Source organism: Rhododendron vialii, chromosome 1a, assembly GCF_030253575.1.
Source record: "Rhododendron vialii isolate Sample 1 chromosome 1a, ASM3025357v1".
Lineage (NCBI taxonomy): Eukaryota > Viridiplantae > Streptophyta > Magnoliopsida > Ericales > Ericaceae > Rhododendron > Rhododendron vialii.
The window spans coordinates 3,610,934-3,682,333 of NC_080557.1; the positions used below are offsets into that span (position 1 = coordinate 3,610,934).

General features: G+C 38.3%; 2 protein-coding genes and 5 long non-coding RNA genes across 27 annotated transcripts; 5 read left to right on the forward strand and 2 right to left on the reverse strand.

The window, feature by feature from the left end:
- Window positions 1-7,997: 7,997 nt before the first annotated feature.
- On the forward strand, window positions 7,998-16,616 carry LOC131303811 (uncharacterized). 9 transcript variants are annotated; one of them, XR_009192218.1, is made up of 5 exons: window positions 7,998-9,400; window positions 9,571-9,715; window positions 11,698-11,794; window positions 13,352-13,423; window positions 14,362-14,718. XR_009192218.1 is itself a non-coding variant. In XM_058330848.1 (4 exons), exons 2-4 carry the CDS (start codon window positions 9,686-9,688, stop codon window positions 14,610-14,612), a joined length of 378 nt encoding a protein of 125 aa, XP_058186831.1. In that variant the 5' UTR covers window positions 7,998-9,400; window positions 9,571-9,685; the 3' UTR covers window positions 14,613-14,728. The 9 variants fall into 9 exon arrangements, 4 of the variants coding, with proteins under 4 accessions (XP_058186831.1, XP_058186840.1, XP_058186846.1 ...); XR_009192222.1 differs by lacking the exon at window positions 14,362-14,718 and adding an exon at window positions 13,512-13,554; XR_009192223.1 differs by lacking the exon at window positions 11,698-11,794.
- Window positions 13,547-14,228, forward strand: LOC131303842 (uncharacterized). Its single transcript, XR_009192226.1, has 2 exons — window positions 13,547-13,674; window positions 13,836-14,228. It is a non-coding gene; the product is annotated as an uncharacterized LOC131303842 (long non-coding RNA).
- A 1,173-nt stretch (window positions 16,617-17,789) lies between the features above and the next one.
- On the reverse strand, window positions 17,790-21,345 carry LOC131303846 (uncharacterized). Of its 2 annotated transcripts, XR_009192230.1 has the most exons (3): window positions 21,146-21,345; window positions 20,383-20,923; window positions 17,790-20,175 (listed from the first exon to the last, which is right to left on the reverse strand). It is a non-coding gene; the product is annotated as an uncharacterized LOC131303846 (long non-coding RNA). The 2 variants fall into 2 exon arrangements; XR_009192229.1 differs by having other exon boundaries at window positions 17,790-20,923.
- A 5,939-nt stretch (window positions 21,346-27,284) lies between these two features.
- On the forward strand, window positions 27,285-50,066 carry LOC131303853 (uncharacterized). 11 transcript variants are annotated; one of them, XM_058330921.1, is made up of 6 exons: window positions 27,285-27,889; window positions 29,863-30,033; window positions 33,577-33,667; window positions 34,002-34,075; window positions 34,149-34,251; window positions 49,766-50,066. In XM_058330921.1, the coding sequence occupies exons 2-6, from the start codon at window positions 30,022-30,024 to the stop codon at window positions 49,879-49,881; spliced, it is 396 nt and encodes a 131-aa protein (XP_058186904.1). In that variant the 5' UTR covers window positions 27,285-27,889; window positions 29,863-30,021; the 3' UTR covers window positions 49,882-50,066. The 11 variants fall into 11 exon arrangements, 2 of the variants coding, with proteins under 2 accessions (XP_058186904.1, XP_058186895.1); XM_058330912.1 differs by lacking the exon at window positions 29,863-30,033 and having other exon boundaries at window positions 27,288-27,889; XR_009192237.1 differs by lacking the exons at window positions 27,285-27,889; window positions 29,863-30,033; window positions 33,577-33,667; window positions 34,002-34,075; window positions 34,149-34,251 and adding exons at window positions 43,384-46,631; window positions 46,735-46,842; window positions 48,735-48,825.
- Window positions 34,367-49,735, reverse strand: LOC131303903 (uncharacterized). Its single transcript, XR_009192256.1, has 2 exons — window positions 49,583-49,735; window positions 34,367-34,471 (listed from the first exon to the last, which is right to left on the reverse strand). It is a non-coding gene; the product is annotated as an uncharacterized LOC131303903 (long non-coding RNA).
- A 2,059-nt stretch (window positions 50,067-52,125) lies between the features above and the next one.
- On the forward strand, window positions 52,126-57,165 carry LOC131303894 (uncharacterized). Of its 2 annotated transcripts, none has more exons than XR_009192249.1 (2): window positions 52,126-56,573; window positions 56,714-57,165. It is a non-coding gene; the product is annotated as an uncharacterized LOC131303894 (long non-coding RNA). The 2 variants fall into 2 exon arrangements; XR_009192252.1 differs by having other exon boundaries at window positions 56,721-57,165.
- Window positions 57,166-59,766: 2,601 nt separating this feature from the next.
- On the forward strand, window positions 59,767-60,971 carry LOC131303909 (uncharacterized). The gene is made up of 2 exons (XR_009192258.1): window positions 59,767-59,806; window positions 60,249-60,971. It is a non-coding gene; the product is annotated as an uncharacterized LOC131303909 (long non-coding RNA).
- The last annotated feature ends 10,429 nt before the right edge of the window (window positions 60,972-71,400 follow it).

A 71,400-nucleotide genomic window follows, 5' to 3' on the forward strand; every position in this document is an offset into this window, starting at 1 on the left:
ATGAATAAAAGAAAAGAGGAATTGGAGAGAAGACGTGCATCGACTGAATTTTGGAATTACTAGAACACAGGTAATGTTCTATTCGGGGGTGTTTCCACTAAACTAAATGGGCTAAAGCTCATGTTTTCACGGATTTCTAGGTAGGTCATTCTCGTCACATACATAAACTAAAATACCATTCAGCATGCAGCGGAAATAACTTTACTATTGTCATTAGCTTGACGCAAAAAAATATAGCAGAAATGCACTCTCAGTTGAGCAGGTATTATGGCAAATATTTGTACATCTGGTTGTCTTGTGCACAAGACACTTTGTTGGAAGACAAGCTTGATAGGAGAGCGGGGTATGTGGGTAATGGAGTTGGGGAACAAGTTAAGGAGTCATTGCAATAAGGGGGTCCAGGCCAGCAGACGGCAAGAAATGAGATGATTGACTGTAATTTGTTTGATTTGTGTATAAATTGAGTGCTTGTGAGATGAGTGAAGCATGGGCATTCATTGTATGAGAGAGAGAGAGAGAGAGAGAGAGAGAGAGAGAGAGAGAGAGACAGGTTGTGTGTGTGAGAGAGAGAGTGAGAGGTTCAAGAATATAATGCCATTAAATTGTAAGTCGGTGGATGGTATGAAATTGGCCACATCTTAGAAAGGTGAGTGAAATCAGCAGTGTTGGTGAGTTTGCTCCTCCAGATTTTCAACTAACACAGTGGTGCACAGCAAGGCAGTCGTAAGAACACAAATTTGGTTGCGCAGGATATCAGGATGAAATACAAATTGAATCCACCACTACATCTCAAACATTTGCAGGGTCATATAAATGTACTGCTCTGGTTTTTGAAACAGGTGATATCTGCATTGCCAAATATGAAAACCATTACTTTCGTTTCCGATAGGGAGAGAGAGCGCATTAAAGGAGCATTTGGTCAAGGTATTTGGGTTACTCTCAGTACCACCGTTTGAAAAGCTACAAAAAAAACTTAAAGGGGCGTTTCCATGGAGATGGGAGGGGTTCTCTACTTGTCAATTTTGTTGCTGCCGCCCATACAATCCAACTCTTCTTGTGCTTGTCGGGTGATTTTCTTCTCCGTTTTTTTGGAGTTTAGATTTATGCCCTGTGTCGACGGAATGATCTGTAAAGATGGGGAGATTGTGGAAGAAGTTGGTTCGGATCTATTTGCATCTTCATGATTGAGAATGAATTTGGTCATCACTAGGTTAGTACTCTTGCTATACTTTGAGGCTGTTATGTCTGCAATTTTTGTGCACTCAAACCCCTCTAAATTTGCTTCAGTCCAACAGGAGTCTTGGTTCTAAAAGATGGTGGCAAAGATGGTGATCCTTGAGTAAGTTTGGTCTGCTGGTTTTGAACTTGGAAGACGATGTCATAGCTGCCGTTTTGTTCTGAACTTGAGGATAGATGCTACTATTTTTTTACTGTATGAACTACATTAATTTTTAGTTTTTGAATTATTGGGTTGTAATTATTTTATCTCGCTATTTTGTGAACTAGTTAGTTTTTGAGTGGTAATGAAATTGCTAGAACTACTGTATGGCTGCTTTGTGCGCTAAATCTATGAACTACTTTATGTTATCTGTCAGTATCTCCACATTGTGAATCCAATCGCTCCTAGCCCATTGAAGAACCATAATCCCAGCTAGGGGTGGCAAATTGAACCCAGACCCATTAACAAGCTCAGACCCATCAACTAGAAAATAAACCCAACCCAACCCATTTATTAGTTGGGTAAGAATGGGTTCAAACCCAGCTAACCCATTATTAGTTGGGTCATAATTGGGCATTAATTGGGTCAACTTAAATGACCCAATGGGCAATGAAAGTAACCCACCAAATTCCATCTCTTAATTGGTCTCTTTTGCAATTAGAAAGTGGAAGAGTATGGCCCCCCTCTCTCCCCTCCCCCCTCCCCACCCCAGGAGCTCTCTCTCTACCACCCCCCGCGAATCTTCACTCTCTCTCCCCCCCAGGAGCTCTCTCTCTCTCTGTCTCTCCCCGCACCCCCCCCCCCACCCCACCCCACCCCAATCTTCACTATCTCTCTCTCTCTCTCTCTCTCTCTCTCCCCCCGCCCCCACCCCAATCTCCAAGAACATGGCCTTCTCCCTCTTTTATTCAATTGTTTTGTGCTAAATCACACGCGTCCAAAAATATTTTGAATGGTCCGAATTAAAAATCAATTGTGACCGGTAATAATTATTTTGACCAGTCAAAATTGAAAACACATCTCATCCATTAATTATGCGAATGGACCCGTGAAATTGTGCTTCGCCGTGAATAAATTTCTCTCATGGTAGTTCCGCAAAGGGTTTGGATTAAAAAATTGACTTATTTTTTTGTCCTTATTCAAATTTTTTTTTGCATTTTTTTTGTTTTGTGACTTATTAATTTGTTTTGATGAGAGGAATCGGAAAAGTAAAAAAATTTGATCGAAACTTATAATTTTCTGAATAAAGACAAAAAAAAAATCAGACAAAAAAAAAAATCAAACTTATAATTACTTATTCTCGTCTTTTTGAAAAAATTTATGAGTTTCGATCATAATTTTTTTTTTACTTTTCTAATTTTTCGATCATAATTTTTAGTATATATGTAATTGGGTTAATGGGCGGGTCGGGTTTGCTTTAAAATAAATGGGTCGGGTTGGGTATGGGTAATTAGACTCATAGTTAATGGGTCTAAATGGGTCAATGACCCATTAAAGACCCAACCCACTAACAACTTACCCAATTTGACCCAAACCCGCCCGTTTGCCACCCCTAATCCCAGCCAAGACCTCCACCAGGGTAGCTATTGCAAAGAACATAATTTCTACACTTGTTTAAGACATCTGCTTGCTTGCGACCTTAAAGTGTGTTGCAATAAGAATGCCCCAAGTATAGGGCTTGGTCGGTTGAAAGCATAATAATACCCGGAAGTCCGGGGTCGAATCCACAGGGAGCGCATCCATAACTCGGTTCGGAGATTAGCTTGCGTAGAGATTTTAGCGTTAGGACCGCCAACCAAACTTCGGCGTTGAGACGGCCAACTGAGAGATTTAGGTAAAGTGGCTACTTAACCTAACTACAGCTTTTTAACTGGAGATTAATCTAAAGGCTAGGCTTAGGGATAGTCAACACCCATAACACAAAGGTAAGCTTGATTCCTCTCTTTTTAGCAAGGATGTTAAGCAAGTCTAGGGTTCTTTTGAGACATTTAGACAAACACAAAGAGGGACATAGCTTCAAGTATCAAATGTGGCAAGTAGCCTAACCCTTGCCTACATTTGATCAAGAAGATTAACACCTCTAAGTTTTGATACATAAAATCAACCCTAACACATGCTTAAGCTAGAAAATGAAGTTTTACAAGAGAAGAGCAAGCAACACCCATGGTTACGGGATGCTAATCATCCCACAACCTAGCCTTACTACACTACTCACACATATCGAAAGAAGACATGAAATGAGCAAGGGTAAAGAGAAGGAGAAAACTAAACATTGATTAAATTCAAAAAAAATACAAGATCCTCGAAAAGGAGAAGATTCCCTACAACTTTAATGAAGGCGAAAAGCTTTGAAAGTAATTAGATTGTACCTAAAATCCTTGTTCAAGACATGAATGAGGAGAGAGGTTGGAGCTCCATTAATGGAGGTATGGAGGTAGAGAGAGAAAGTGCAAAAATGAAAGATAACCTATCTCAATCAAGTCTGGGGGTATTTATAGCCCCTTAAAAATGAGTTACAAAGGTCTTAAATGCCCCTAGAAAGCTACAAAAGCTACAAAAGTCGGGCACAAAAAGCAGATTTTTTCCAGGTTGTACCGATAACATGAAATCTCGGTACCGGTACAAGTCTTGTTTCTCAGCATTTTGGACCAAATCTGTCCGAGTTGTATAGGCACCATAGATCCGCAGTACCGGTACATTGCTGGCAGAAAACTTCCAAATTGTTTTCTTCTTTCCAACGACCCCTTTGAAGCCCCGAATAGCCTTCGACCCTTCTTTACATGCTCCTTGGGACTCGGTGGCGGGATGCCGCATGGTCTTGACTCTTTGGATGATCCCGGATTGGTTTCCTTGGCATACGAAATGCCTTATTTTTTACCCTTTAACCTGTAAGGGCCAAAAACACCAACTCCGCGCAATATCAACTAATTAAAGTAAATTATGCACAAAAGATGGACAAAATTGGTAATGATAAGCCCATTTATAAACACTATCGAGGGCTTATCACTGCTCCGATGATTTGGTTGCAAACTAAATAAGCCGCCAACCTCCCTCGAAGCCTCATCCACTAAAAAGTGAAAAAGAAGACTCTTGATACACACGATGATTCCTGCTACACCATAACACCCGGAGGACACAAATGGAGTATAGATCAGTAAGTTGAAGACCAAACAGTCCAATTCATTTTTTTTGAACTCAGGCCAATGGACTTCAACTTATAATCTTCCATGCAGCTTAACTAAACAACGAAAAACAATTTCTGTCGATCAAAGACAAAAAAACAAAAGAATGAAAAGAATCCGCATCTGCACTACAATAACAGAAACATGACATCCTATACTTTACCCAACTTGGATCTCAAACAAGTGATTTAGTGTCTCACTATCTTCCTCCCCGTCTAAAATGATATCGTAAACATTCGAATGAAACTGAAATTAGTATGCAATAAGAGAAGTAGTACTACTCATCTGTACATAATCCATTCTCAATAAACAGAAAAAAGAGGGAACACCAAACACAGGCCATTGAACTTATTGTGATTTGGACGTGGCTAAATTGAACAAAACAACATCAAACACTATTTCTCCCTATGAAAAAAAATCACAAAAGGATGAAAAGAATCAAGCTCTACATTAATTTTTTTTAAAAAAACATGACCACCGCTATTTCTATTTCACACATTTTGACCTCAAACATGTGCTCTGGTGTCTGAATTTCCTCTTCTCCATCTAAAACAATATCTTCAAGACTCAATGACACTCCACATGAGAAACTGAGACTCAGCTTCAATTTCGGCACAACCACCACCTCTGCTTTATTGTTCAAAATCTGCAAAACCCTCCTTATAGAGATGGCCTTGCAAAGCAATCCAGGTTCACATATCAAACTCAGAAGCAAAAGCTTCTCCATTTCCCCCCACCTCGAACTCCCCCTTTAGCCTCTCATCCGCCACCTCAACCACCTTCACTTCGGAGTACAACCCCCAAAACCGAATCAACAATTCACCATCTTTTGGCTAAAATTTTCTCCATCAATCAGCCTCTTTTCACATACCACTTCGAGAATCACAACTCCATAGCTGAAAACATCAGTTTTCTCCGAGTGCTTTCCCGTATTGAAGGTACTTTGGAGCCAAATACCCTATATCCGGTTGTTAGAGTGGAAACAAGGATCTTAGAGCTTTGATCCCTGATTTGTGCAGCAGGACATTCTGGTAAACACAACTTATCAGAAACCCTCCAAGTACACACTTCCATGTGAATAAACCATGTTCCTTTCTCTTCTTGGAAAACATGCTTTATGGGCAACGAATCAGGAAGGTGATAGAAGAACAATTTTTGCTTCACCTGCTAGAGACAATAGATGATGAAGTGCACAATTGATACATACACCACTGGCATTATTAGTAGTCAAGAAAGGAGACAAAACGATCTCACAATATATCATTAATCCATCTGCCCTGATCTCTCCAACTTTAGGGAAGCAATTCGCTTGAGCTCTCTCGACTTCTCCTACAAAGCAAGGATCGAAAAAATTAATTAGAGCAAGCAGCACAGCCTAAGCCGTCAACTATTAAAGCTTTTACGAGCACTTCACAACATAATTAACTGCTTCGCTTACTCCGATGATAATGTGGAATAATACCCCAAGCGTAGGGTTTAACACGTCGATTGAAGCATAATAAACCGGAAATCCAGGATCGTACCCAAGGGAAAAATTATATGGCTTTACTGGATTTGTAGATGCAAGTAAGGGCTTTCGGCTTTTAGATAGCCAACTTTGTTTTACTTTAAACGGTGGAAATAAAAGGCTAAATTAAAAACGAATTAACTAGAGAAAAGATAGGCTAGGTCTAGGAATTATTAACACCCAAGACCCGAGCTAAATCACACTTTTCACCCAACTACACAATTTAAGATACTTGGTTATAGTTCTCAAATTGGAAGATAAAATGATTTGAGAACCAAGCTAGCTCTAGAATTCATTTGGCAAATACCTCGAGCGACAGAGCTCTAAGCATCATGTGTGGTGGGTAGGCGAAGCTCCCACCTACACATGATCAAAGAGGTTAACACCTCGGAGATTTGACAAACAAACCCGAACCCCACATCAATTTTCAAATCAAAGTTTAAAGCTTTATTGGATGCAAAATGCAATTTTCGCCCGAGCCATGAGGTGCTAATCACCTCATGACCTAACCCTTAAAACTACTCACCCATATCTAGAGAGATAAGAGCAAGTGAAAATCTACTTAACATAATGAAATCACAAGACTTGAAATAAACTAGAAATTAAGATAGATCGGGAGAAAATAAACAACTTTAATTAAAGCAACAATATCAAAAACTAACAACTAAAGGCAGAAATTAAAGTATTTAAAACTGAAAATGAAGAACACTCAAGAACAATTTGAATCTAGATCTAGATCTAAAATTAGGTAAGCAAATCTAATTCTACTTGTTTTACAAAATTATGACATAAGCTTTTATACTTCTAAGATCCGCGCCTGGAATATTCCCATAGATGCTCTGAAAATTCGCCCTTAAGTCCCTCGGCATCGATGGCAACGGCCTTAGAGTGTTCTACTATGGGGCTTGGCATCGATGTAACATATGGCATCCCATCGATGCCGAGATGGTTAAGGGACTGGACCACTAAGGGGCTCGGCATCGATGGACCTTATCCCTTGACATCGATGCCGAGCTCAATAGCTCGATGTTTGGCCGTCATCTTCTGCCTTGGCTACCTGCCTCTTGCTCGGGCAATTCTGCTTCTGCTCGGGCAAATCTCCACAGCATCTTCTTTTCATTTTCTAAACTTAAGTAAAGATTGCATTTTAAACCTTTCTTTTACCTTTTCTTTACTTTAATTTATTTAATGAAAATAAGGAAATACCCCCCATTTGGAAACAATGGCATTACCAGAATTTTGAGATTTCAATCCAATCAAAATGTTGACCCCCAGCTTTTAGTGTAAAACAGAAAACAGCACACTTTTCTATCGAATAAATGGCTCAAAACATTACCTTAATCTTTGAATAAAATCTTGCAATTTTGAAGTTGCTCTTAGAAAAATTCAAGGATCAATTACCGCCACTTTTTATCTCGAAAATCGATATTTTTTCGAAAAGTGATTTTTCCATACTTAGACAGATTTTCAGGAGCCGACAGAGTCTTCATTGGTTCCTCGGGTACTTGGACGCACTCGGGCCATGGATGATGTCAAAATATGTCTTATTCACACGATTTACCTGAAAGCACTAACAACATACCTTATAAGTAAACGCAATTAAGAAGCAACTAATTAAGCGATGAAATTAACTAAAACTAGATACTAGCGCATCCTGCATTGCATTAATGGGTGCTTATCATTAACTGAAAACTAATTGAGAGCCATGTAGAAGATTATGAAGGTACTGAGAAGTCAGCCTCCTCCGAGTGAAGATCAGAGAATCGAACAAGATACACAATAACAAAAGATGATGTTTGTGGAAACAACTGAAAAACAGAAATAAAACATGAGACACACACAGGGTTTCATGAAACTTAAGACACAAGTTAATAAATCAAGGATCCACCTTAACGAAAAAAAGCAGCTCTAAAGGTTTATTCAGCAATGTTCTAAATTTTTTGAGCGGAGGTTCATTAATTGCCAAAGTTTCAGAAGTGGTACATTCTTGCCGTCAGAATATACAAACTTGCACGGGTTGCTTTGAATTTGAAAGCTGATGGAGTTTGGGGTGGAGGTCATGTCGGGAAAAGCAAGAATCATGTATCAAGAAATGAGTATGCGTTTTGGAGATTCTCTTGTGGTTCCGTGATGGTCCTCTAAAGAAGTATGTGCATTTAAAAGCTCCCAGTGTGTACTGAGATTAAAGGTGTGCAAATAGAATCACTCAAAAAGAATATCTGGATATGTACGCAAGCTAATGAGAGAATGAAGCTAATAAGCAAAGAGAAGGGATGTTCCTAAGGGTGGTTGAACTTCTCTTTAACTCGATGATCTTGGTCATCCGTTCATTAGATCGTCAAAGCCAATGATTCCAGTTACTTCAAAAACACCAACAACCCTTTGTATACGTAGGCGTATATATTTTTGTTTGTATGTATGTAGGTAGGTAGGTAGGTATGTATGGTTATGAGTTTGTTTGTGCATGGAATTCGGTATATAATCTGTTTTTGATTCGCATTTTCTAATCTTTTCCTGTTCTGCTGCTACTGTTGCTAAATACAGGAACCATGAGCACTGAATAACCAAGTATAATGATACTTTTCTCTAAATACAGGAACCATGGGCACTGAATAACCTAGTATAATGATATTTTTCTCAAGTTCATATGTTGAGAAGATGTGACCATTTCTTGGCAGGGCAACTGATGTTGCAGCCATGGTGGGAAAACCCTTCTCTTCTACCGTTCCGTCAATTTATCCGCACACTTCATCAGATCCTGTTATACTGAGGCAATGATTGAAATGGTGTGCATTTAGAAGCTCTGCCAAACAGCTTTGGAAAACGTTTTGAAAGAAACAACCAAATATGACCTAGAGCCTTGTTCAATTGAAGATTAAGATTTTGGGCCGGTTCTGATTTTTATCGATTAGTGATTTATGGCCTGATTTATGGCCAAAGCACACGGTACATAGTTACCTTAAAAGCCCTTGCATTTACTCCAATTGAAGAATTGGGTGGTTCAGAAACTGAACTCAGAGAATGAGACTAATATGAAGAGAGAAGGGATGTTTCTTGGGGTGGTTGCCCTAGAATGGTCTCACACACCATTATGAGTTGAGATGATTGCCTGTTGAATCGTCTGACAAAAATGTTTTGGAACAAATGTATCAGTCCTTGAGCGATCCATCATGCACTTCTGTCTCATCCAAATAGCAATTGTACAGCTGCAGCTAAGGCACATGCTGTCGAGAAAAATTTCTTAATTTGGGGTTAGCTTTAGTTCTCCCTTTCTCTTTTATTTTCGTTAGAAATGAATGCCTATTGCCTAACTCAGTTTGGTTTGCAGGCATCTGTTCATTCTGGCAATGACAACTATAAACGTTCTTCCCCAACAGGGTGGACTGGTAATGGAACCCAAGATGCCTCTAGAGGTGTTGCGGTCTAAACTCAAGGATGAAAGAGGGAGCTTGTGAAAGTTCTCCTATGCCTTTTGATTCAGATATGCAGTAGGTACTCTATAGTTGCCCAAATTATGTATATTATGTGCATGTTTTCTTATGATTCATGTTTTCCTACCCCTTTTTTGCTTCTCATCCCCCTCAATAAGTAATATCTTAACTTCTTAACTAATATATGGATGGTTATGTATTACTCACAAAAAAATGCGTTCTTGTTTTCAGAATTCAGCATAGAGAAGACAAAAGGAAAAGCAAGCAAAGTGTATATGTGATTTTAATGAAGTCAGGAGATGTGAGGTAAAGGTGAAATAAGAAGGAATGGAAAAAGAAACTCAAAATGAGAAGTCTAAGGAGTTCCCGAAAGGAGGTAAAAATTTGTGACACAACAGATAGCTAACGTACCTTGGACTTAGGAGAAGTAACATATATTGTTCTTCAAAACTAATATTGGATTCCTTTATTATTGGATATGCCTAAGTTTTAAATAAATGTGATTATTATTTTTTATTTTGTAAGAACTAGATAAAAGTAGACTACAAGAACAAAATATTTCTCCTAGTAAACTAGAAACATCCTGGAAAGGTACTCACCAGTAAAAAATTTTACAAGTTGTATAGGTGGCATATAGATGGCAAAATGCAACTGTGTTGCACATAGATGGCATATCAACTTCATTCAAGAATAAGGGGAATCATATCGAATTCTCCCTTATAATGTTTCTATGTGTTAAGCTTTTTGCTGGTTTTTTGAATCTTTAGAGACCATTTTTAAGTGGGAAGACCATCAACTTCTTTACATGCTTATTGACGTTCTTTGCTTAATGTAGAGTCATGTTTGAAATTTGCTGCAGGGGCAAAAACCACCTATTGTCTATACAGGTACTCTCTCATGTTTTTTTTAATTTGCTTACGCATATGACTATAAGCGCGGGTATATTTCTTTGTGATAGAGTGTCCGAATCGTCTACGGACTCAAAGGCATCTTGCGTAGAGTGCGCGGTTAACACTAGTATTGTTTAATAGAAGAAATTAAGACAAAGAAGAAGGCTAACCCTTTTGAGTGTCCTCGAAACCTGTAGTTGTAATACTTTGGTGGCGTTCAACAATTTTGTTTGGTTTTAGTGGATTGTCCTCGGAAATCAAAAGTTACTCGTGACAGAAGACAATCTACTATATCTGTGACAGTAAATTCCTTTAAATTTCAAACCTCTACTAATCTTAGAATTCAAACGATGTTGATTTCATTTTATTAGGAAATTGCTCTTTACAAGAAAAATACAATCTACTTAGGTTCACGAATCCAATCGATTTTGACTAGCAATTTTAGGAGGTTGCTCTTTCTTTACTAAGAACACCAATTGACTTCAAGTGGATTTCATAGAAATCTACTATTCAAAGAGAATATATTATGCTTTTAACAAGCGGGTTCCTTTAAGTTTCACATAGAAATCTAGCTATTAATCAAAGAGCATATATAATGTTTTTAACAAGTCGTATAATCAATGTAGTACCACTTTTTCTTCTCCTGCTACTTGGGGAAAAAATTTCAATAATAAAATGGGCTTGTGACTCGGATTTTGCAAAAGGGAAAAGGTTCGATCCTCAATTGGACTCGCATACCTATCTACCCTTCCGTCCTATAATTTGGTCAATCTTTTTTTTTTTGGATTAGATTTCTAAAATTCCATGGTGGATCAACATGGCCATCTTTTCATCTGCAGCTGAGGTTCCCTTGTTACTTGTCCAATTTGACTAGTCAAAATTAATCCTATACCAAATCTCTCTCTCTCTCTCTCTCTCTCTCTCTCTCTCTCTCTCTCTCTCTCACAAAATCTTTTCTTCAACAACGTTTCAAGATCGACGATACTCAAATGAATGATTGGTAAATGGCCGTAGATGGAGAATACTCAACCATGTTTATCAATACGCAACTTGCTTGCATGTATCAGACATTCGGACCTGCATGTATTTATTCCAACTTGCAAATGCTATCTTTTAGATATAGTATGATATTGGCTTAAGAACTAATCTGTGCAAGGACTCCGAAAGAATTCTGAAAAGAAATTCTGGTTTTGGCTAGAACAACAAAAAGCGTGTCTAGATCGCTCGGCTTGTTAAGGCTTTTAAGACACTTAAAGTAAGCACCCAATGCTTTTTCTACTAGATTTCGAGAATTTCGATATTGGTTATTCTTCCAACTTTGCAATGCTAGTGATAGGTTCTGCATGATAGAATCAAACTGTTGTAAGCAGAATGTGTATTGATATTGGCTGTATCCTGTCAACGCCCTGAGCTGATTATCAACATCAATAGCTAGAGCATATGAACAGTTGATTGCGATCCCTGCAAGGCCTTTCACATCAGCTCGGCTACTCAAAGGATTGGAATCCAAACAGTTCTTACAATCGACGGGATATGCTGTTTCGCGACAAACGTGACCAATCAAGGTGACATCCCCATTCACAAACTTTGGGTTATGAATAGTCTTTAGGGCAACAAGAAAGATGACATAAAGAAAGATCATATTTGAACAATCTTTACGTGATACTGCCATCTTGTTTCAAGCAATTCAAAAGCACAAAACCTGCATCAATTCAACCTCTAAATGACATTAAGACATACTAGAATTCAAAGTATCACAAAAAGGTGTTGCATTGTGTCAAGTGAAACAAAGAAGAATTAAGACAAAGAAGAGAGCTAACCCCTTGAAGCGCCTTGTAACCCTGTGGTATTCAGGTGTATAATGCTTGCAGGTTTATCTGATTTCAATGGGAAGTCAGAAGTTATTTATAGAGAAAGATAATACCATATGTGCGCCATTAATTATTATTATTTTTTTAAGTTATTGCTGTACAACACTTTAGGAATCCAAACAATGTTGATTTCAATTCATTCGGGCAATATTTTTGGGATTTCAAGGTTCCAATCTATTTTGACATGTATTAATTAGGATATTGCTCTTTCTTTATTGAGATACCAATTTTACAGGTTTCAGGTGGATTTCTAAGGATTTCATAGATGTCAACTAGTTAAAGATAGTAGCAAAGTTTTACCAAAAAAATGAAGATAGTGTCAGAGATAATCCCTCGTAGTTTTTTTTTTTTAACCAACGGGGTCCTTTGAGTTTCTCTTTTAGGTTTCTCTCCAATTTCTTAATGGTAGAAAGCCTTCTCAGATTTTACAAATTTCATTGTGTTCACACGTTCAATGTTAAAGGGTTCCCCTAATAAATTTGAAATTATGAACACACCAATATATTTTTTGTGGGATGAACATACGAACATTGATATGTTAAGTTATAATGAAACAACGCAATTCATTTGTCTGTTTTTTATATTTTCTTTAGGCTGGATGAAGTAGATTCTATTCTCATCTGCAAATTTTAGTTTTGCACTGTATGTAGTATTTTTTTTTTTTTTATCAGCATTGGATTTTATAACTAATTAGCACGAAAACTTTAAAACATCATAGTTGTGTCACTATGTAAATTTTTGTGTCAAATCCTGACTGACAGTGGTAAACGACCCAAAGCAATTTCCCCGAAGCCAAGTTCCTGGCTCCTTACCTGGATGAATTTTTGTTTCTTGCTTTCATGGGAATTGCTACAATATACACACCCCTTGTTGGTGTATACTTGCAGTATGCACCTCTTTGAATTGTTTTAAATTTCATAACATTAGTATGCAACAATGCATGTGATATGCGTAAAGTTTTTCCTTTTTGCACCCCCTGTTTATCAACCAAGACCTCAGGACTGATTATCGGGTAAGATGTTAGTCTATAGTTATGATCTTACTGCAGCTACTGACCGGTAGCCTTATCATCCCCTAAGTCAGATAGTCACAATCATGGTGTAAAATCATAATATAGGTGATGCCGGTCTATTCTTGAGCTAATTTTTCTATGAATTCATCGTAAATTCAGTTGCTAATTATGTGTCAGATTATCTTTTTTAAGTTAAGTTCAGGAGAACTAATTTCTTATTTCCCTCTGTTTCATGACAGGAATTATCTTGTCCTGCAACCTCTGAATCAAATGAGGCTGGGCATTGGCAATTAGCTCTTGGAACTCTATGGGTTAGTTTCTAAACAAATGATTTTTTTTGGCAGAATCCATAAATTTGACTATAGTAGCCCACTTACAATCCAAAATGTCTCTTCATAGACCACCACTCCCTTGTCTCCTCCTCAACGACGTCTCATAAATGTCTTCCTCCACGACGGTGGTGCCCTAGTGCTAATGGGCTCCAATGGCTCAGGAAAAACCACTTCCTTGTGCATGTTAGCTGGATTTCTCAAGCCTTAGGCTGGAGAAATCGCTGGAAACTGTCACGAGATAACCCAAAAGCTTCAACTCAACCGGCTCTCGCTAAAAGATGCGATCAAGGACGAATTCACAATCCTTGACAACTTTCAGTGGTTTGAAGTGCTTGAAGGAAAACAAGGGGGCCTTTTCCTGCTTTAGAGCTAATGGGGCTCAGAAGATTAGCTAAAGAGAAAGCAAGAATGCTCTCTAGGTGTCAAAGAAAGAAGGCGCAGCTTGCGAGGTTGCTTCCAAGAGAGACCAATTTAGTTGCTTGATGAACCTTCCGTGGCATTTGATTGGGAGGGGATGAAGTTGCTAAAGCTTAGTTGCAGAGAGCTTCTAAAGTGGTGTCACTCCCGTCTTAGGAGCACGCGCTTGCACTCCCAACTAAGGAGCTTGACTGGAGCCCGCTCCCATTGAGTTGGAAGCACGCTCCTTACAAATGGGAGCTTCTATACAATCCTTGTATAGAAAAGGCAAGGACTTATCACTTGGCTTTATTAATTGGTCTTTGATGAACTCATGTATCTAGCCCAAGTCATGATATCTAGAAAATAAAACTAGTATATTGCAACACTTGCCAATTTATTACGCTTACTATGGACTTGGCATAAAATTTTACTCTTGTACTATTAGTGTATGGTCTATGCTCACGCTTTCGCTTCTGCTCCCACTTCATGCAAATAAGTGCTAGAGTATATTGTTGCAGAGCACCGGAAGGATTGGATCATCATTCTGGTGACACATTTGCCTGTGGAGATTCAAGATGCTTGTGACACATTTACCTCTGAGGTTCCCCACGAGGATGATTTTGGTAGATATGCTCGATTGAGTTGGTTAGAGAAATTGAATGGTAATTCCATTGATTTAATGACTAACATGATTTTGGCTCTTTTGTGTAAATTTATGCGACATTTGGGAAGTGTGACCGGTTACATGTTTCGCCCAGATCAATCTTAGCCATGCTCAAGGTTTAAGGAAACTCTTACCTTTTTTTAAGAGGTAGTTGTAAGGCCAGCATTTTACATATTTTTGTTGTTTGAAAGATAAATATATTATCTTGAGCGAATCTTGGACTGTAAATTAAATTCTCATTTATTGGATTGCATAGCAAATAGAAGACTTGTTTATATCTTGAATGTGCCCAGAGACATACAGGATCATAGTGTGAGGCCAATGTACCTCAATAGTCAAGAGCTAGCAGGTGATATAAACTCCTTTGGGGTCAGTCAAATGAATGATTGGCAAATGGCCTTAGATGGAGAATACTCAAACCATGTTTCCGAATACGCATTTTGCTTACAACATGCATCAGACTTGCATGTATTTATTCCAACTTGCAAATGCTATCTTTGAGATATAGTATGATATTGGCTTAAGAACTAATCCTTGAAAGGATTCCAATAGAATTCTCACAAGAAATTCTGGTTTTGGCTAGTCCAACCAAAAACGGGTCCAGATATCTCGGCTTGTTAAGGCTTTTAAGACACTTAGAGTAAGCACCCAATGCTTTTTCTAGTAGATTTTGTGAATCTCGATAGTGGTTATTCTTCCAACTTTGCAATGCTAGTGATAGGTTCTGCACAATAGAGTCGAACTGTTGTAAGCAGAACATGTATTTAGATTGGCCGTATGTCGTATAAGTCCTGAGCAGATTATCAACATCAGTAGCTGGAGCATATGAACAGTTGATTGCGATCCTGGCAAGGCCTTTCACATCAGCTTGGCTACTCAAAGGATTGGAATCCAAACAGTTGTGGCAATCGATGGGGAATGGTGTGTTGCGACAAACGCGATCAATCAAGGTGGAATCCCCATTCACTAACTTTGGGTTATGTATAATGTTGAGGGCAACAAGAACGATGACATGAAAGATCACATTCGTACAATCTTTACGTGACACCGCCATCTTGTTTCAAGCTATTCAAAAGCGCAAAACCTACATGCATCAATTCAATTCAGACATACTAGAATTCAAAGTATCACAGAAAGAAATAAGAATTAAGACAAAGAAGAGGGCTAACCCCTTGAAGCGCCCTAATGGTATTCAGGAGTATTGCTTCCAGGTTTATCTAGGGAAGTCACAAGTTATTTTTATAAGAAAAGATAATTCCATACTTGTGCCATTAAATTTTTTAATTATTTAATTTGCTGTACAACACTTAAGGAATCCAAACAATCTTGATTTCAATTAATTCGGGCAATATTTTTGGGATTTCAAGAATCCACTTGATTTTGACCTGTATTAATTAGGATATTGCTCTTTCTCTTTATTGAGATACCAATTTTACGAATTGAGGGTTTGAGGTGGATTTCTAAGGATTTCATAGATGACAACTAATTAAAGATAATATCAATGTTTTACCAAAAATATGAAGATACTGTCGTTTTTTCTTTTTGTACCAATGGGGTCCTTTGAGTTTCTCTTTTAGGTTTCTCTCTAATTTCTCAAGGGTAGAAAGTCTTCTCGGATTTTACAAATTTCGTTGCGTTAACATGTCCAATGTTAAAGGGTTCCCCCTATATTTTTTGTGGGATGAACATACGAACATTGATATGTTAAGTTAAAATGATACTCCATATTATGAACATACAGCTATCGGTTTGTTATGTACTTAGGTACACATAAGACATAACTAACTCGCTATTGCTTTGCTTTGCTGCAGGAAGATTAAAAATCAATCGTTGTGCCGTCGGTTTAGAATTCAACTAGTTTTGGGGTGTTGCAAAAAGGAATAATAGTTCTAATTTCAAAGGTTTACAGTTCTGAAGGAAAACAAAGGGGCCTCTTCCTGCTTTAGAGCTAATGGGGCTTGGAAGATTAGCGAAAGAGAAAGCAAGAATGCTCTAAGACATTTTATTGGGACGGGATGAAGTTGCTGGAGTATTTTGTTGCAGAGCACCGGAAAGCATCGGATCATCATTGTGGCGAGGCGTTTGCCTGTGGAGATTGAAGGTGCCATGCATTTGAAGCACGGGATCATCATTGTGACGAGGCGTTTGCCTGTGGAGATTGAAGGTGCCGTGTATTTGAAGCACGGGGCCCTTTTGGATAAATTTACGAGACATTTGAGAAGTGTGACTTGTTTTTCGTTTTTGCCCAGACGAAGAATCTAAGCCATGTTCAAGGTTTTACGAAAACTCTAGGTTTTGTTAAGAGGTTATACAGGCTAACATCTTACGAATTTTTGTTGTTTGAAGGAGTTAACTATATTTTCTTGATGAAATCTTGGACTGTAATTTATATTCTCACTTGTTCGCGTAGGAAATTAGAAGACCTGTTTATATATCCTAAAAATGTGTCCTGAGACATTGAGGATCAGAGAGTGAGGCCAAGGTAACCTCAGTGGTCAAGAGCTGGTTTAATGGCATTCTGGGGTTTTTGGCAAGCCCATTTTTGCCTTGGCATTCTCCTTATTGCATTGTGGGTGTTTGGCAGCTCAATTCTAAAACCTATTTTGCCGAAATAGATTTGCTGATTTTTTGATAAAGGAAAAAAGAATGGAGAATGGGGTCCGGAGGAGCTTTTCCCATTTTGGGTTGAATGACCAAAATACCCCAAAGTGTTCTTACATATTTACTAGTTCTGTCGTCTCATTTGTTTCCTTATTCTCTTCTCACCTCTCGATACCAAATACAGAGAGAGAGAATATTTATTCTAAACTATCAAATAAAAAATTCAGTAGCTCCTCGGTTCTTGGAGATTCAGAGGGGCCACTGTTTTAGTGGTATTCTGAGAGCAGACACTTTGTGCATATATTGCCAAAGATTAGGTCTGTCTCCAATCATCCCCATCCATACCCCCAATGATTAGGGACTAAATGGGTTATGTTATGTTGTTATTGTTTTTATCAAATAAAAAATTCAGATAAAAAAAGTAGAATGTGGTAACTGAAAAATTCAAATAAAAAAAGTAGAACATCTCCATTTGTTGTGCAGTATGAAAAGGTCTTCCTTACGCATCAATCCGAAAATAAAAAATAAAAAGTAAAGAAAAGTGTTTTATAACAATAATAAAGGCAAAAGGCAATCTTTTAAAAATCCAATGTGAGGGACATGTCTTTTATGTTCCAAACTAGGTGCATGCCGACGTGCAAAGCACATCATTCATGCCCGTTGTATAGATGCGTTTTGGATTTTCTTTCAATTATGGTTCTTGTTGATCATAGCAAAGGTTATATGGATAAGTTTGATCAAGTGTATCATCAGAAGTTCCTAGTTGTAGAAGTTATGGTCTAGATAAGCTTTTGCCTTGAACAAAAGGTGTGAAGTTATTCAGCTAATTGCATGACTTCGACTACAGGGTTTTTTTTATACAATTGCCAAAGGATTAATATCCCAATCCTGCGCCAGAATGGAAGCACCACTAACAGCAGAGTAAACAGCAAGGGTTGTAGTACACAAGACCCATTCCAGAGCCTATTAAAGAGGCAGTTTCTCAAGATAGAGACCCTGAAGCACCCGTAGCACGGGAAGCATCCGAGCAAGCAGCTCCGGGTTCTTTCATTGGAGATTTTGGTAAAGCCACAAAGGTGAAGGCAGAGCCGATTGACCACTTTGAAGTAGTAACCTCCCTCCCAGGTCGAATGCTAGTACCAGCAATTCAAGATCGCGATGCAGAGCTTCTAGATGCATATCTCTATGTTATTTCCATTGAGTCTATTTCTGTTTCTGGTTTTTATGCTTCTCGATCTCAATCTATATGTTCCGCTACTGGATATGCCTGGAATTGGATCTGGAATGTAGCATGTATTGATTTTAAAGAAAAGAATCAAAATTTGGGGTAAATTATCAAACAATAATATGATAGAAGAATAATTGATTGCTGTTAGCTAAATTAGGAGTACTTAAGTAGTAGCTTAGACCAAAAGCACAGAATGAAGTAAAATAGTACAAAAGGCCAACACACTTGAACATATATTAATATAGTTCTACCAAAACAGTACAGTTTTGCTAGATACATCTGCGTAAGTTTTCATTTGTAATTCTAAATTTTAGTCTTTGTAGTACATTGTTCACTGTGCTACCTCCTTGTTTCTTACTAAATGTACATGTATCCTATGTCCTTGCAAGACTCGAAATGTCGTGATTTTACTCCAAACAGTGACCATCTTTTTCTGAAAACTATGCAAAAAAAATGAACCAAAGACTCTGATTCACATGTAGGGGTTGAGGCTCAGATCTACTTGAATCAGGCCAAGGACTCTGACTCTCAAGGCTGCAAAAACTATTGTGGGGTAACTATGGTCTTAAAGTTCCAAAGCATGCAAATAGCAAATTCACATTAAAATGCAACATTCTATTTATGCTTTACCATGCACAGATAGGTATGGATATAACTTCTATGCTAGGTCTTTGTAGTTTTACTTCAACTGGAGCCATTGAAGCAACAGAACAACAACGAATTCCAATTAAATTTTAATTTAGGGTCACTCAATTTCAATATGGTGTGCAGTTGTTTTTCCAGTTAGACCACATACAGCTGTAATTCTAGGAAAAACCATACAATTACAGATCATCGTTCGACAATTTTACCATCCTTTTAGAAGAACATCACTAATAAACTGCGTAATCTTCCCCATAAAACCGATCATTGCTATAAGCAATTTAAGTTCATTTACTAAACTGAACTTATAGTGCTATTCACATGTGCACGGTTGATGACACTACATGTACCTGGAAGGTAGGAAATAGTATTCATTCAGTGTATTCAAGCACTATAATCTCCGTGAATGCATAGATTTCTCATTCTAGAATGGAGTTTCAATTCCACAGTTCAATCTTCCAATTAATTCTATTGATCACCACACAATGAACACATCTTTCAAAGAAAAAGAAAGAAATAGACAAGACAGAGATTAGCCCGACTAATGAGTAAAACTTTTTTTAAAAAAAGGCCCATTGGAAGTTGTTATATCAATGTGTCCCTAGAAAATGAGCCATTATTGGCTTCACACTTCCTTGAGAAACTGGTACATCAACAGAGATACAATCCAAAATTGACAATGCATTACAAAAAATCCATCTTTGCAAGGAAAATTTCGTCACCAATCACATTATAAGAATTTAAATTCAACCAAAAGATATATACCAAGTAAAATTTCGTAAAACCAGTCAAAAGCAAGCCTCTCCTACTCCAAATTCCCAGAAGGAATTAGGGAATACACGCTTACGATCAGCCACACCAAAAAACGGATGGATCTAATAACGACAACTCATGAGTTCCTAATCAGCCTTGCAAAAGGAATGATACCGGTGAGAATGTATTGAACTAATAAGGGATAATCAACACCATCAACAATTCCTACCAAGTAACCCAACAAAATGCGATTATGTACAAATACGGCTAATAACTTTTTAATCTGCCTAGTGATTCATACTAACCAGGATTCCAAAAAACACTTAATAAAGACCATGTCTAATATCCAAAGCTTGAAAAAGTGAACATAAAACATATCCAAAATCTTTCCAATAAACTTCGGAGCTCCACTTAAGCTTCAGCTTTCAAAATCATCGCAATAAACTACAAAAATCCAACAATCTGAAAGTAAAGTCAAAGTACTAAAAGAATGGAACAAAATGCATGAAAAATAGGAACTTAAAAGAACAAGAAGAAAGTATAAAATTAACTAATGATTAGGTGCAAATCTCCATTTCAATTCTTTATCCAATCGTAACAAGGCAAGCTTTCCTGTTTCCTTAACTACGTAAATATCAGTAGAAATCTTACAGATTCAGACATAGGCTTCCACTTCTCTCCACCTGCTTTGCCAACCTGGAATTCACAGATGTCACTAATTTGGTAATAGGGAAAACTAAACTTCCATTCGGTTGGTAAGAAATTAAAGCAAAATAGTTCTGATTTCTACATATCTAATGTTAGTTTTTTAGCAGCTGGATTGAAGTAAACTCACTCTTCATTTACACAAAAAACAAATTATCAGTCAAAATACCAATTCAAGAATTGAGCTCTATTCCCCATATTAGAGTAAATATAAGTCCAGCAAATTTAATCACATCACTACATATTGGAAGCTGAAATCTGGGTGTTATGGCACTCGAAAAATAGAATGGCAGTTCCATGAAAACTATTTGTACATCAGAGAGTATTCGTAACAAATTTTGAAAAAAGGTGAGGATATACATGCGGAGCAGATTCGATCTAATTTTACTATATTCTTGTTTCTATGAATTGCATGCACAATATACCTGAAATTCTGGTTGATTGGGTGCAGATCTTGGAAGTGGTGGTAAGTTGGAGCTTCAAAAATCTGTAAGGAGTAAGGAATGGAAACCCTAAAATTCCTAATATGTGATCAAGTGCTTTGAAATAAAACAACAGGAAACGATTACATAAGGTTTGATTTCGGAATAGATATGAATTTTTCTAAAGATTGAAGTAGCAATTCCCAGTTCCCACAAAACCCACTCCAAAAAATTCCTACAAAACCCAAAAATCAGCCAATCGAAACCCACAACGATTAAAAACTTACCCAGCGATGGCGATTTTAGACGACATCTTTGTCGGAGCCGCAGGACCTGGGCTTGCCTTCTCCAGAGTCAATGAAGACGACGGCGATGCAGTAGTTTGAAGGTGGAGGAACGCCGAAAACTCTCTCTCTCTCTCTCTCTCTCTCTCTCTCTCTCTCTCTCTCTCTCTCTCTCTCTCTCTAACAAACCCTCGCTCTCTCTCTCTCTTTTCTTGCATCATATCCTCCTCCTCTTTAAGCTCCACCCAAACACAAATATTCACCCCCTATTGCCACGTTACCCAGCAAGCCCCAACAACAAAACACGTAACCCACTTACTCCAAAAATTGAATTTACAATTTCACCCAACAAGCCAAAACTACAAAGGGCAAAATCGTCCACCGAGAAAGTGGCGAGCAAAAGACGTTATTCTTTAAGAGGACGAGGAAATAGTTTAATAGCAGTAGAATAATGTGAGGGACATGCTCTTTAAGTATTTTCTTCTTTATGGTGATATTTACTAGCCGTTCCACTTTTTTTTAAGCCTTCTTTTTCAAAAAGAATGTAATTTCAAGTTCAAATATAATGAAAATGAAAAATAATTTTTATATATTTTTTGCATCGTTTAAAATATCTCAGTAAGATCTATCAAACAAAATTCATATTGATAGGAAAATTATTTACGTAAACACAAGATTTTTGAGCTTCAAATTACCTTCTTTTTTTAAAAGTTCTTTTTTAAAGAAACCAGAATGGAGTTCCTTTCCACCAGTTCCACCGTACTCCAACCTAAGTCACATAATCTTTTGGTAGGACATTCTCTCGTTCTCAATCTTCACTATGCGCTTTCGTTTTTTATCCTCGCTTTCATAAATGTTACTACTAATAGTTTGAGATGATTTCAGATATCGCTCTTACGCTTGTGCACTCGCTGCATTATCGTCCACCGAAAATCTACCATTTTCATCTTGCAAATGAAATCTATTAAAGAGATCTCGCAAGAGCATTATATGACTATAGGCCTTGTTTGATAACCTAAATTCAGCACTTAAAACTGAATCAATTAAGTAATAAGTGATTCAGGAGGTTTGATAACGACATTATACATTGTTTAACAAATTAAGTGCTACTTAAAATGTAAGCTAAAAAGTTGAAAAAAAATAAGTAGCTTTGAGCTACTTAATTCTGACTGAATTCTTATATACTTGCATTTAATCACCATACCACCACCACCACTACCACCACTTCGCCACCATCACCATCACCACCACTCCATCACCATCACTCCACCACCACCACTACCACATCGTCGCCGTCGTCACCACCACAATGCCACCAATGCACAACTTCACTCCACCGACACCACTCACTATCACCATTACACCATCACTCCACCGCCACCACCGCCACTCACTGCCACCGTTACATCACCATCACTCCACCACCACCACCATTATCGCTAGCACTCCAACACCACAACCACCACCGCTGTTACGGCCTAGAATTTTTATTTATTTAATTAACGACGTAGCCATTTATTATATGTGTGTTATGGTTGGGTCCCAAATAATTATTTTGCGAGCGCTATGGGTATTGTTGTCATGATTGTAATCTTTGTAGTATGTAATTAATTTTGGATAAATACTGGTACTGGAAGGTAATTTTCTATAAATTGGTATTAGTTGGATGGCCGTGTATATAAGAAAACATATTTCTGCCTTTTTATATACGTAAATTCTAATTAACTAATCAACTAAAATTTAGGGTGCCACGTTGTTAGTGGGAAGTTTATAAGAGGGTTTACTTAGACCGATATTCATAAGTTTGATTAGGGTTACTTTTAAGAGAACGTTGAGAAGGAAAGAGCAGCGCAGTCAAAGGTTTCGAGGTCGCCCTTGTACTCGTCTTCAATCGTGGTAAGTTTCGAATTAATCTTATTGCTTCACTACTCAGAGTTCGGTTCAGTAGCAAGATAATTGGATGAAAATTATTCTATGTTGATTTGGTGGGTGCCGGCTAGAGAGAGACGGTGCGAGTGTGCACGGTTTGTGACGGTAGAAGTTATGAATGGAGATCAAGATGAGTTGTGTGTTGTACGCACGTGGTTTGGGTGCATGAAGTTGGGATTTGTAGGTGGTGGTTACCGATGGTTTGGAATTGAAAATAAGGTTTAACAATTTGGTGGCTAATTATAGTAATTTAGGATTTGGGTGGGGATTAAGAATTTAATAGATCTGATATTCTTAGTTTGTCGAGTCAGTACTAAGCTTTGATTAGTTTGTCATTTCGTATTGTTCTATTGTTCAGGTTAGCTTCCTTTTTGGTGTTCGATTGCATTTGCTTTGGACCCAGGTGAGTGGTTAAGCATGTTACGTATTTGCGAACTTTCTCGTATCCCTTAAATTATTGTTTTAGAAAATTAATGATTGAAATTGGGAACATGTATTTATTTTATTTGGTTCTTGAAATTGGCATGTGGATTGGTGAAACCATTTGTTGTTCAAATAATCTTTTGGTGAGAACTTTGTGGATATCGATGGGAACATATTTTTGAAGTTCAGGGAAATTAATCCTCTGTGTGCGGGTGACTCTGGCCATTAGGGAAGAGACCGGATTAGGCCGGTGACCCTAATGCTCAACGGTTGTTATTGACCGGATCGTTCTTCGGGAAAAGTTCCACGGGCTGCCTACTCGTGGTGACTCTATGATTCGATATTGGATCCAATTATGAGACATTTATTCATTGGCACTTGGTACTATTGATTTTGGTTGTGGTTCCCCATTATTGTTGGAGGTTGTATGGTGATCACCGTTAAGACTTATCAGATGAATCGTTAATTGGATTAATGGATTATTTTGTTGTTCACCGCATATGCCAAATTTATGTTGATATGGTAAATTATTTTGATCCCTGTTTTGGAACTGTATTTAATATACATGCTTTGCTACTCACTGAGCTCGTCAGCTGACGGATTTATTCCAACTTCTTTTTCAGGCAAGTTGGGCAGTTAGGAGGACTCTGGCGGCATCTCGGAGACTTCTTTAAGTTTGACCTCCTTAGGGTGTCTCTTCATATTTTTATTTTATTAATCGCTTCCGCATTTGAAACATTTTGTCAGACATCTAGATTCTTTTATTACTGTTGGATCACTGGATTTTATTTGGTTCATGGGATGTTTGTACCCCATTCTTTTTGTGGAATTTATTGGCTTGGGATGTTCTGAATAAACAAAAATGGTTGACTGTTTGGTGGATCTTTGCTTGGGAGTTTTTATAAAATTTCTTTTTAGGCTACATGTTCTACGAGCTTTGATCTTGTGGTTCATGGCCGGTCACTTCTCATTTTGGGGTGTGACAACCGCCGCCGCCACTCCATCACCACCACCACGACAATCACCATTCCACTATTATTATAAGTACATTGTGACCATTAGTAAATTAAAAGAGAATTGGAACAACAATTAATTTATCTTTTTTTAATTCAGTACTTAATATATTTACCAAACAGCTTTTCAGCTTAAAAAATTCAGCATTCAGCTTTCAGTACTTAATTTTTCAGCATTCAGTTTCAGTTTTCAGTTTTATCAAACAGGCCCTATGACTCCAACATGTGAAAAAAATGGTTAAAAAATGAATAAACTACTTCCTCCATTCTTACATGGTAGTCGAGTACGGGAGCACGTGCAATTTTTTGGACAGAAAAATGAAATACTTTCGCGTGTTATCTTTTGCTAAATTTTTTGACACCACATATTAAATATGTAAATTACCCTAAATTAAAAAAGGGAGGCTTAATTATTCATCTAGAAGCCTAACAGATTTATGATTTCGTCCTCCCATTCCTAGCTATTTATGATTACGTTATCCTACTAGTTTTTATACCATTTTTGCCCTTTTATTGTTGTTTTATCTATTATATATATTTTATATATAGAGATGTGTATTTGGGGACGAAATCATAAAGTCTTTCATCCTTGTGAGAATCCCGATTCCTTCGGCAAGCAGCTTTCCAAAATCATCGCGTCCTCATCCCGAAATTCTCATTGTTGATATCAATCAACCATATCCATCCTAAACGGAAACAATCCATTCGATTTTGGAGCTCAAAATTTGCAGAAAACCCTAGTCTGTATAAACCCAAACTAGTCGGAGAACCCAATCCCGTCCGTCGTCCATTTTTTCGAATACCGGCGGCGCCCAACGGCGAATGCATTCCCCCGTCCTTTCCGGATTGGGCTTTTACCGGAAAACTTCACAACGCCAAAAATCAATCAAGTCGTACGTGGTTGAAGAAACCGGTAGAGAAGAAGGTGACGAAACCGACATGGCAAGATTTCGTAAGTCTGTCCCTTAAACCCCATTTTGTTCTTCAGTTGTTTTGTTAGGATTTGCCAGTTGGAGTTAAGTTACGCTTATAAAACTGATTTGTTTATGCCCATTGTGCTAAATTTGTTGTTGTGTGTCACAATAAGACATGAATCAGTGGGGTAATTGGCTGGGTTCAGTGAGATTGAACCCGATATTCATCAATTCATGATTTCGTGTCCCTAATTAAGATTGAAGCCGATATTCATAATTTCATGATTTTGTCATGAAGTAGATATGTGATGTTTACCTAAAAATATCGATTCCTGTAATAGATATGTCATGAAGTAGATATGATATGCGATGTTTTCTTTCTAAGCTGGATTCAAAGCTAGATTAGGAACAGTAATTTAATGTTATAATTGTCATGGTAATGTTACCATATAACGTCATGGTAATTTAACCATTTATCCATGTTAAGGTTTGAGTATGACAAGTTTTCTTTTTAATGGTAATTTAGCCATGATCCGTGAAACAATATACATGAAAGAAATAACTTTTTTGCTGTCTGGTTGGCCAACTTGAACAATGAAGAAAACATTCATTGATGTGGTCAACTTATCATGATATCTTCTTGAAAAAATCGATTCCGAATGCTATATTGTTTATGTCATGTTTTTTTAACTCGGTTCGAATGTAGATTAGGAACGGTAATGTAACGTTGTAATCATCATGGTACGTAATGTAACCGTGTAACATCATGGTAATTTAACCACTTAACCATGTAACGGTTTGATTATGTCATGTTATTTCAGGTTTTAATGGTAATTTAGCCATGTTTCGTGAAACAAGAACAATGAGAAATATGACTTTTGGTAGTCCGGTTTGCCAACTTGATTAATTAAGAATGTACAGCAAATATGTGGTAAACTTATCATTTAAATTCACCAATGACATTTTGGATGCTATATATACCTTGTTGCATGAAATAAATTGGACAACCAGATTTCATTGTCAACACATGCTAGCAGGTGGTAAAATTTCTTTTATGTATTGGCCAAGACCAGTCTACTTAAAATTAGCCAATAATAATTAATTTTTAATATTTCATAAAATATGGTCACTTTGTCATGCACACTTTTAACATGGTCACTGCATCATGTCTGGTTGGGCAACTTAATCAATTATGCATAAATATTGTCAAAACCATTTTGTTGCAAAATAATCTACGTTGCATGACATAAGTTTGTCCACAACCAGTTTTGAGTGTAGAAATTCAATGTTTCATATATTATCCAATCTTGTGTGGTCATGAAACCTTCATGAACATTTACGAAATTTACCACGCTTTTTCTGACCATGAGCGTACCTTGTTGTGGAAAATAGGATGAAGAAGGATGAGGATGAGGATGAAGAAGCACGAGTATGAAGCAGGACGAGATCGTGGGACTTAAATACTGGGGAAAACCGTCGATATCATCCGGAAAAAATAGAACTAAACAATCAGTGGGATTTGTGGAAAGTTTGTACTCATCCCTTCTTTCCCCCTATTGTATCTTATTTTTGAACCAAGATTGAGCCATAAATAAAGGAATTGGAACTCTCTCTCTCTCTCACATATATATGTTTAATATCTATATCTATATATAAAATAGAATAAAGGGTAATAAAGGTAATTTACCTATTACAATGATGAAAACATAAGCATGAAAAAAAGGAAGGATGAATTCTTACGTAACATCTGATCAAAAAAAAAAATTCCTTACGTAGCATGAAAAAAGAGGATGAATATTTAAATATTTCATTAAAGAAACTAGCAAGAAAGTTTCATTTAGGAGCGGAAGAAATATAAAAAAAAACTTGGCAAATAAAGGCCGGAATCAAGAACAAGGGTTCATCAGAACCCAGAATGGAAGAGGCTTAAAACTGAGACCGAGAGAGAGAGAGAGAGAGAGAGAGATGAGGAAGTTTCTGAGGGTGGTTGCCCCTCTCTCTCTCCCCACCAAATACACACACAAGCCAATGATTTCATCTCTACTACAATCAACAACCCTTTGGGTGCGTGTGTCTGTGTGTGTCTGATTTATCTGCTCTGCAGTTATATCTGATCACTCGAAAGGGAAACAAGAAAGATATCCATCCTACGACCCCGTTCTTCGTAAACTACTGTTTTGACATTAAGGCTCCGTTTGTTTCGGTGTAAAATGTTTTCTTGTATGTAGAGGAGTAACTGAGTTGGGTTTTGAATGATCTCGAAGTCTCTAACCCTTCTGGGTTTTGCCTGTTTAGGCTTCGTTCTCACCCTCCATGATCACTAGCAACTATTCTCATCAACAACACAACCCATCTCAAGAAAGGCTGTGATGATTATTTTTCTGGGTTCTCATCAGGAGTTGGGTCCGACCCGTTTCGTGGCGGGGCAACCCGGAGGGCCACGGAGACAGATTTCTCTCTCCGTTCAGGTAACTGTGGTTGCAGCCACGGCGGAGTCACTTTTTCCGCCTGATTATTCGTTGATCTGAGCCTTGGTTTTCCTTCCCCCCCCTCCTTTTTTTTTCATTCGTTAATTCTAATCGGTGCTTACAGGAATCGAACCAAACCCTGTCCATGTGCATGTGAGTATAAGGGAGGCACAACTGCACTCCACTGCACTTGCGTTTTATTTTCCCCTTACATTTGTACATTGCAATGGTATATACAAGCAATGTATATATACATATAAAAACGCAAGGGTTGGCTCGTGATTAAATTTGAAAATGGAGGGGTTTCATGAGAAAAGAAAGGAAAGAGTTATGGTTTCTTATGAAATCACCCATTTGGATTGAGCATTTTGGTGAGAAGTGGAGAGAAAAGTATAAAGAAAGGAATTTTTTTAACTGGCCCTCCCCTTTTCTCGCCCAATCTCACAAAAAAATGGTGAGATTTGGTGAGAAAGGGCTCCCCTTTCTTATCTCATCCTTGCTCACCATCCAAACCATCCGAAGGGACCGTGTTTTGCTCCCTCCCTCCTAAGTGCTACAAACTCCATCGGGGCCAGTTCATTCAGGGCACTTCAATTGGGCTTTTGGCCTCCGATAGTGGATGGTGGGATAGGTCAACAAGGATTAATTGAGTTGCATGTAAGCTGACCCAACACCTAAGAAATCAAAAAGGTAATATACATACAAATATGTGTGTGTATACATGTGTGTGTGTGTGTAAGCTGATGGTGAATATGTTGGAGGAGACTAGGTTAACAGGCTAATCTTATGTTCTGGTTTGCTTTAGGGTTCCATTAGGGTAGAGCTAGTGTGGGTTGGAAAATATACGTTCTTATTGTTCTTAGATAGGAAGTTAATGGTTCTCCTATGGGATGTTTTTGGTTTTTCCATCTTGATTATTTGCTATATACAAAACTCGGAAAATGATTTGTAGTGGTAAACGTAGCCTTAGAGTAGGGGTTGGAGATGCTTTTATGTTCCTCTAAAAAAGTTCAAGGTCATATCGTGTAAGCATTTAAGCATTGGATTGCACTATACATTCAAGGAATTTTATACCGTTGTTTGGTGTAAATTTTTTTATGGTCCTGATTGAAAGAAATTCTATTGATGGCAGATCCCACCAAAGAGGGATATGAAACATCAGTGGGTTTGTATGGTATTAGTTACTGATCCCTCACTCTTGGTTCTTTCGGGACTGTATGTTCTATTAGTCTTGTCAAACTAGCAGGCTCCAAAATTAGGAAAAAGGATGTGCATTTTGAAGCAACTACTGTGTTCTGAAATCAAAGGCATGTGCAAATAGAATCACTCTAAAGAAATCAAGGATATGAACTTGAGAGAATGATGCTAAGAAGCAGAGAGAAGGGATGTTTCTAAATGTGGTTGCCCCTCTTTGTAGAGAACATGATCTCGATCTCTTAATCTCATTAGAGCCTATGATTTCAGTTCTATAAAGAGAATCAACAACCCTTTGTATATGCATGCGTGTGTGTATTTGTACCCTTCGGGGGTGTTTGGGAGCCCATTGTTTTTTAAATTCAGGACTGTCGATTGTAGATTATAGGCTTTCGGATTATAACTAGAATTCATGAAAATGGTAAGAGGATAGTGCAGATTACATTCTGTAAAAGGGTTTTGTAAATGTAATCAGAATCCGATAAGCTCCTCCAGAGTTGAATTTTGAATTTTGCATTCTCCTGTTCATTTCTGAAACTGCATTTTGGTATATACATTATGGGTTTGGCTCCAAAACACACAAAGCCAAAAATACAGTACTCAAAATGGAAAAATGAATTAGCCAAACAGGCCGAAATGTGGAGATTAGTTTCCTTGTTCTTTCTCTCTTTCTTTTCCAGTTTTCCTTTTCTTCTTCTTTGGATGCTGTTGTTGATATATACAGGAACAATGAGCTCTGTGGTACCAATTATTAGAGGCTGTGATGATATTTTTCTCAGGTTCACATGTTGAAAAGATAGGTCCCATTTCATGGCAGGGCGACTGATGTTGCAGCCATGGTGGGAAAGCCCTTCTCTTCTATTGTTGAAGGACTGATCTGAGCCTCACCTTTTCTATCAATTATCCCCACATTTCATCGGAGCTGGTGATACAAGGCGATGATCAAAACGGTATGCATTTAGAAGTACCCCAAACAGCTCTGGAAAACTTTTTTGAAGCAAAAGCCGAAGATATTCTTGTGGTTCAGATACTGAACTCAGAGAATGAGGCTAATAAGCAGATAGACGGGATTCTTCTAAGGGTGGTTGCCCCTTTCTGAAAAAAGATGATCTTGATCCTTGGTCAGATCATCAAAGCCTATGAGTTCAGTTCCATCTACAAATCAACAGCCCTTTGTGTACGTTTGTGTGTATGTACAAATCTGTGTGTGTGAGTTTGCAAGTAGTATTTGGTTTTTTCCAAACAAAACCTTTAGTCAAACAAAGGTCCGGCTATGATAAGAACAGATACTTATCAGTTCTCACTCAGTATGAGTGTAAACACTAGAATGTGTTTGCCAGCACTAAATTACTAATCGACCAGAATAAGAGCCACACCAAAATCTTGATCTTAGTAATGCAAAGCCCTGTATGGTCTGGCAACGCAGGAATGGATAGCATGCAGGTGAGAGTTGAACCATGACCAAAGGCTTCCTTGAGTGCCCTTGGTTCTTAGGTGACTCTCCCTGTGTCAACTCCTGGGGCTTGCAAGGGTTCTTTCCCATATGATGTTGTTGCTGTTGCTGTTGCTGTTGCTGTTACTGGTCCTAATGATAATAGATGGATAGATAGATAGAGAGGGAGAGAGATAGGGAGAACAAGTTACTGAATACTACATGGATTTGAACTCAAAGAATGAGGCTCTAGTGGAGAGAAGGGATGTTTCTAAGGGTGGTTGCCCCTTCGGTAATTTGATGAGCCTATGATTTCAGTCAATTAACAGCCCTGTGTATATTTGCAGCATACATATGGAAATAGTTTTCAACCAGCAATTGGCTTTCCCCGGTTATTACCTCACTAGCTGCATCATTGCCCCAAGCGCAAAGATATTTGCCATGTACATATGTGTTTGTGGTGATATAAAGATATATACTTCCTCCATCCCAATAATCCTTTTTTCCACATTTCCCTTCATGGACATATATGGGGAGAGCGAAAGAACCTGTATTGCTGAATAATTTCCCCTTGTTTAGAGGGGCTGTGATGATATTTTTCTAGCGGACAGGGGTTGAGAAGATGGAACCTCGTTCATGGAGGGGCAACTGATGTTGCAGCCATGGTGGGAAAATCCTTATTTCTCCCATCCAGATACAAATCTGAGCCTCACATTTTCCTTCAATCTATCTCCACATTTCATTGGAGCCGATGATTTTCAGGCAATGATAGAAATTAGTGTATTTAGAAACGCCCCGTGCAACTGTGGAAAACTCTCCTTGCAAGTAACAATTGAACAAAACGTCAGAAAATGAACTCAGAGAATGAGGCTAGTACGCAGAAGGAAGTGATATTTCTAAGGGTGGTTGCCCCTCTCTGTGATTGGATGGTCTTGATCATCTATTAATCAGATTATCAACGCCTATGTTTCAGTCAGTCAACATTCCTTTGCGTACATGTATGGTTATATGTTTGCGGTGTTTTGTGTTATTATGATATATACTCCCTCTGATCCTGATTGTTTACAAATTAGAGACTCAACAACAATTACAGTACGCATGTAATCCCCACTTGATGGGAATATGGGTGGGGAGGATTGGAGATAGACCTAACATTTAGCTATATATGCACAAAGTGATTGCTCATAGAAAGTTCTACCACTAAAATAGCAGCTGCTGCAGCTCCCTCGTATCTCAAAAAAATTTAGGAACTCAAAGGGACGTTATGCTCTAGAAACATGTCCCCAAGTCAAAGCTTGAAGTCATCAGAGAAGATATGCCTAGAGACCCAATTCAATTTCTTTACTCATTACCTTGCTTCCTTCATTCAAAGTCCTTCTTTAATGCATAATAAATGAGATGAGGCTAATAAACAAGATATTGGGTTGTTGCCCTTCTGTCTAAATGATCGGTCTCAAACCCTTCGTCAGATCATCAAAGCCTATGATTTCAGTTCCTTTAACAAAATCAACACCCTGTCTATGTATGTGTCTGTTAATCTCTGTGTGTGTGTGTGTGTGTGTGTGTGTGTGTTGGTGGCGGTCAGGATGATCATGATGCATAGACATGGACAGACAAGCACGATCGCCTGATTTCCGTCCTATAAAAGAGGCTGTGATGATAAATTTCTTGAGTAAAGATGTTGAGAAAGACGGACCAATTCTTGGCAGGGCAAAACTCAGGGCCTGTGGGAGAGAGACTGGTTTGTCCTCTCTCAACAGGGGCAACCATTGTTTGCACTTTGCAGCCATGATGGGACACCCTCTTCTATTCTCCTATCAAAATACAGATCTGAGCCTCACATTTCTGTCCTCACTTATGTCAGTTCTGTTTGCATGTACATGTGTATGTTTTTGTGGTGGTGATCGTGGAAGGGGAGGCGTTTTGAACAGTTTGGATTTGTATCTTTGAGGCTGTATTGGGAGCAGGGATTTGTGTTGGGAAAAGGAAATGCATAGTTTGAAGGATCTAACTGTTCACATACAGCCTTAAGGCCTGTTTGATTGGTTGGTTTAGCATGGTCTTAGGTGCATTTTGAACGTTTAATTGCTACCTATCACGGACACGGACACGGACACGGATACGGATACGGACACCGACACAGGGACACGGGAATTCTAAAAAAATGGGGACACAGACACGGCGGGGGACACACCACGTGTATATTTTATTTAAATAAATAAATAATTTTAGTTTGACACCCATAAATTTTTAAAAAATTACAATTTGGCCCCAATTTTTTTTAAAAATTATAGTTTGGCCCCTGCCGTTTCCCCATCAATGTTCCCCCGTGTCCCTAGCCGTCTCCCCGTAAAAAAAATTAAATTAAATTATGGGACACGCCACGTGGCGTGTCCCATACATGTCCCCACGTGTCCCCGCTGTGTCCTTATGTCCGACACTGCGATACTTCGACCTCTAGAGGTGTCGGTGCTTCATAGATTGCTACAGTTGGTAAGAGGATCGATTAATTGGTAATATCTACAAGTTAAGATGTAAGCCAGTAACAAATACCCACTGAAACACCCTTGGGCGAGAGAAAGAAAGAAATAAACAAAGAGAAGCAGGATGATGATAGCTTTCTTTGCTTGACTCAGGCACTAAGAATCCACCCCTTTTCTCAGTGGGGCGATCTAAGGTGTCTTTGGGAGAGGGATCTGTTTAATTGTTCTTTCACGGGCAAATTTTGCTGCAGACATGGTGTTGATCATATCTCACCTGATCTTTAACAGATATGAACCTCAACCTTTCTCATAATAATATGCATGTGTATGTAGTTGATATATGGTAGAAAATTTTGATTAGATCTTATTTGTGGAATTGTTTTGAGAAAGTGTTCTATTATGCTGAAGTAAGTTTGGTTTGGAAGGTGTAGATCATGACTCCATGGGATTGGTTTGGTTTTTCCAACTTTTTTGCTACGCAGAAGGAAGAAATTGAGTCGTTGGTCATTATTGTTCCCGAACAGCTCTGCTCTTTTCTTCTTCATTTTTCGAAACTGAGTTGCTTTGTCTTGTGATAGATAAGGAGCCCAAGTGTGATGACAAGTGACAACAAGGTGGACCCCAATGTGTGGAGCAATTCGAGGGCAAAAAGGATGACAAATAAACAAGGTAACTCTGAAAGGCTCAATTATGGTCCCCATTTGTGCTATTTTTTGTCTTGCGGCCACATTTTGACATATCCTTCTGAATTCATCTCCAAATTCGATTTGGGTTTACGAAAATGAAAATTTCGGGAAAGACCCCTCCTCTCTCGTTATGGGCTCCCAATATTTGATGTTGTGAAGAGAATATGGAATGAAAAGTTGGCATTTTATCCTTAAATTGACAAAGGCCAGATCATGATGTCAGGGCACTGCAACACGTTAAAATCAAAATGTGACAGCATCTTTTGCCTCCAATTGCTTTAAATGTTCTTACCATTTGATGGCTTTTCCTATTTTAGTGAAGGACCAAAGCCATGGCCAGTGGTTGTTTCAAAGTTTTTCTTCTTCTTTCTGCTGGTCTTTGTTTTCATTGGTATGTGAACTTCCAATAAATGGATCTTGCTTGCTTGGATGAGTTCCATTTGATTACAGTCGCTTGTTTTGAGGGATTTGGTGAAGGGAACTCCTCACTTGTTTGGATAGTGGGAAATGGGGAGAAATTATACGCACGTGGAAGTCCCATTTTCTCATCGAAAGTGGTGAGATTTGGTGAGAAACTCTAATTCATTGTCTTTTCTTTTCATTTCCCACCTGCATTTCAAGCATACGGTTAATTCTTTATTGGATAAGAGTAGTGCAGTCAAGCTGCCGAAATTTGTTAGTATATGTGAATTCTATTGATGATCATGTGGAAGTGCCTCTTCAACTTTCCATGCCATTACCTAACTTGCTTCTCATTTTGAATTCTCCGTCTGTCTTTACAGAAGCGCTTGTCAGTTCTCCTGTGTTGTAAAAATCACATCTCCTTCGTATATTTGTTCGCACATATCTCAGCACTTACTTTGTGAATATGGTCCCTTGAGAAAAATTTCTGAACTCTAGCTCTTGGTTGTTTTATGTGTGACGGTGGAATCCAGCAGCTTAGCCTCCAGTGGACTATTGGTGGCTCTTGCTGAAGAAAACGAGCGTTTGCTCACTTGGGCTTGTCTGTTCAAATCACAGTTGCAGATTTTTCTTGAACTGAGAGATGATGCTGGTTAGAGAACTAGTTCCATTGGTTTTGCCATTCCTTAAAGAGATGCAACCTCGTATCATCTCTCTCTCTCTCTCTCTCTCTCTCTCTCTCTCTCAGCATCGCAGAAGAATTCTGTATCAACCTGATTTGCTAGCTAATTAATGTGCAATTAACATGCATTTTCTCTTTTTGTCAAGAGTTTAGGCTTTAACTTCTTTTTTTAGTGCAACAGAAATGAAATAAAAAAAATTACAGTCCTAACAAATGCTACTCTCGCCATATGAGTCATCAGGTGCGAGCATGTCTAGGACGCTTGCTTCTTCAAGTTCTGCCAAACCTATCCAGGGTGCTACTCGCTTTCTCATCGCCACTAGTGACTTAGGGCTGCAAATAAGTTTTTTTTTAATAGCAAAGAAAATTTATTAATCTTTGGAAACTGATTTTAAAAATTAAAATGATCTAAAGTACGAGGCATCAAGCAAAGCAAAAAGAACTGATGTAGGACAAAAATGGAGAGTTTTTGTATTTTATTTTCTTTGTTTTAGAATAAGATTTTGGTTAGGAATATTTCCGTTTAGGTTAGAATTACTAACTTTCCGTATTTGGTTTAATTTTGATTTTTGCCTTTATTAGATTTCTTGCTCTACAAGAATTAAGATTTTATTTTAATTAATTAGGAAATATGTTTTATTTAATGCCGCTTGTTTTGGCATGATTTATTATTTCTTTTACAGTAGGATTTCTAGGGTTAGGGTCTTATAAAAAGGGCTGTAACCTATTCAATTATTAAAACTTTTAAGCTTTTATCAATGATATTCAGAAATTTTCTCTTTCTTTCTTGTGCGCAAGAATTGCTCGTTGCGACGAGTTGTTTATCTCGTTTGGACTAGTACGCTAACTAGTCTCTCGTGAATTCCGCCGCGTCAAGTGGTATCAAAGCAAGGCTTTGCCTGGTTCGATGGCACCAAACAAAGTTGAAGACACACCCATTGACGTTCGTCGTGGTGAAGTATTTAACAGGACTCGCACCAAGGGATTTGCCCATGGTCAATCTGTTAAACGCAAAGTTGATAGGAACCGCGTTGAGGGATTTGCCCGCAACCAACCTATTAATCAAAACGTCTCCAGAAGATATTCTTATTATCAACTTGATAGTGAGGATGAATTTTAAGACGAGTTATTTGAGGATTATTATGGATATCAGTCGAATAAGCGACACTCAAGGTTTGAAGGGTTTTATCACATAGATGACGACTTTTCAACTTTTCAGGTACAACCAATAATTCCTAGTTTTAATGGGTATTGCCATCCTGAGAATTTAATTTATTGGTTTCGTAAAGTTGATAAGTTTCTTGAGTATATGGAAATTCCGGAAGAAAAGGAAGTTAGATACGTGACTTGTAAATTACAAGGCTATGCTTCTAGATGGTGGAAGCAATTGCAATATAATCGGGAGCGCCAGTATAAACAACCAATCAAGACATGGCTCAGGATGAGACGATTGATGAGTGATAGATTTCTTCAATCGCATCATGGTCAGATGTTATATGAAGAGTATCGAAGAAATCTTGAGTCCAAGCGATTGTCCCGAGATAATCTTGGGTTGTCTTATTCTTTTTCAAGTAATAAAAATTATACCGTTGCGGCTACTGAAAACTCGAGGGACACATCACAGAGACTGTTGGGTTCAGGTCACTCAAAGCGTCAACAAACCGATAAAAATCTTTCAATCTCAGATTCCTCACGTTCCAGCTATTATGATGGATATGAAATCGCAGAAGAGAAATGAGATCGAGTTGAACTAGAGGAGGTGATATTTGTTGAGCCTAACATCGAAGAAACAGTGGAGGTCGATGTTGAATGCAATCATTATGGGTACAATAAAACTGATGATAAAGAGAAAGTTGACCTTTATATTAGCAAAAAAGAGGAATGCAAGATTGAAGTTCATGATCAAGATGAAATTGGCATCAATACTTGCGTGCAAGAGAATATTGAAATTATTTCAGATGAGGCTGCGGAGGACCAAAATAATATTGCATTGGAGGCTTGTGCGTTTGGGCTTGATGAATCACCCGCAATAGAGTTGACTACAACACTACAAGAAAATATGGCTGTTGCTGAAATCCGATTTTCTAACAAAGGAGTGCCAACCAACTCTATAATAAATCAAAGTCTAGAGAATCAGCAACTTCAGCATAAGGTTCTAGTTGATTTTCTTGGAGTGCAGCAATTTGATTGGGTTCTCAACATTCATCTAGTGAATTTTGTCAACAAGTTAAAGTATGCTGAGAAACAATCTTTGCAAATACACTTTTTCTTGAAGTTTTATTTCAAGTTAAGGAAGGAGTTGAAGTATTCTAAGTATCTGTTTCTTTGGCATGGAAGATGGCAGATTCCTAACGAGAACTCGAGGTCGAGTTCTTTTGAAGAAAAGGAGACTGATGTAGGACAAAAATGGAGAGTTTTTGTATTTTATTTTCTTTGTTTTAGAATAAGATTTTGGTTAGGAATATTTCCGTTTAGGTTAGAATTACTAACTTTCCGTATTCGGTTTAATTTTGATTTTTGCCTTTATTAGATTTCTTGCTCTACAAGAATTAAGATTTTATTTTAATTAATTAGGAAATATGTTTTATTTAATGCCGCTTGTTTTGGCATGATTTATTATTTCTTTTACAGTAGGATTTCTAGGGTTAGGGTCTTATAAAAAGGGCTGTAACCTATTCAATTATTAAAACTTTTAAGCTTTTATCAATGATATTCAGAGATTTTCTCTTTCTTTCTTGTGCGCAAGAATTGCTCGTTGCGACGAGTTATTTATCTCGTTTGGACTAGTACGCTAACTAGTCTTTCGTGAATTCCGCCGCGTCAAGCTCTGACAATCACATGCCGCTAGGAACCATAATGGAAAAATAATCATCCTTGGATGGCAAGAAGTCAACCGGGGCCTAAAAACCCAAAGAAGAGAAACTTTTTTAAGACTACCTAAGACCCAACCACCTGCTCTTGAGATGACTAAGGATCAATCATGTATTTACTTAAATCTTCCTCATCAATACCCAAATAATGTTTGCCCAAGATTTTCTCAATAGATCGAGCAGCCTTTTCATCATCAAGGTGTAACTTGTTGGTGTCTCCGAAAAAAGCGGATAAAGTTGCAGCAGCAATCGCAGATCTAAACACAACACATTTTTTTCTTCTTTCTTCCCACTTTCTTCTTAGTTTAGGAATGCCCAACATTTTCTCGGTCAACTTATGCTTCCAAATTCCTTTCCCCATTTCTTTAGTCTTTTCAGCTGGGTCGAGATCCACAACTAAGTCGACTTATGCTTCCAAATTCTTTTCCCCATTTCTTTAGTCTTCTCAGCTGGGTTTGAGGTCCACAACTAACTGGATACCATCAATAGATTTAACCTAGGCCGGGTTAAGTTCAACCATTTCCATATCTGCTTGATTTAAAAAACCCACTTCTGAGAGGTTCCAAAATCCTTTGTCAAACACCCCAACATTCGAAAACCGGATCATGAATCAATAATGGGGTTATTATTTCAGCTGCAATTTCGCCATCTTCCAAGACCAAATTGCAAATAAATTGAATCGAGACGAGTTTTAGAATGTTTATATTTGTTTGTTAAATTCTAGCAAGCTCGAGCTTGAGCCCAATGAAATTTTATGAGTTGTGCTCGAGTTGAACTTGTCTAAGCTTGAGTCGGGCTCAAGCTTATTCACGAGCCTTAACGCGGCGGAATACACGAGAGACTAGTTAGCGTACTAGTCCAAACGAGATAAACAACTCGTCGCAACGAGCAAATCTTGCGCATAAGAAAAAAAGAGAAAATCTCTGCAATATTATTAATCAAAAGCTTAAAAGTTTAAAAGTTGAATAATTGAATAGGTTACAGCTCTTTTTATAAGACCCTAACTCTAGAAATCCTACTGTAAAAGAAATAATAAATCATGTCAAAACAAGCGGCATTAAATAAAACATATTTCTTAATTAATTAAAATAAAATCTTAATTCTTGTAGACCAAGAATCCTAATAAAGGCAAAAATCAAAATCAAACCGAATACGGAAAGTTAATAATTCTAACATAAACGAAAATATTCCTAGTCAAATTCTTATTCTAAAACAATAAAAATAAAATACAAAAACTCTCCATTTTTGTCCTACATCAGTCTCCTTTTCTTCAAAAGAACTCGCCCTCGAGTTCTCATTAGAAACTTGCCATCTGCCTTTCCAAATAAATAAATATTTGGAATACTTCAACTTCTCGCTCGTCTTCCAATAAAAGTACACTTGCCAAGATAGTTTTTCTGCACACTTCAATTGATTGACAATTTTCACAATACGAGAATTGAGTGAAAACTCAAACTGCTCCAACCCAAGAAAATCAATAAATTGAACGTCATGCAGAAATTCCAATTTCTCTTTATGTTGATCCATCGCAGAATTAATTGGTACATCATGTATGAATGATGTAGCATTAAGAGATCTTGTACCAAATTCACCATTGGGACCACTCATACTTCCGTGTGGCTCACAAGGCTCAATATTAGGGAAGACATCATCATGTCGAGAAATTATAGGTCCTGATTTATGACTTTCCTCTTTCTTTGGTTCTCGTACTTGATACAATGTTGCGATATTTTCATCCTTGCTTGCAATTACCTCATTGGTTGCACCTCCATCTAAATCCAATCGATGTTCGAGCATAGGGGCACTCAAACATTCCTCTTTGCCACCAACTTCTTCATCGCCAGCTTCTTCTTCGTCACCAAGTTCAATCCGATCTCCCTCCTCTTTTGCAACTTCTTCAACATCTTTGACAATAATGGTTGTATTCTGTTGCTTTGGCCCATATTTTTCCTTCAGTAATTCCTCATAGTTCCAGGGCAAAAATCTCTCCACCAAAAGTCTTTTAATTCTCGACCATGCATGAATTCGACACTTGCCTAATCGATCTCTTGACGATTGTAATTTTAACCACCATTGTAGCGCCGGGCCCGTAAGCTTCAATAATAAAAACCTCCACCTTTGTTCAAAAGGAGTTTTCGTATACTCAAAAAAATCATCAATGTCCAATATCCAATCCAAACGATCTTCAAAAAATTCAAGACCACTAAAATTTGGCAACTCATTGTAATACCTGAAATTTGCTTGTCGCTTTATCGACTGATAATCATCATGGCCCTCGAATAACTCGCCTTCAAATTCATTCCTACTATCGTAGTGATAATAAGAATATCCTCCGGAGACGTTTTGGTGAATAGGTTGGTTGCGGGCAAATCCCTCAACGCGGTTCCTATTCTGGTTAGGAGGTTGGCGATGGGCAAATCCCAATGCGCGATCCTTCTCAACCCTTTCTGGCCTTTGGCGAATTTGTAGAGTCAACCCATGCAGTAAATCACGGATCTCTGCGAACTGAGTGCGAGTATCTTGACGGATTTCGGCTAACTGAGTGCTTCGATCCTGCAATTGTGTTCGGGTATCCTCCATCATCTTCCTTAGGTCAGTAAGCCCACGACCAACGTCAATGGGTGTGTCTTCAACTTTGTTTGGTGACATCGAACCAGGCAAAGCCTTGCTCTGATACCACTTGACGCGGCGGAATACACGAAAGACTAGTTAGCGTACTAGTCCAAACGAGATAAACAACTCGTCGCAACGAGCAAATCTTGCGCACAAGAAAGAAAGAGAAAATCTCTGCAATATTATTAATCAAAAGCTTAAAAGTTTAAAAGTTGAATAATTGAATAGGTTACAGCTCTTTTTATAAGACCCTAACCCTAGAAATCCTACTGTAAAAGAAATAATAAATCATGCCAAAACAAGCGGCATTAAATAAAACATATTTCTTAATTAATTAAAATAAAATCTTAATTCTTGTAGACCAAGAATCCTAATAAAGGCAAAAATCAAAATTAAACCGAATACGGAAAGTTAATAATTCTAACATAAACGAAAATATTCCTAGTCAAATTCTTATTCTAAAACAATAAAAATAAAATACAAAAACTCTCCATTTTTGTCCTACATCATCTTTAGTCTTCTCAGCTGGGTTTGAGGTCCACAACTAACTGGATACCATCAATAGATTTAACCTAGGCCGGGTTAAGTTCAACCATTTCCATATCTGCTTGATTTAAAAAACCCACTTCTGAGAGGTTCCAAAATCCTTTGTCAAACACCCCAACATTTGAAAACCGGATCATGAATCAATAATGGGGTTATTATTTCAGCTGCAATTTCGCCATCTTCCAAGACCAAATTGCAAATAAATTGAATCGAGACGAGTTTTAGAATGTTTATATTTGTTTGTTAAATTCTAGCAAGCTGGAGCTTGAGCCCAATGAAATTTTATGAGTTGTGCTCGAGTTGAACTTGTCTAAGCTTGAGTCGGGCTCAAGCTTATTCACGAGCCTTAATGAGCCAAAAAAATCATATACTTGTGCACGCATACATATTTAGAGTTGCAAATGAAATTGTAATTTTGTACATAAATAAGTTTGTACGTATTAAAATCTATCAAAAACATATATATACAAGTTTATAGCACATGCAAAAGTATAATATAAGGTGGAGTATAAAATTTTACAATGGACAAAGATAAATTTGCCTTCGCTCGTCACATGAATCTAAATTTCTTATTCCCATATGTGAAAAAAGAAGTATAAATAGATATAAATTTCTTATTGAGTATTGCATCTTCATTGTGGTAACCTTCTCGGGGCATATAAACTATTAATAGATTTTTACCCAAAGCGAGTTTGCCACCTACTGTTCGATATTCAGCAACACCTCTTAAACAATAATCGCAAAAATCAACACATTTATCTATCTAGCCATGAGGTAGATTCGTAGGTATTCCTCCATTAGGAAAAACGCCCGTGAAAACACGGGTCGGTCGGTCCTCCATTCATTCGACCGGAGGTGTGGATATCGAGGCCACCTTCACAACCTTCTCCCTTCAAAAGTATATCATTCGCATATCAGTGGTAGCTTCAATAAGTAATATATCAATTCTCTTTCGTACATGAATTTTTTATTATGTACCTATACTCTAAGTTTGTAAGCATAATTGAGTTGAATACTGTTAGGTTCTTACTCGGCTCCCTTATTAAATGAACCTAAAAAATTGAGGATCAAGTTCGGTTCATTTAGTAGATGAAATAATTTCGAACGATATGAATCGAGTCAAGCCTTGAACATTTTTTTTATAGCTCAGGTGTCCGGCCCAACTTTTGCTCACCTTAACTAATTCATTGAAACCAATCCCACTGTGGAGGTCAGAATTATAGGAGTCCTAAACAAAATTTTGTATAGACTGGCTCTAAAAAAATGGATTACATTTAAGATATTTTGAACCCGAAACCTTCGAAGGAAATAAATCTTGACTCCCGAGTCTTAAATAGTTTGCGAAAAATTCGGTTCATTTACAGGTCCGCAATCCTATGTGCTCCTCCTTGACCTCTACATCATCTTGTCCGGTGTGGTAACAAGATTCGGAATAAGAACTTATTTTTTGTCTAATAATAAGGTGTGTTCCACAAAAGGGTAAATAAGTACTTATTTTTTAAAAAGGTAATTTTAAGCTCAAAACTCATGTGCTTACGCAAATAATTTTTCTATCACTATGGATCTTGTTTGATAGATCTCATTGAGATCTTTAATACGGTGTAAAAAAAATTGAAAAATTATTTTTCATTTATATTATTTTTGAATTTGAAAATGTGAAAATAAGCTGCTTATTTTGATTTTGTGAAACAAAGTTCCAAAATAAGTACTTATAAAATAAGAAGGTTTCTGGAACGAGCTCTAAGTTCCCAAAACAGAACTTCAACTTCCAAAATTCACACAGAATTTAACATTATTCCAAAGATCCCCACCTACCTAATGACCAAAACGTCCTTATGCCATGCCCTTCGACCAAACTACTGCAACATGTGAAGAGAAGGTCAAAACAAGGAATAAAAAACCAAAGGGAAAGCCATGACCCTACAAATGAAGCCTTTGGGCAAAACCCAGGGGTTTCATAACCCAGAATGAATGAAAGAGGCTTTAACCCAGAGAGAGAGAGAGATGGGGAAGTTTCTGAGGGTGGTTGCCCTCTCTCTCTCTCTGTACAAAAAAATCAAGCCGATGATTTCATCTCCCACAAATCAACAACAGCCCTTCGGGTGCGTGCGTCTGATATCATCAGATTCTTCTGGCTGGCTGTCTTTCTGATCTCTGTTTGGAACTGGAAGTACAACCATATCTATGGAGTATATATATACGTACGTACAAACATATAGCCAGCTGCATGCATCTCTCTCTCTCTCTCTCTCTCTGTGTTGAGAGGAGAGAGATTATTGATCATGACCAGCTACTATCACCATCATCATCCCCACCAAAACTCCACTCCTAAGAGGCTGTGATGATTACATTTTCTGGGTTCAGATCAGGCGTTGGGATCCGACCCGTATCGTGGCGGGGCAACCCGGAGGCCCGCGGAGAGAGGGTTTTTTCTCTCTCGTGTCAGGTAACTGCGTTTGCAGCCATGGCGGTGTCGCTTTGTCGCCTGATTTTCATTCACAGATCTGAGCCTCACCTTTGATTCGGTAACATTTGGGCACCGTTTCTTGGCGGGGCAACCCGGAGGCCTGCGGAGAGACATTTCTCCCTCAGGTAACTGTGTTTGCAGCCATGGCGGCGTCACTTTGTTGCCTGATTTTCATTCACAGATCTGAGTCTCGCCTTTGATTCGATAACATTTGGGCACGGTTTGGATTTTGAAAATGATAATAATGTAGTGTTTATAAGTGTGTCTAGTGAGGTCAAACGTGTGCTCGACTGGAATTTTCCCTATAAATATGAGAAAATCCTCCGAGTGAGAACATGGTGAACTCGATTCTCACTTAAGTTATCTTTGAGTAAAGTTGAATAGCTTAGGTTGTGGATGGTTTGAACCCATAGACCTCGCCTTAAGTTAAATTTCCATTAAACCGTTTCTTGGTGGGGCAACCCAGAGGCCCGCGGAGAGACATTTCTCTCTCAGATAACTTGTTTGCAGCCATGGCGGTGTCACTTTGTTGCCTGATTCCTATGATTCGGTAACATTTGGGCACGGTTTGGATTTTGAAATTGCTAATTAGGCAGTGTGTACAAGTGTCCAGTGAGATCAAACATGTGCGCGACTGGAATTTCTCCTTTAAATTTGAGGAAATGAATTTGAGAGTACGAGGCTAATAAGTGGTGAGAAGGGATGTTTCTATAATTAGATGGGGTTGATCATCCCTTAATGATCAGGTCATCAAAGCCGATGATTTCGAATAAACAAAATCGACAGCCCTTTTTCTTCTTGATAACTCAGGATGTTCAGGTCACTATCAGGCACCTTGACTATTGCCTTGGGACCGAGCCTACTGTCCACTAGTGGGGGTCCCAAATAAAGCCTTGGTAGGATTCCTTTTTTTGTGTGGACAGTGGAGGTACATATCTATGTGTGTGTTTGTGGTTGGACATTGGTTTATGACTAAGGGCCGTTTATTTCGTCTTACTTATTAGAATTTTTTTTTTTTTTTATCCTCTTATTAGATTGTTCACTACTCTTTTTACCTTTTGTACTCTTTTTTGTATCCATCCATCCATTTGAAAATAGCGACTCACTACCCTATTTGATTATTCCCTCTTTCTTCCCTTTTATGCTGTTGTTGAGAGGGTCTTGATTCATTGATATGTACCTGAACCATGAGTATGGATAATTTCCTCAATTATAAGAGGTTGCAATGTTATTATTCTCAGTTCATATGTTGAGAAGATGGACCCATTTCGTGGCAGGGCAACTGATGTTGCAGCTATGGTGGGAAAACCCTTACCTTCTATGATAAAAATACAGATCCAAGCCTGACCTTTTCCATCAACTTGTTGACGCATTTCATGGGAGCTTGTGATTCTGAGGCGATGATAGAATATAATTTGCATATAAAAGCTCCTCAAACAACTCTGGAAAACTGTTTTGGATCGATGTCATAGATTTTGGGGTTTACAGATTTTGAGGTTGGTTCTGATTCTGATCGATTAGTTATTTGGGGAAGACTGACGTGTATATTCTTGGGACAAGTACATTAAAGCCTTTGCATTTGATCCGTATCTCAAATTAAACCCAGTGTCAACTCCCAAAGAGAAGGAGAGAGAGAAGTGTACTTGTTTTTATCGTTGCTGGAGAAGTGTACCTGTTCGATTTGGGATTTGAGGTGCTTCAGAAACTAAACTCAGAAAATGACGCTAATAAACAGAGAGGAGGATTGTTTCTGAGGGTGGTTGCCCCTCTCCGTCAAAAAAGATGATCTTGATCCCTTGATCAGATCATCAAACCTATGATTTTAGTTCCATCCATAAAATCAACAGCCCTTCAGTTCCATTTAAGGGTGCATGCGTTTGTCATTTCCTATTCTTTTTTCATTGCTGCTGCTGCTGCTGCTGCTGCTAATGATGATATATCAATATATAGATAGACAGATAGAGAGAGTAGTTCGAGAAATTGAACTCAAAGAATGAGGCTCCAGTGGTGAGAAGGGATGTTTCTAAGAGTGGTTGCTCCTCACTGTAATTTGATGATCATTATCCCTTAATCAGATCACCAAAGCCTGTGATTTTATTCGGAAAACAGCACTTTGCGTATTTGTACACATACATGTTGAGTGTGCATAAGCAATTTGACGGAGGGAGTATGTTGGCTGTGATGATATATATCTCCAGTTCATGTGTTGAGGAATTGAAACCCAGTTTTTGGCAAGGTAAACGCGGAGGGCCTGTGAGGAGACCGGAGAACTGATGGCCTCTCTCAATTGCAGCAACCGTTGTTGCAGCCATGGTGGGAACATGCTTTCCTCTTCTCCTATTGAAATACAGATTTGAGCCTCACCTTTTCTCGTCACTTGTGTGTGTGATCATTATCCCTTAATCAGATCACCAAAGCCTATGATTTTGTTAAAGCATCCAACTCAAAACCAATTGGCAATGAGTGGAGAGGCCGCCCAGGCTCATATACTAGTTTTGGAGGAGATAAATAACCGATGTGGGACAATTTCCAACAGATTTCATTCGAAAAACAGCCCTTTGTGTGTTTGTACGCATATATGGGGAGCATGGACAAACAATTGGTGACAGAGGGAGTATATTTTTACGTAGTATAGGAGAGGCTGTGATGATAGATCTCTCGAGGTCGTGTTGAGGAATTGGAATCCATTTTCTTGGCGAGGCAAACACAGTGGGCCTATGGGAGAGAATTGATGGTTCTCTCTTCAAGTGGGGCAACTGTTGTTGCAGCCATGGCGGGAACATGATTTCCTCTTCTATCAAAATACAGATCTGAGCCTCAATTTTCCCTTCTCACTTACGTGTGTGTGTGTGGTATTAAAGCCACAAGGCACATAAGGTATGTTTTGTTGGTTGGTTCAGCATGATATTAAATGCTTTTGAACACTCCATTGGAACAAGAGGGTAGAGGATTACTTTCTAACTGTTAGTTAAGCTGCATCAAACACCCACTGGAACAGATTGCACTAAAGAAAGCAAAGAGGCTGTGATGATAGCTTTCTTAGCTTATTTCAGGATTTGAGAACCCGATCTGCTTCTTGGTGGGGTGATCCGGGGGATTTGTGGGATAGATCTGTTTGGTTTTACTTTCAGACTTTCACTGGCAACTCTGGTTGCAGCCACGAAGTTTGTCATATCTCACCTGATCTTTGGCAAATCTGAGCCTCAACCTTTCTTGCAATAGTAAATGTGTATGCATTTGTATGTAGTTGATTGACTGTAGGAAATCTGGGTTTAATCGCATCTTGGGATTTATATTTAATATGATGGTTTTTATCTTGCAGGACCAAGTTTGAGTTGGAGGTGTAACGATGATTCACATGCCATTGGTTTGATGTTTCACTTTTTTGTTTTTTGCATTGTAGAGATGAAGTAATTGAGTCATTGGCCATTTTTGTTACCAAATAGTCTGCTGCTTTTTTCTTTCAACAGAAAGTTGCTTTGTCTTGTGATTCGTAAGGAGTTGACGTGTGTGCTTGAACCAGAGAAGACCCTAACGTATGGGGGAATTTTAGAGGCAAAATGATAACTAAAATGAAGGTACGCTTGCAAGGCTTATTAGCACTCTCTATTGGTTTCTTAGTGCGTATCTCCATTTGTGTTTATCTTTCAATTGCAAAGCCAAAACCTGACACCAATCCTTTTTGAATCATCTCAAAATTTGATTCAAATTTTGTTAGAACTCAGGTTCTCTCGTCATCGGCTCACAAATGAGGGAAAAAACAGGAAGAAAAGATTGCCATTTTATCCTCGAAGCAACAACGTCAAATCATCATATTTTGGCTTTACAAAATTAAATTATGGCAGTATCATACACGCTCTTTAGCATTGGATGATTTTCCCTGTTTTAGCTGGACCAAATCTATGTCCGGTGGTTGTTTCCAATTTCATTTTCTCTTTTCCCCTAGTTTGTGTTACCATTCAGATAGAACTTCCATTGGATGCCTTACTTTCTGACATGAGTTTTCATTTCATGGATGATTGATTGGAGGCTAGTAATGCAATCGAACACGTGATTTGTTGTATGTGAGTTACATTTTTGCCTCTTTAACTTCCAATGCCATCAGCTAACTTGCTTCTCATTGTGAAAACATGCCCTTTTCTACAAGTGTGCCATGAGCCTGAATCCCAAATAGCGTATTCTTTGCACAGAATTTTTCCATACTTCTTTGTATTCTCTCTCTACCAGTGTCATTAGCATTGATTTTTCTAAATGAGGATTTTTCGTTTAAAACCTGCCCTGTCTGTTTAGCTTGTAGAACAAAATATTTCCTAATGGAGGAAGGGGAGGCATTTTGAACAGTTGGATTTGTATCTTTGAGGCTGTATTGGGAGCAGGGATTTGTGTTGGGAAAAGGAAATGCGTAGTTAAGGATCTAACTGTTCACATTCAGCCTTAAGGCCTGTTTGGTTGGTTTAGCATGGTCTTAGGTGCATTTTGAACGTTTAATTGCTACCTATCATGCACGGACACGGATACAGACACCGACACAGGGACACGGGAATTCTAAAAAAATGGGGACACGGCGGGGGACACGCCACATGTATATTTATTTATTTATTTATATAAATAAATAATTTTAGTTTGACACCCAGAAATTTTTTTAAAATTACAATTTGGCCCCAATTTTTTAAAAAAAATTACAGTTTGGCTCCTGCCGTGTCCCCATCAGTGTTCCCCTCGTGTCCCCAGCCGTGACCCCTTAAAAATTTAAATTAAATTATGGGACACGCCACGTGGCGTGTCCCATACATGTCCCCGCGTGTCCCCGCTGTGTTCCCATGTCCAACACTGCGATACTTCGACCTCTAGGGGTGTCGGTGCTTCATAGATTGCTACAATTGGTAAGAGGATAGATTACTTGGTAATATCAACAAGTTAAGATGTAAGCCAGTAACAAATAGTAACAAATACCCACTGAAACACCTTGGGCGAGAGAAAGAAAGAAAGAAACAAAGAGAAGCGGGATGATGATAGCTTTCTTTGCTTGACTCCGGCACTAAGAATCCACCCCGTTTCTCAGTGGGGCGATCCAAGGTGTCTTTGGGAGAGGGATCTGTTTAATTGTTCTTGCACGGGCAAATGTTGCTGCAGACATGGAGTTGATCATATCTCTCTCACCTGATCTTTAACAGATATGAACCTCAACCTTTCTCGTAATAATTTGCATATGCATGTGTATGTAGTTGATATATGGTAGAAAATTTTGATTAGATCTTATTTGTGGAATTGATTTGAGAAAGTGTTCTATTACGCTGAAGTAAGTTTGGTTTGGAAGGTGTAGACCATGACTCCATGTGATTGGTTTGGTTTTTCCAACTTTTTTGCTATGCAGAAGGAAGCAATTGAGTCGTTGGTCATTATTGTTCCCGAACAGCTCTGCTCTTTTCTTCTTTGTTTTTCTAAACTGAGTTGCTTTGTCTTGTGATAGAAAAGGAGCCCAAGTGTGATGACAAGTGACAACAAGGGGGACCCCATTGTGTGGAGCAATTCGAGGGCAAAAAGGATGACAAATAAACAAGGTAACTCTGAAAGGCTCAATTATGGTCCCCATTTGTGCTATTTTTTGTCCTGCGGCCACATTTTAACATATCCTTCTGAATTCATCTCTAAATTCGATTCGGGTTTACGAAAATGAAAATTTCGGGAAAGACCCCTCCTCTCTCGTTATGGGCTCCCAATATTTGATGTTGTGAAGAGAGTATGGAATGAAAAGTTGGCATTTTATCCTTAAAATGACAAAGGCCAGATCATGATGTCAGGGCACTGCAACACGTTAAAATCAAAATGCGACAGCATCTTTTGCCGCCAATTGCTTTAATTGTTCTTACCATTTGATGGCTTTTCCTATTTTAGTGAAGGACCAAAGCCATGGCCAGTGGTTGTTTCAAAGTTTTTCTTCTTCTTTCTGCTGGTCTTTATTTTCATTGGTATGTGAACTTCCAATAAATGGATCTTGCTTGCTTGGATGAGTTCCATTTGATTACAGTCGCTTGTTTTGAGGGATTTGGTGAAGGGAACTCCTCACTTGTTTGGATAGTGAGAAATGGGGAGAAATTATTTGCACGTGGAAGTCCCATTTTCTCATCGAAAGTGGTGAGATTTGATGAGAAACTCTAATTCATTGTCTTTTCTTTTAGTTTCTCACCTGCATTTCAAGCATACGGTTAATTCTTTATTCGATAAGAGTAGTGCAGTCAAGCTGCCGCAATTTGTTAGTATATGTGAATTCTATTGATGATCATGTGGAAGTGCCTCTTCAACTTTCCATGCCATTACCTAACTTGCTTCTCATTTTGAATTCTCTGTCTGTCTTTACAGAAGCGCTTGTCAGTTCTCCTGTGTTGTAAAAATCACATCTCCTTCGTATTTGTTCGCACATATCTCAGCACTTAATTTGTGAATATGGTCCCTTGAGAAAAATTTCTGAACTCTAGCTCTTGGTTGTTTTCTGTGTGACAGTGGAATCCAGCAACTTAGCCTCCGGTGGACTATTGGTGGCTCTTGCTGAAGAATCGAGCGTTTGCTCACTTGGGCTTATCTGTTCAATTCACAGTTGCAGATTTTTCTTGAACTGAGAGATGATGCTGGTTAGAGAACTAGTTCCATTGGTTTTGCCATTCCTTAAAGAGATGCACCCTCGTATCATCTCTCTCTCTCTCTCTCTCTCTCTCTCTCTCTCTCTCTCTCAGCATCGCAGAAGAATTCTGTATCAACCTGATTTGCTAGCTAATTAATGTGCAATTAACAGGCATTTTCTCTTTTTGTTAAGAGTTTAGGCTTCAACTTCTTTTTTAGTGCAACAGAAATGAAATAAAAAAATTACAGTCCTAACAAATGCTACTCTCGCCATATGAGTCATCAGGTGCGAGCATGTGTAGGACGCTTGCTTCTTCAAGTTCTGCCAAACCTATCCCGGGTGCTACTCGCTTTCTCATCGCCACTAGTGAGCTGCAAATAAGTCTTTTTTGAATAGCAAGGAAAATTTATTAATCTTTGGAAACATATTACAAAGATTAAAAGGATCTAAAGCACAAGGCATCAAGCAGAGCAAAAAGAACTCCGACAATCATATGCCGCTAGGAATTAGAAGGGAAAAATAACCACCATTGGATTGCAAGAAGCCAACCGGAGCCTAAAAACCCAAAGAAGAGATCAACACATCCAAGACCTAATCACCTGTCCCTAAAATGATTAAGGATCAAGCATGTATTTACTTAAAGCTTCCTCATCAATATCCAAATAATCTTCGCCCAAGATTTTCTCAATAGACCGAACAGCCTTTGCATCTTTAAGGTGTAACTTTTGCATCATCAAGGTGTAACCTGTTAGTGTTTCCGGAAAAAACGGATAAAGCCGCAGCAGCAATCACAAATCTAAAAACAACACATTTTTTCTTCTTTCTTCCCACTTTCTTCTTAGATATAGGAATGCCCAACATTTTCTCAATCGACTTATGCTTCCAAATTCTTTTACCCATTTCTTTAGTCTTCTCAATTGGGTCGAGGTCCACAACTAATTGGATACCATCAATAGATTTAACTTGGGCCAGGTAAGTTCAACCATTTCCGTATCTGCTTGATTTAAAAAACCCACTTCTGAGAGGTTCCAAAATCCTTTGTCAAACACCCCAACATCCGAAAACCGGATCATGAATCAATAATGGGGTTATATTCTCAGCTGCAATTTCACCATCTTCCAAAACCAAATTGCAAATAAGTTGAATCGAGACGAGTTTTAGAATGTTTATATTTGTTTATTAAGTTCTAGCAAGCTCGAGCTTGAGCCCAATGAAATTTTATGAGTCGTGCTCGAGTTGAACTTGTCTAAGCTTGAGTCAGGCTCAAGCTTGTTTAGAAGCCTTAATGAGCAAAAAATCATATACTTATGCACGCATACATATTTAGAGTTGCAAATGAAATTGTAATTTTGTACATAAATAAGTTTGTACGTATTAAAATCTACCAAAAACATATATATATATACACACACACACACACAAGTTTATAGCACATGCAAAAGTATAATAAGGTAATAAAATTTTACAATGGACAAAGATAAATTTGCCTTCGCTCGTCACATGAATCTAAATTTCTTATTCCCATATGTGAAAAAAAAAGTATAAATAGATTTTGTCTACTGATTTTGTCACTCTTTTTTTTGTTAACGTCACTCTCCTGCAAATATATTTTTGGTGCAAAAATACACTAATAGAGAAGTGACGTTAACAAAAATGGAAACGACAAAATCATTTTCCTAGATTTTTACCCAAAGCGAGTTTGCCACCAACTGTTCAATATTCTGTAACACCTCTTAAACAATAATCACAAAAATCAACACATTTATCTATCTAGTCATGAGGTAGATTCGTAGGTATTTCTCCATTAGGAAAAGTATTATGCATCATTCGCATATCAGTGATAGCTTCAATAGTAACCTATCAATTCTCTTTCGTACATGAAATTTTTTATTATGTACCTATACTCTAAGTTCATGAGCTTAATTGAGTTGAATACTGCTAGATTTTTGCTCGACTTCTTTATTAAACGAGTCTAAAAAATTGAGGCTTAAGTTCAGTTCATTTAGTAGATGAAATAATTCCGAACAATATGAATCGAGTCGAGCCTTAAACATTTTTTTTATAGCCTAGGTGTTCGGCCCATTTTTGCTCACCTCAACTGATTCTATGAGACCAATCTCACTTGTGTCCCACTTGTGGAGCTCACAATTATAGCCAAAACAAAACTTTGTATAGACTGGCTCTAGAAAAATGGATAGCACTTAAGACGTTTAGAATCCGAAACCTTAAAAAGAAACAAATCTCAATTCTCGAGTCTTAAACAGTTCGCAAACAATTCGATTTATTTACGGGTCCGCAAGCCTACGTGCTCCTCCTTGACCTCTGCATCATCTTGTCCGGCGTGGTAACAAGATTCGTGTCTTGTTAAGTTCCCAAGACAGAACTTCAACTTCCAAAATTCACACAGAATTTCACAGTTTTCCAAAGATCCCCCACCTACCTAATGACCAAAACGCCCTTATGTCACACCACTCGACCGAACTGCTGCAACATGTGAAGAGAAGGTCAAAACAAGGAATAAAAAACCAAAGGGAAAGCCATGACCCTACAAATGAAAGCCTTTGGGCAAAACCCAGAGTTTCATAACCCAGAATGAATGAAAGAGGCTTTAAACCAGAGAGAGAGAGATAGGGAAGTTTCTGAGGGTGGTTGCCCTCTCTCTCTCTGTACACAAAAAATCAAGCCGATGATTTCATCTCACACAAAATCAACAACAGCCCTTCGGGTGCGTGCGTCTGATATCATCAGATTCATCTGGCTGGCTGTCTTTCTGATCTCTGTTTGGAACTGGAAGTACAACCATATCTATGGAGTATATATATATAAGTACATACAAACATATAGCTAGCTAGCTGCATGCATCTCTTTCTCTCTGTGTTGAGAGGAGAGAGATTCTTGATCATGACCAGCTACTATCACCATCATCATCCCCATCAAAACTCCACTCCTAAGAGGCTGTGATGGTTACATTTTCTGGGTTCAGATCAGGCGTTGGGATCCGACCCGTATCGTGGCGGGGCAACCCGGAGGCCCGCGGAGAGAGGGTTTTTTCTCTCTCGTGTCAGGTAACTGCGTTTGCAGCCATGGCGGTGTCGCTTTGTCGCCTGATTTTCATTCACAGATCTGAGCCTCACCTTTGATTCGGTAACATTTGGGCACCGTTTCTTGGCGGGGCAACCCGGAGGCCTGCGGAGAGACATTTCTCCCTCAGGTAACTGTGTTTGCAGCCATGGCGGCGTCACTTTGTTGCCTGATTTTCATTCACAGATCTGAGTCTCACCTTTGATTCGGTAACATTTGAGCACGGTTTGGATTTTGAAAATGATAATTATGTAGTGTTTATAAGTGTGTCTAGTAAGGTCAAACGTGTGCACGACTGGAATTTTCCCGATAAATATGAGGAAATCCTCCGAGTGAGAACATGGTGAGCTCGATTCTCACTTAAGTTATCTTTGAGTAAAGTTGAATAGCTTAGGTTGTGGATGGTTTGAACCCCTAGACCTCGCCTTAAGTTAAATTTCCATTAAACCGTTTCTTGGTGGGGCAACCCAGAGGCCTGCGGAGAGACATTTCTCTCTCAGGTAACTGTGTTTGCAGCCACGGTGGTGTCACTTTGTCGCCTGATTCCTATGATTCGGTAACATTTGGGCATGATTTGGATTTTGAAATTGCTAATTATGCAGTGTATACAAGTGTCTAGTGAGATCAAACGTGTGCGCGACTTGAATTTCTCCTTTAAATTTGAGGAAATGAATTTGAGAGTATGAGGCTAATAAGTGGAGAGGAGTGTTTCTATAATTAGATGGTGGTTGGTCATCCTTAATGATCAGGTCATAAAAACCGATATTTCAAATAAACAAAATCGACAGCCTTTTTTCTTCTTGATAACTCAGGATGTTCGGGTCACTATTAGGCACCTTGGCGATCGCCTGGGGACCGAGCCTACTGTCCACTAGTGGGGTCCCCAAATAAAGCCTGGCATGGACAAATCCACAAGAGTTGGTAGCCCGGTTTCGAACCTGAGACCTTGGTAGGAATCCTTTGTTTGTGTGGACAGTGGAGATACATATCTATGTGTGTGTCTGTGGTTGGACATTGGTTTATGACTAAGGGCCCGTTTGTTCCGTCTTACTTATTAGATTGTTCACTACTCTTTTTACCTTTTGTACTCTTTTTTGTATCCATCCATCCATTTGAAAATAGCCACTCACTACCCTATTTGATTATTCCCTCTTTCTTCCCTTTTATGCTGTTGTTGAGAGGGTCTTGATTCATTGATATGTACCTGAACCTTGAATATGGATAATTTCCTCAATTATAAGAGGTTGCGATGTTATTATTCTCAGTTCATATGTTGAGAAGATGGACCCATTTCATGGCAGGGCAACTGATGTTGCAGCTATGGTGGGAAAACCCTTACCTTCTATGATAAAAATACAGATCCGAGCCTCACCTTTTCCATCAACTTGTTGACGCATTTCATGGGAGCTTGTGATTCTGAGGCAATGATAGAAATATAATTTGCATATAAAAGCTCCTCAAACAACTCTGGAAAACTGTTTTGGATCAATGTCATAGATTTTGGGGGTCAGAGATTTTGGGGTTGGTTCTGATTCTGATCGATTAGTTATTTGGGTAAGACTGACGTGTATATTCTTGGGACAAGTACATTAAAACCTTTGCATTTGATCCGTATCTCAAATTAAACCCAGTGCCAACTCCCAAAGAGAAGGAGAGGGAGAAGTGTACTTGTTTTTATCGTTGCCGGAGAAGTGTACCTGTTCGATTTGGGATTTGGGTTGCTTCAGAAACTGAACTCAGAAAATGATGCTAATAAGCAGAGAGAAGGGTTGTTTCTGAGGGTGGTTGCCCCTCTCTGTGAAAAAGACAATCTTGATCAGATCATCAAGCCTATGATTTTAGTTCCATCCATAAAATCAACAGCCCTTCAGTTCCATTTAAGGGTGCGTGCGTTTGTCGTTTCCTTATTCTTTTTTTGTTGCTGCTGCTAATGATGATATATCAATACATAGATAGACAGATAGATAGAGAGAGTAGTTTGAGAAATTGAACTCAAAGAATGAGGCTCCAGTGGTGAGAAGGGATGTTTCTAAGAGTGGTTGCTCCTCACTGTAATTTGATGATCATTATCCCTTAATCAGATCACCAAAGCCTGTGATTTTATTCGGAAAATAGCCCTTTGCGTATTTGTACACATACATGTTGAGTGTGCACAAGCAATTTTTGACGGAGGGAGTATGTTGGCTGTGATGATATATCTCTCGAGTTCATGTGTTGAGGAATTGAAACCCAGTTTTTGGCAAGGTAAACGCGGAGGGCCTGCGGGGAGACCATAGAACTGATGGCCTCTCTCAATTGCGGCAACCGTTGTTGCAGTCATGGTGGGAACACGCCTTCCTCTTCCCCTATTGAAATACAGATCTGAGCCTCACCTTTTCTCTTGTCACTTGTGTGTGTGTGTGTGTGTGTGTGAGATCATTATCCCTTAATCAGATCACCAAAGCCTATGATTTTGTTAAAGCATCCAACTCAAAACCAATTGGCAATGAGTGGAGAGGCAGCCCAGGCTCATATACTAGTTTTGGAGGAGAAAATTAACCGATGTGGGACAATTTCCAACAGATTTCATTCAAAAAACAGCCCTTTGTGTGTTTGTACGCATATATGGGGAGTGTGGACAAACAATTGGTGACGGAGGGAGTATATTTTTACGTAGTATAGGAGAGGCTGTGATGATATATCTCTCGAGGTTGTGTTGAGGAATTGGAACCCATTTTCTTGGCGAGGCAAACACAGAGGTCCTGTGGGAGAGAATTGATGGTTCTCTCTTCAAGTGGGGCAACTGTTGTTGCAGCCATGGTGGGAACATGATTTCCTCTTCTCCTATCAAAATACAGATCTGAGCCTCAATTTTTCCTTCTCACTTACGTGTGTGTGTGTGTGGTATTAAAGCCACAAGGCACATAAGGTATGTTTTGTTGGTTGGTTCAGCATGATATTAAATGCTTTTGAACACTCCATTGGAACAAGGGGGTAGAGGATTACTTTCTAACTGTTAGTTAAGCTGCATCAAACACCCACTGGAACAGCTTGCACTAAAGAAAGCAAAGAGGCTGTGATGATAGCTTTCTTAGCTTATTTCAGGATTTGAGAACCCGATCTGCTTCATGGTGGGGTGATCCGGGGGATTTGTGGGATAGATCTGTTTGGTTTTTCTTTCAGACTTTCACTGGCAACTGTGGTTGCAGCCATGAAGTTTGTCATATCTCACCCGATCTTTGGCAAATCTGAGCCTCAACCTTTCTTGCAATAGTAAATGTGTATGCATTTGTATGTAGTTGATTGACTGTAGGAAATCTGGGTTTAATCGCATCTTGGGATTTATATTTAATATGATGGTTTTTATCTTGCAGGAACAAGTTTGAGTTGGAGGTGTAATGATGATTCACATGCCATTGGTTTGATGTTTCACTTTTATGTTTTTTGTATTGTAGAGATGAAGTAATTGAGTCATTGGCCATTTTTGTTACCAAATAGTCTGCTTCTTTTTTCTTTCAACAGAAAGTTGATTTGTCTTGTGATTCGTAAGGAGTTGAAGTGTGTGCTTGAACCAGAGAAGACCCTAAAGTAAGGGGGAATTTTAGAGGCAAAATGATAACTAAAATCAAGGTACGCTTGCAAGGCTTAATAGCACTCTCTTTTGGTTTCTTAGTGCGTATCTCCATTTGTGTTTATCTTTCAATTGCAAAGCCAAAACCTGACACCAATCCTTTTTGAATCATCCCAAAATTTGATTCAAATTTTGTTAGAACTCAGGTTCTCTCGTCATCGGCTCACAAATTGGGGGGAAAAAAGGAAGAAAAGATTGCCATTTTATCCTTGAAGCAACAACGCCAAATCATCATATTTTGGCTTTACAAAATTAAATTATGGCAGTATCATACACGCTCTTTAGAATTGGATGATTTCCCCTGTTTTAGCTGGACCAAATCTATGTCCGGTGGTTGTTTCCAGTATCTCCTCGTGTGAAGAAGATTGCTTAATCTATTAATGTTTGTGCTCAGAGCTTTAGCACTCTACGATGATATGTATGCTATTCTGCCGTCTTCATCTGTTTTTATTTTGCTTTCCAGTCTAGGTGTTTCGATGTTGATTTCTTGGTGGTTGATGTGGTTGTTCCAAGATGAGGACTACAATAAGCTTCATCCTTCTGTGTGAGGAAAACTATATGAAAATTATGTATGCGTTACAATTCCCATGACTTTCTTTTGGCGTCATGCATTACCCTAATTGTAATTCAAATATGAGCAAGGGAGAGCAAAATAAGTCCTGAGGATGACTCCATGGCTAACTTCTTCAAAATTTTGAAGCAACTTTTGATTGGTAAAGCAGTGAATCCAACTTTTGTTGGAGAGTTTAGTTTGGAGATGATTCAAATACTCTAATCTTAGTAATGTTTCTTCTCCCTGTATCGACTTATCATCCATTTTAATCTTATTTTCGCGATAGGGATACATCTAGTCAAGATACGCTTGAAAAGTAAAATAAAATGACAATTTTAACAAAACTGACTGAAATTGAAAAAATTAGTCCACTTTAGCTTTACTTTCAAGAGAGATCCTTTGATATACCATAAAACTAATTTATGGCCGTGTTCTGTTAAGATTTTTATTTTTTAAATACTTATTTTTTGTTTTACGAGATATGATATTTTTTACAATATTTAATATAAAAAATAAGTACACTCATCTTTCTCAGCAGAACGGGACATTACTACTTTCTTGGTTGACTTGATTCGTTTTGCTCCTTCTTTTGGTTAACTCCTTTGTTCGTTTTGAAAAGAATACTTAATAAAGACAGAAAACGAATAAGAGTTTTTTTCATTTATATCTTTTAAATTATACATTATTTTTGAGCGCCGCTATTCGCAGCCCTCTATTTACTCTCGTAGCCCACTAAATTTCGGTAAATGATTGTTGAAAATCATAAATAACATTTCGGTAAATTGCTGTTGAAAACAAGATTATATTTCGGTAACTACATGTCGAAAATATGTTCAACTTTCGGTAAACAACTACCAAACATGAATTTTCTGTAAACATCTGTTGAAAAAAATATTATATTTCGGTAATTGAACGCTGAAAATATATCTCAATTTCGGTAACTAACTGTCGAGTATAATTAAAAAATTTTAACGGGCTATGGGAGTAAATAGAGGGCTGCGAACAGCAGCGCCCTTATTTTTCTACTTCATCCTCAAACTATAAAAATTGTTTACTTCGTCCTCCAACTTTTACATTGCAACCTATTAAATCCTCGTACTAACTTCCGTTAACTTTTCAAATGGAATGAGCCCCAAAACACATTTCAGACCATTCCCTGGAGTCGAAATATCAAGATCCGACAAACAAAAGGCAAAAGCGATCCCCACTACCACTGTAGCCACCTTCTCCACCACTCTCAATCTGCCATGTGTTCCCCATGATATTTCCACCGAGTCAATCATCTCCAACCCCTGAAATAGCCCTTCCAAGCCCAAGAACCCAGGTGCTTGAGTTGTGTACTACTCAACAGTTAAGTAAATCTTGCAAAAATGTTCATCCCAGCTCCGCCATGCGCGATGGTTGCTGAAAAAAAACGAGTGAAGGCCAGGGAGGCTGCCGCGGTTGAAGGCGGCAATGAGGTGGTGGTGTTGTAGCATTTGGCATTCTTCCGGGTGGCGCTGCCGACGGGATGTCACGGAGGGTGCCGTTGGAGGTCCAATAGCGGTGGCAGGACTTGCAGAAGTGGCGCGGTTGGGAGAACTTGTAGTTGTTGTAGTAACAGAACTTGGTGTTGGTCAAGTCGCAGCGTTGCCAGGGGTGGTGCTCTGGCTTAGGCGGTGGAGCTCTTAGATTAGGGGAAATGAGTCATGTGTCCGACTGTTTTCCGTTGGAAAAGTTAACGGACGTTAGAATGAGGACTTAATAGGTTGCAATCCAAAAGTTGGAGGACAAAGTAAACAATTTTTATAGTTTGAGTACGAAGTAGAAAATTGTTGTATAGTTTGAGGGATATAAACGAAAAAAACTCAACGAATAAAGATGCACAAAAATTATTTTTTCTCGATCATCTGATTTCATAAAACAGCTTTAAACATCTACACCTTACATTAGTCACCAAAATAGGCCTTGAGATCCACTGTCCGACTCCCTTCTGTCCAACCCGCTTGTCTCATCCTTTTCGGCTGTTGATTTCGTAAATCAACGGTTAAGATTGGCCGAGTATGTTCTGCTTCAAAACGATATCGTTTTGAGAAAAAAGTGTTTGGCCCATCTCAACCGTTGATTTACGAGATCAACGACCGAGAGGAATAGGACAGGCGGGTCAGACAGGAGATCCGGACTCTCAAAATAGCTCCTGTTCTAAACCCACTGCAACTTTGTAAAAATAAAGATAAACAAGAGAAGTTCACTCCTAATTAAAAGCCATAAACACCAAAATAGTCTCCGTCCCAACCCCACTGCCACCTGTAAAAAGAAGGGCGCCGCTATTCGCAGCCTTTTATTTTCTCCCGTAGCCCACTACATTTCAGTAAATGGTTGTTGAAAATCATAAATAACATTTCGGTAAATTGCTGTTGAAAATAAGATTATATTTTGGTAACTGCATGTCGAAAATATGTTCAACTTTCGGTAAACAACTGCCGAACATGCATTTTTGGTAAACATCTGTTGAAAAAAATATTATATTTTCATAATTGGATACTGAAAATATATCTCAATTTCGGTAACTAACTGTCGAGTATAATTGAAAATTTTTAACGGGCTATAGAAGTAAATAGAGAGCTGCGAATAGGACCGCCCAAAAAGAAAGTTGAAACAACTGAGAAAGGCAAGCTAAAGCCAAAATTTCTCAATAAGGTAAATTACTGTTTTCCCCCTCTAACTATGGGTCAAAGACACTTTACCCCCCCTAACTATTTTTTTAACACTTAATCCCCTCTAAGTAATGAAACCCTTATTCTGTTTGACTTCCGTAACAGAGAGGCATAAAGTTACAAATTTGTCCTTCAAGAAATCACAAAATCAGAGGGTAATCTTGCCCACCGGCCACCACTTCCAGTCTTCAATGACTCTCTCTCTCTCTCTCTCTCTCTCTCTGTGTAAAGGATCAAAAAAAAAATCTCTCTGTAACTCTCTCCGGGCAATTTTGTAATTTTATGCCTCTCCGTTACGGAAGTTAGACGGGATAAGGGTTTCATTACTTAGAGGGGGTTAAGTGTTAAAAAAATAGTTAGAGGGGGTAAAGTGTCTTCGATCCATAGTTAGAGGGGGCAAACAGTAATTTACCCTTCTCAATAAGAGCTCTTGGGACCAACTACAGGGGTTTCTTTCTAACCCAGGATTGAATGAGGCCTCAACTCAGTCACAGAGATGGGGAAGTTTCTGGGGGTGGTTGCCCCTCTCTGTGTACACGAAGAGATGAAGCCGATGATTTCATCTCCAAAACCTCAAACAAATCAACAACCCTTTGGGTGTGTGTGTGTGTGTGTGTGTTTCTGATCTCTGGGATCAGCATCTGCTTCTGTTTTCTGTTAACCTTTACATACTTATGTATGTATGTGTGTATATATATATGCAGGCAGACAGAGAGAGAGAGATAATTAGAGTTGGGTTTGGATTGGATTGGATTGTTTGGTTTTTGTGCTTCTTGCACATGCTCTTCTTTCTCTCTCTAAATCTATGATCTATCAGCAGCAGCAGCAACCAAAACCCTAAACCCAAAAACTTCTTCTTGTTTAAAGAGGCTGTGATGAGAAACATTTCTGGGTTCAAATCAGGAGTTGAGATCTGACCCGTTTACTGGCGGGGCAACCAGTTGCAGCCATGGCGGAGTCAATGTCCTCCTCGGCCTGATTCAAGTAGATCTGAGCCTCACCTTCTCTTTCATAAAACCTCACACACACACACATGAATCCCTTTATGCATCCATTGATTTGCTTTTTTTGCTCCTCAGTTTTCTTTTTCTATATACATTTAGTATTATCCGTCTATAAATATTATTGATATTGGCTCTGCTTTTCTACTGGGTGTTCGTTGGAATGTTCTGTTTCGGTCTATTTTTCATTTGGGTTTTTTGCTATGTTTTCAATAACTTCTATAAGGATCTTTTCCAGTTTACGGAGGCCCAATTGCGTGCGTCCAAAGTGTTTTCGAACAGTCCTGATAGGAAACTAATTTTGACCGGCAAAAATTACAGTAATTGTTACCGGTCAAAATTGAAAAGCAATCTCAATTGTGCGAATGAACGGCCAAGATTCGGAGATTGTGTGGAGCCGTGAAGAACTTATTCCCGACTCCCCAACTCCTCCACGGATAAGTTTCTCTATTTCTAGGGATAAGTTTCTCTCTTTCTAGTATTGAGTCTGTTGTGGAAAAATATGACTTTGCTGGGGTGTTGCTTGTGTTACCTTCATTCATGTCCGTTCAAAAGGATCCCCCCCCCCCCCCCCCCCCCCCCGGACATTTTATGCCGCCAAGGCAGCAGAAATGATTTGGAATCAGAAATTACAAAAACTTTGGTGGATTGAGTATGCACCTAATCAAAATTGGAGCCGAAAATCGGCCGGAGTTTCTGTCAAATTATGTTTTCAAAATGAAAATCCTCTATGTCCATTCTTAGAACTTGGTATATGTAAAGAGTGATGGGAAACTCCCTGAGAACTTGAGGAGTTTAACTCAAAATGAGGCTCCATTAGAGCTACCTCTGATCTTGATGAAGATCAGCAATAGCCAACTCTTTTTTTATCTTTTGTTGTGTTATGTTCTTGCTGCTGGTAACTGAATAATCTCTCAATTGGAAAAGGCTGTGATGATACTCCTCTTTACCGTCGTACCATGGGATAATGCCACCCATAGTGGGCTAATTTTGCCCTGGGTGAAGAGAGATCATGTGTCCTTTTTTGTGGGTTTTTCCCCGCTCCCGTCTACGTATAGCTGTCTACAATGGGCTACTCATTTGCCAACCAGAGGAGTAACTGAGGCAGCTGTACGTGATTGGGAGTGGGGATAGACACGCAAAAAGCCCACATAATTAAGTGGAAGAGACTTGTAAATTTCTTCGCAATGGGCATTGTTGCCGCTATGGTGGGTGCATTGTTCAGTTAATTGACGAAAATAGATATCTGAGCCTCATTTTTCTGTCTACGCTGTGCATAACAGCCGCCGTATAGGCCAATGTTAAGCACACCAAAGCTATTGTGGTCTTAAAGTCATTCTGATGTATATTTTCCAAGAGTTGCCTCATTATTAACATCGACTAGCACACCACGAGATAATTGGCGCGCCGCCACATAGTTATACCATATCTTAAACGGTGGCCTAAAAAATTCCGTACCTTTTTTTGATAACTAAAAAAAAAAAATTCATACTGATTCTATCCTCCCCGGCCTAAAACGTGAATATTTCATATAAAAATGAGTCAATTTAAAAGACGACCTAAAAGATTATCGTCGTTTCAAGTTTTTGCTTAGATCAATGTTCCATTTTCCCAAGTTTTTTAATTTTTAATTCTCTCATAATACATCACATTTAATTCATCTTAGCAGAACTGGCTCTAAATGTGGGATTTCATCGTAGAATGAAACTGAACGTCTTAAGTGTTTTTGGAATACTTTTCGATTATACGAGACCACAAACACCATCTATTTTCCTCTGTCATAAGCGATAAACTGACTCGGACACCTGATTGGTGGTTATCGTCGAAAAAAAAAGAAGAAAACATATACGAAGCAGTAAAAATACGAAACACTAGTTATACGGAATTGACATACAAATGGGGGAGATAACAATTTTCGACCACAGGCCTCTCTATCAAGGATTCTACAAGGTAAACAGGTCGTGTGGACTGCAATAATGGACTTGTCCAATATTGTTGGTCCAGACACAGAAAATTACAGTCAAAGTTTAGTCAAGATGTAAAAAGAAAATAGTACTGTAAGATTTTTCCGTAAAAACAAAAAAATCATCTTTAATGAATTCTTTTTGAACATATCTTTAATGAATTGGTTTTAGAAAAATTTACGTAAAGACAAAAAACGAATAAAGATATAGAAAAAGTTTTTGCACTCTTTTTATTTATTCTCTCGCACTACTTCTATTGTTTCTACCCGCGTGAAATTATTAAACTACTTTTTTAATGGACTCACTTTCGCATGTAGAAGACATTTTTATCTTTTCACGTGAAAGACAAGTAAAATGTGGGCAAGAGGACAAACAAAAAGTGCAAAATTTACTTCCCATGGAAATCTCCGAACTTAATTTTTCTAGAATAACACGAATGAAAGATGCTGCCAAGCCGCAGTGCTTGACGGCAGTGTTGAGCGGCTGATCCGGCCGTTCATTTCAGCAATCGATGGTTCGGGTCTTGATTGAGCAATGGACGGTTCATATTCAATCACAACTATCCTTGCCTAGATGAGCGGTCAGATGCTACTCGGCACCTCAGTTGGTAGGGGTGCATGAGAGATCTGATTCCAAAACGAGTTTAAATTCTATCTGGATGAGACGAACAGAGGTGGTTTTCCACCAACAACCCCTCGTGGGCCTCCTTCGCACATTTTTTTGAGTAATCTAAACCGTGCATCTTGTAGGGCTTGTAAAATAATGTGTCCATGCAAAAAACCAGATTGTCCGGACATTGATAGGTATGTCAAAAGTTGAGTTCTAAACGAAAAAATGGACGGTGTGGATCTGTCAACTGTTTTTTAAGTTAAACTGTCCACAGCCGTTCATTTTTTCGTAAAAAAAACTCAACTTTTGATATACCTATCGATGTCCGGATAAACTGATTTTTTGCATAGATATATTATTTGAAATATTTTACAAGATGAACGGTTTGAATTAACAAATAAAAATGAAACCCACGGAATGGCAGAAAACCACCATTTTCCGGCTTATCTGGACAAAATTTACACTCTTTCGAAAAACAGCTTTTACATCCATAATCACCAAAATAGCATGTGTCCTAACACAACCCACTGCTATCTGTAAAAAGAAAGTTAAAAGAAAAAAAATAAAGTTAAAGCCAAAAACCCTGCAATAAAAGAGCCCTGGGGTCCAAAACCAATCACGGGTTACTTTCTAACCCAGAATTGGATGAGGCCTCTTTCACTCAGTCACAGAGATGGGGAAGTTTCAGGGGGTGGTTGCCCCTCTCTGTGTGTAGAAAGAGATGAAGCCGATGATTTCATCTCCAAAACCTCAAACAAATCAACAACCCTTTGGGTGTGTGTGTGTCTGTCTGTCTGATCTCTGATCTGTATATGCTGCTTCTGTTTCTGTTGATCTCTGATCTATATGTATATATGTATGCATATATGTATGTGTGTCTGTCGAGAGAGAATATGGGGTTTGGACTCTGGATTGTTTCCAACCCTTGTTGCTTGGCTTTCTGCTTCTTGTATATGCTTTTTCTCTCTCTATCTCTCTATGTCATCAGCAGCAGCAACCAAACCAACCTTAAACCCCCCAAAGAAAAACCTGTTGTTTACGGAGGCTGTGATGATAATTTTTTTTTTCTGGGTTCAAATCAGGAGCTGAGATCGGACCCGTTTAATGGCGGGGCACCAGTTGCAGCCATGGCGGAGTCACTGTCCTGATTCGAGTAGATCTGAGCCTCACCGTCTCTTTCGTAAACCCACATTCATATATTAAATCTGTTTATTTATTTATTGATAATATGTTTTTTGCTGCTCAGGTTTTCTTATTTATTGAGTTTTATCCGTAAATACATTTTACTGATACGTCTATGTTTAATTGGCTCTGTTTTTCTGTTGGGTTTTTGTTGGAATGGTTTTCTTGCTATATTTTTCTTTTGGGTTTTGCTCTGTTTGATTAGTGGGTTCTTTTGCTATGTTTTCCAGTAATTGGGTCTGTTGTGGAAAATATGATTTTGTTGGATTGTTTCTTGAAATTTTGTTGGATTGTTTCTTGAATATCCCCCCCCCCCTCCCCCCCCCCCCCCCCCCCACCCCCCCCCCCCACACACACACACACACACACACTTTTTGTGTTGCCAAAAGGCAGCAGAAATTGTTGGGAATAAGATATTGCAAAAGAGTTCATGGATCCACTAAGAAAAAAAAAACTACGGTTCTCAATAAGTTTCTCTATCTGTATCTCTCTATTCATAACCGTTCCTTCCATCAATTTTCTTTCTCAAAATTGAATCCAAACAAACTCCTTTTCGGTTTTGTTGTTCTTATTAGTGAAGTAACTGAATAATCTACCATATGGAAAAGGCTGTGATGATACTTCTCTTCAACTTCATGCGGGCGTTATTGTGACCCATATCTTGGCGGGGCAACTTTGCCTGTCTGGAAAGGAGAAGTTAATTTCTGCTCTTGCTGTAGGTTTCAGGCCCCATTATTGTTTAACGTAGGTTTCACATATTCATGTTAGTTTATTCACTGGCTATTCATCCGTCCCCTAGTTTTATTCACTAGCTACTCATCCATCTATCAGTCGTTTGTTAACTAGCTACTCATCCATAACATGAATACATGAAATGTATGTTAACGATAATGGGACTTAAAGGTTGCAACTAGAGTAGGGGTTAAATTTTGGGGAATAGACATTAAAGTCCTTTCAAGGGGTTCGTTGTTGCAGCTAAGGTGGGTGCATGCTTCTCTGCATCGATGAAGTCAATATCTGAGCCTCATTTTGCTGTCCATGTAATGTTCAACAGATGTATAGGCTAATATACACAAATACAAGCTATTTTGTTCTGTGGTCGTAATGTCATTGCCTCATTTCTTACTGGTACAACACGAGATAATGGGCTCACCGCTCGCAAAAAATGTATTAGTAGTTGATATTTGGTACACTAAGCAAAACCATCAATGTGGTGTATTTACCAGGAGGTGTAGTGTAGGAGATGTTTGAGTTAGGAGGCTTTGTATAGTTTTACCATAGAACAATGATTTTTGTACGAGTATTTATGTGGAGCAAAGTTATGATGTTTTGTTGTATTTTTGTTTTGGCTTTCCTTTGTGCTAATTAGGCTATCATTTTATTATAACCAAGTGTTCAGGCTAACTTATACACACCTCGACTAGTCGTGGGAGACAATAAACTCACTGTCTGCTTGTGGTTAATTATGTTACCATTTATCTTTATCGTAGAGATTTTTAAAAATTCTTTTTTGTAATTCTAACTTTTTTGAAGCTGTGGGTAAAATCAAACAAATGGGGTGCTCTATTACAAGATAGGAATTTTGCAATACAAGATTGACCATAAACAGTTGTGTTTTTTTGTCAAATTGACAAGGATTTTATTGTTGAGAGAGAGAGAGAGAGAGAGAGAAAGAGTTGATATTATGAGGAATAAAAGTTGGGTTAGCATTCATTTTAAACTTCTGTGGTTGATAATTCGTCTTGCTAACCTTGGCCTACTAGGCGGAGTATAATAAATATGCCAATAATTTCAAACAAGTTGAGATATCAATGCATATTTTACGGATATCAATACATTTTCAAGTATCATTGCACTTACCTATTATCCTACATTCTTTGTGCTGAGGCTAGAATAATTCTTTTACCAGAGATTTTATTATATGCTTCTATCCAATTTGCGAATTTTAAAGAGGGAGACAGAGAAGCTAAGCGGGTTTTTTCTAAAGATTCTGAAAGACAAGAAAAAGAACAAAACCTGCAAAGCCCAACTTAGATATGTAGACCATTTTGAAGTGTATTAATTTAGTTGGGTCAGAAGTCCATCCAGTTTTTAATGAAAAAGGATAATCTTTGTATCCTACCTGGCCCAAAACGGAAATAACCTCTTATAATCGAAGTAGTAGCGACCGTGTACTCTATGTATTAGGATGGTATCATATCTCACCCGCTCCATCCACAATATTTGGATTAAAGTAAAAATAAATTAGATTAAAGTAAAACAATTGTTGAGAGTTAGAAACAATTGTTTTGCTTTTCCTTTAAATTTCTCAATTTTCGAGAAAACTTTTAGAACCAAGTTTCAAAGTTAGTTACCTAAGCAAGTAGCAACCCCAAAAAAATTCCTTGGGAGGTGTATATTAGGTCACAATATACATTTGTGAGCCCTGTTTAGGTCACAATTGAGAAAAATGTTTTCGACCTTGATCGACTTTAAGTTTGTCGAACATCGATGGATATGATTTTACCCATACAGTTTGAAATAAACTTGGAATAGTGAATCTAAATCTATTCATCTTACTATGATAAATGAATTGCAATTATTTGTTTGTTGATCTTCTTAGATTATGATTTTTAACATAAATGGTATGCTCTTGTGATTTTTGAAAAGAAATTGCTCCGATCATGAGGGTCACAGGGCCGCTAGTTTATAAAAGGACCGGAGACTACTGGAGCTTGGAGGGTATTTCATTCCTTATATTTTCTCTCAGCAATAGTTTAGTTCCAGTTCAGTTGCAAGAAAACGAAATGGAAGTATGAGACTGTCCGACTTTCCTGCATGTTTTGAGTACCGAATTTAGCTAACAACCAATTTATTCATTCTACAAAACTGAATAAATCAGTAATTGATCCTATTCTTACATGCAAATCACTGTTCACATACTAATCTTTTAGAGCACCTCCACCCCAATTTTGCTAAGTTCAAAATTTAAAAAAATACAACTATTTACATGAACTTCAATTGCCATTCTTCATTTTTTCAAAATTTCTCTCCAAACTTCAACTTTTCCTTTAAAATTTTTGGTCTCATTTTAGAGTATTTCGGAACAAGAGAAACTTATTCATGGTGGAGCCCAATCTCAGCCGTCCGACAATCAATGGTTGAGATACATTTTTAAACTAATACCGGTAATAAATATCTTTTATCAGTAATACATTATCTTTAATCTGGACCGTTCAAAATACTTTTAGACGCGCAATATTGAGTTTTGTAGAACACGGACGTCCCGTTAAAAAAGTTTTTCTCCCTCGGCACCGCCTCGAGAGGTGAGAGATCTGATTTCAGAAAACAGCTTTATCATGATCCACCCTACGCATGCAATCACCAAAATAGCATGTGTCCTAACACTGACCACTGCTACATGCAAAAATAAAGTTTTAGACAAGAGAAATAAGTAAAAGCCAAAACCCTGCAATTAATAAAGCCCTTGGAGCCAAAAACACAAGGAGGGTTTCTAACCCAGAGTTGAATGAGGCCTCACTCACTCACAGAGATGCCCCTCTCTCTCTCTCTCTCTCTCTCTCTACAAAAACATGAAGCCGATGATTTCATCTCCAATGCCTCAAAAAATCAACCACCCTTCGTGTGTGTGTGTTTCTCTGATCTGTATCTGCTTTCTGTTTTCTGTTTTCTGTTAATCTTTGATCAATGTGTTCTTGTTGGGTTTTCTTGGGGAAGGTTTCTTTCTCTGTTTCACATTCCTTTGTTGGTATGTTTTTTTCCTCTCTTTTTTTCTTATTGGGATTTTATCGGTACGTGTTTTTGTTCTTGATGTGTTTTTTATGTATCAGGTTTGTTCGGGCGTGATTGCGAAGGATTTGGCATAGGGACTAGGTTAATTCTGAAGTACATTTGGCTCATGATCAACTTTTTTCTCTCCATTTTTACAATTCTCTTTCTTTTTTGGGTGCGTGTTGTTCTTGCTGCTAGGTTTTACAATAATCTCTCTCGGTAGAGCCTGTGATGATACTTCTTTTTCACTTCATAAGGTCGGATACTGTGACCCATTCCTTAGCGGGGCAACTTTGTCTGCCGTGGGAGAGGAGAAATTGAGTTGAATTCAAAATTAGGCTCAATCAGCTATAGAGAAGTTCATTTATCAGGGTGATTTGAGTTATATATATTTATGTTAACAGCATTAATTAGTAGGTCTTTTTTGTATAGGAGTATTGCGATGTACAAAATGTGGGCGTGGTTGCGAAGGATTTGGTTAGGTGATTGTGGTCACATTGACTACGTGACCACCATTTTTATGTTCTTTTTTTTTTTCATTGGTTTTTTTATGTTGTTCTTGCTACTAGGTCAGTGTAATAGGATAACTGTGAGCAATCACTCAATTAATTGGAAAAGGCTGTGATGATACTCCTCTTTGATTTCATATGGTGGGATACTGCAACCCATTTCTTAGCGGGGTAATTTTGCCGTGGGAGAGGAGAAATTATGTAGTTCTATTATTGTATGTCTATCATATTTCATTCAAATATTTATATTATCTTATTCGTTGGTTACTCATCGGCTGGTGAGTAACCAATGAATAAGATAATAGAAATATTTGAACGGAAGATGATAGAAATACAATAATAGAACTACATCATACAGTGGAAGAGACTTGAAATTTTCCTCTCAATAGGCATTGTTGCAGCTAAGGTGGATGCATTATTCTCTTCATTGATGAAAATATATCAATGAAATGGATGTCTGAGCCTCTTTTTTCTGTCTACATAGTGAACAACGATCAAATAGGTCAATATACACACATGAAAGCTATTATGTTTTGTTGTCTTGTTATTATCATCAACTGGTACACCATGAGATAATAGCTGCCCCACACAAGTATACATAGGTGATATCGAGTAGACATAGCAAAGCCATCTTGAGGTTAGGGGCGAACAAAAAAATCAGTGAACCAAACCGAAAACATAAATCAGACCAAAGCGGTGATCTGTTTTTTCGTGGCTAGTTCTAACTCAAAACTTAAAATTGTTGTAAAGTTAAAAGCCAAAACCCTGCAATTAATAAGGAGGCCAGGTTTCAAACCCAAAATTGAATGAGGCGTCACTCACTCAATCACAGAGAGATGGGGAAGTTTTTGTATACAAAAACATGAAAGCCGATGATTCCATCTCCAATGCATCAAAAAACCAACTGCCCTTCTTGTGTGGGTTTCTGATCTCTGATCTGTATCTGCTTTCTGTTTTTTTGTTAATAGAATTGTTTATTGGCTCTGTTTTCCTATTTTGTTGGAATGTTCTTGCTGCTCTGTTTTTCAATTTGGTTTTCTTTTTTGCTCTGCTTTTATTTGGAACTTATAGAAAGAAAAAGAAAGGAAGGGAAAATATTTTTTTCTTCATTTGCATTGAGAAGAAACAAGAAAGAAAATTACAAAAACAAAGAATAATTTTCCTCCGCACTTTCTTTTCCTCGAGTTCCAAACAAACCCTAATATTTGGTCTGTTGTGGAAAATATGATTATTATTCTATTTTTCCCCAATTTTTAAGTTGTCAAAAAGCAATAGAAATTATTTGGAACCAGAAGTTTATGGACCCACTATGCATCTGATTAACATTTGAGCTGAGACTCGGGGTGGAATTTCTGCGTGATTCTTTTTTGAAAAAGAAAATCCTCTCTGTGTATGCTTAGAACTTGGTGTATGTATTTTGATGAGATAAAAAGAGTGTGATGGGAAACTCCTGAATTCAAAATGAGGCTTAATTAGAGAAGGTGATTTGAGTTCTATTAACAAAATTAGTAGGCCATTTTTTAATGTGTTTGCGATGTCGCGATTGCGAAGGATTTGATTAGGTAATTGTGGTCACATCAAGTGCATGATCACCTCTTTTATCTTTTCTCTTAGTGTTGTTTTTGCTGCTAGGATAATGTGTTCTAGGATAACAGTGAGATTTATCAATTGGAAAAGGCTGTGATGATACTACTTTGATTTCTTATGGTGGGATGCTGCAACCCATTTCTTAGCGGGGCAATTTTGCCGTGGGAGAGGAGAAATTAGGTGTGGCTCTTGTTGTACGCCTATTCCTTCGCCCACTCACGTATTGTTGTTGTCTTTGTTTGCTGGCTACTCTTCCGCATCCGCTACTAATCTTTCGCCCACCAATGGGCATCGGCGGATACCCACCGGTGGGCGGAAGAGTAGCCGGTGAAGAAAGTCAACAGCTATACGTGAGCAGACGGGGAGTAGGCGTAGAACAAGAGCCACGTGTAATTAAGTGGAAGAGACTTTTTAAATTTCCTCTCAATGGACATTGTTGCAGCTAAGGTGGGTGCTTTATTCTCCTCATTGATGAACATAGATCAATGGAATATATATCTGAGCCTCATTTTTTCTGTTTACATAGTGAACAGCAGTTCCATTTTAAGTAGTGAACAACAGTCATATAGGCCAATGTACAAACAGAAAACTATGTTTTGTGGTTCTGAAGTCATTCTAATGTGTATTTTACAAGAGTTGTCTCATTATCCGTTGGAGCTAATTTTTTACATGGTTTCATAAAAAATTATTTTAAAATTTATGAATATTTCTTTGTATTTGTATGAGACTCGGAGTGGGCTCCACTAGTCTTATAGGGCAATGTACACACATGAAAGCTATATTATGTTTTGTGGTCTTAAGTCATTCTAATGTGTGTAGTCCAAGAGTTGTGTTGTTATTATCATCAACTGGTACACCATGAGATAGTATAGTAGCTGTGCCACACAAGTATACATAGGTGATATTGTATAGACAAGGCAAAGCCTCTTGGCCTCCTCCATACAGTACCCATTT

Coding starts and splice junctions, on each gene's coding strand:
- LOC131303811 (XM_058330842.1), top strand. CDS start 10,179: ATGTTTGAAATTTGCTGCAGGGGCAAAAACCACCTATTGTCTATACAG. Junction 10,227..11,697: donor ACCACCTATTGTCTATACAG/GTACTCTCTCAT, acceptor GATCCCTGCAAG/GCCTTTCACATCAGCTCGGC. Junction 11,795..14,361: donor GACAAACGTGACCAATCAAG/GTGACATCCCCA, acceptor ATATTGTTGCAG/AGCACCGGAAGGATTGGATC.
- LOC131303853 (XM_058330912.1), top strand. CDS start 27,791: ATGATTATTTTTCTGGGTTCTCATCAGGAGTTGGGTCCGACCCGTTTC. Junction 33,668..34,001: donor AAGGATGACAAATAAACAAG/GTAACTCTGAAA, acceptor TTCCTATTTTAG/TGAAGGACCAAAGCCATGGC. Junction 34,076..34,148: donor GCTGGTCTTTGTTTTCATTG/GTATGTGAACTT, acceptor GCTTGTTTTGAG/GGATTTGGTGAAGGGAACTC.